Genomic DNA, 72,089 nt, shown 5'->3' with positions numbered 1-72,089 from the left:
TTCTAACCGTAGAGACGGAACGGACTATTTTCTTTAGCAGAAGCAATACAATCGTTTTTAAATAAATAAACTCCTTTTTAAATCAATATTTTGTGTCAAATTATTGATTTATTTGGTAGGTAGCCATGTAATAAGCGCTTCGCGTCGGGGTTCTGATCAGCTTGTCGGGGTTGTATTCGCTATAGCCTCGCGCTACATTATCCCTTACTTACCAGGCTTGTGATTGCTGCATAAGAATCAGAACATATTACTACTAATCTTGGTTCTCTTACGAGAGTACTCTCGTGTTGCGTAAGTTTAGCTTATGTTACGGGAAAATCCTTGCCGGACCCTGCCCCGTCGACACGTGAGTCCAGCGTCAGGGCTTCAGTTGACGCTGAGCGTGGAGAACCTCGGCCTTGAGTGGACCGCGCCCCAGGAGCCCGCGCCTAATAGGCTGTATGGCTGCTTTCTGCCAGGACGCCGCTCTTCGCCTGTTCTGAGGCCCGCTCCCTTCCTCCCTGAACTGCATGATGAGCTCTCCAGGTCGTGGGGAGCTCCGTATTCGGCTAGGCTGAGATCCTCCGTTTCCTCGGCGCTCTCCGCGGTTGACGGCGCCAAAGAAAGAGGATATCTCTCCGTTCCTCCGGTCGAGGAAGCGGAAGCGACTCATTTGTGTCCGCCCTCTGCGGGATGGTGGTCCAAGTCTAGCCTACCTACTAAACCTCGGCGTTGATCGGCCACGCTTATGCTGCCGCCGGTCAAGCCGCTATGCCTCCGTTCCCTGGACGAGGCTGGCCCGAATTCGGAGCGTGTGACGGACCTGAGGAGTGCGACGGATCTGGCTCTCAGAGCTACCAAAGCCGCCGCCCAGGCCATTGGACGCAATATGGCCTCCCTCACCATTACGGAGCGTCACCTGTGATTAATGATGTCCGACATGTCTGACTCTGACCGCGCCACTTTCCTGGACGCTCCTGTGTCACCGTCGGGTCTCTTCGGTCCCTCGGTGAAGGGCTTCGCGGAACGCTACTCTGAGGTACAGAAGGCGTCTCAGGCCATGAGACATTTTCTGCCGCGGCGTTCCAGTTCCGCAGTGGGTCGCGCTAAAAAGCAGCCACCCACTCAGAAACCAGCGCACACACCGCCTCCGCCGCCTGCCGCACAGCATCGCCAGGCTCTGGAGGAACGTCAGCGCTCGCGCTCCACTAGCCGACACAGACCGCCTCCTGCCCAGGGTCCCAGGCCCAAGATCGTGCCGAACTTTGAGCCTCCTAAGTCTTCCTAGCCCCCCTAGGAAGGTGCCGATGGCTAAGTCCCGCTGCGGCCAGACCGCCATCGAAATCGGCACGACCCGCTCTCTCAGTTCCCTCAACAGAGGCGATTCGAAGAGTGTATTCAGCAGTCAACGAGCCAGTTCCTCAACTCGCTCGCCTGCACACAAAGCGCCTAACGCGAGAACGCGCGGCAGTAATCCAGTGCCTAGCAGCAACATTCTTAGTAGGGAGGAATCTCCCCCTCAGAGTGTTTCAGAGGATGATGGGTCTTATGGCCTTAGCCTCGGCGGTGCTGCGGCTGGGTCTGCTATACATGCGCCCCTTTCAGCTATGGCTGAGGTGGCGTGTTCCGGCGCGAGCATGGACACCAGGCTTGCTGCGTCTCACGGTGAATCAGACATGCGTGGCAGCATTGAAACCGTGGACGAGGGCCGACTGGTACCAGTCCGGCGTGAACCTGGGCTTACCCCCAGCAGTCAAGTAGTCTCGACAGACGCCTCCAACACGGGTTGGGGCGCCCTTTACGAAGGGAGGCCATCGATGGGCCTGTGGTCAGACGCAGAGAAGCGTCTACACATAAACTGTCTAGAGATGAAAGCGGTCGAGAATGCCCTGCAGTTATTCCTCCCTGTGCTGAGGAATCACCATGTTCTAGTCAGAACAGACAATATGTCAGTGGTGTCTTATATAAACCGCCAGGGCGGCCTCAGGTCCCGGAGCCTTTTTGCAAGAGCAAAACACCTCCTTATATGGGCCCAGCACAATCTGTGCTCGCTGAGAGCAGCGCATGTATGTCCCGGGCGTCCTGAACGTGGGCCCAGACATGCTGTCCAGGGCCAAGCTTCCCCCAGGGGAATGGTCCCTGCATCCCCTGGTGGTAAAAAACATCTGGGACATCTTCGGCAGAGGGGAGGTAGACCTATTCGCGTCACAGGCCAACGCTCATTGCCCAAAGTTCTTTTCAAAAGAAAGGGACGCGCTGGCCCTAGACTGGCCCAGACGCCCTCTCTATGCATTTACCCCAGGTACCCCATTTACCACAGGTAATCAAGCAAATCAGGGAGTGCAAATGCTCGATAGTTTTGGTAACCCCGCTCTGGGCGAATCAAGTTTGGTTCCCAGAGTTGATGGAACTGGGGAGCACAGCTCCATGGCCGATTCCGCTGAGGAAGGACCTGTTGTCCCAGGCCCAGGGCGCAACTTGGCACCCATACCCCGAGCTGTGGGACCTACATGTGTGGGCGATCAATTATTACCACTTCACCTCCCAGAGGGAGTGATGAACACGATCACACAGGCTAGAGCTCCGTCTACTAGACGGCTCTACGCGTCTAAATGGTCAGTGTTCGCTGAATGGTGTTCAGCTCATGAATTGGACCTGCTAGACTGCGAGGTAACGGTGGTGCTTTCTTTCTTGCAAGAGCTGTTGGACAGCAGGAGAACCCCATCCACGCTCAAGGTGTATGTTGCGGCCATAGCAGCATTTACGAAACCTGTAAATGGCCAGTCGCTGGGAAAGAATGACCTCATAATCCGTTTCTCAGGGGTGCTAGGAGGCTGAATCCTCCTCGACCCCCCTCGGTTCCAGTTTGGGACCTTTCTACGGTCCTAGAGGCCATGAAAGGTGGCCCATTTGAACCTTTACATGCGGTGGAGCTAAAATACCTTTCCTTCAATACCGCTTTTCTGCTGGCAATGGCCTCAGTAAAACGGATGGGCGACCTACACGCACTCTCAGTGGGTGCTACGTGTCTGGAATTTGGGCCTAATGACTCTAAGGTCATCCTCAAACCAAGAAATGGTTAGGTGCTTGCGACTCCGTTTAGAGCGCAAGTTATTTCCCTGTCAGCCCTCCCTGCACCCGACAGTGAGGATGGGGTTCATTTCCTTTGCCCAGTTAGGGCCTTGAGGATTTATGTGGAACGTTCTGCTGCCTTCAGGCAGACAGAGCAGGTTTTCGTTTCCTTCAGTGGCCGCGTTAAAGGGCTAGCCACCTCGAAACAGACCCTGTCCAGATGGATAGTAGACGCTATTGTGTCAGCTTACGCCTCCAAGGGCCTGGATTGCCCCTTGGGCGTTAGAGCCCACTCAACTAGAGGCATGGCCTCGTCGTGGGCCTGGACAAGCGGGGTTTCACTTCAAGATATTTGTATGGCAGCAGGCTGGGCCTCCCTGTCTACATTTATAAGGTTCTACAACCTAGAAGTGCCTGCCCTACAGGCTAGGCTGATCTCAGTCTGATTATGCTATATTAACTACGTCTACCCAACCCAGTTCGCTTAGACTGTTGATATATTGCAATGTCCTGTGGGCCTATGCAGTTTCAAGCCTGATATATTGTCTTAACTGTATATATGTATAAGCACCTATCTTTTACATTGGGTTCCCGTAGCGTAAGCTAAACTTACGCAACACGAGAGTACTCTCGTAAGAGAACGACACTCGGTTACTAACGTAACCTCGGTTCTCTCTAGAGAGGGAACGAGTGTTGCATAACCTGCCGTGCTTGTGCTGCGTTATGGTTTCGCTTCCAGTCGACTGAAATCATAGTGCATCCTGAGCGATGGGTATTTATAGGCTTAGGCCACACCCATAGTGGCGGGCTATGACGTAGCGCAGGGAAAGCTTCCCATTGGCGCTGAAGTCATGGCAGACGCACTGATAGGTTGCAGCAGTTGCCGCAGAGCAGCCTATAGGCGCGCGAGCTAGGTCTGCTGCTGTAGCAAATGCGTTTTAAATGATTAAAAATTAAGGATAATTTTCTGCTTCAGTATTCTCGAGAAAAAGGAGTTTTCCCTGTAGCGTAAGCTAAACTTATGCAACACTCATTCCCTCTCTAGAGAGAACCAAGGTTACGTTAGTAATCGAGTGTCGTTTTACATCCTATACCCACTGGAGTGCTACCATCATGGCAACTAATTCTGCTGCAAACACAGATACATGATCAGTTATCCTTTTCTTAATTCTTGTTTGAAACTTAGGAATATATACAGTAGCTGCTGTTCCTCCAGAGATAGGATCCTTAGAACCATCAGTATATATATGCAACCATGACGAATAAGTCTGATCTAAATACTGCTGTGCAATAATGTTCTTTGGGGTATCTCTCTCATTCTTAATTTTCATTTGAATTTGTAAGTCAATTATTGGCATTGGAAATATCCATGGTGGTATACGGATAATATAACAGTTGGGCTAACATCACAGTCTGCAATACCAGCTTCTTGTGCTTCCCTGTGAACAATCCATCCCAAGCTTTTGTTCCCATGTTCCCAGCATTCTTCTATCACTCCCTTTACTGGATGACTCTCTTTATGGCCTTTTATATTAACCCAATAATTCAGTCTTATTTTATGCATACAAAGGTTTAAAGGAGCTTCACCAACTTCTACCTGTAAAGCTGCAATGGGAGATGTTCTGAATGCACCAAAGCATATTCTTAAAGCTTGATTTTGTATTGCTTCAATCTTTCTGAGTATATGGTTTCGGTTGCAAATCCATACATTATACTTCCATAATCCAAACTTGATGTGATTAATATACTATATATTCTTTTTAGCGATAATCTAAGCTCCCCATTCAATCCCTGATAAACATCTTAAAATATTTACTCCTATTTTACATTTCTTGATCAGTTTTTTTAGCATGTATTGCAAATGTCAGCCTAGGTTCAATCCATACACCGAGATATTTGACTACTGAAACTTGCTCCAGATCCTGCTTATATAACTTTAACTTGACCACTGTAACTTTTTTCCTTTTAGTAAAACATATAACTTGAGTTTTAGCCACAGATAATCTAAAGCTCCAGTTATCTGCCCATACCTCCACTTCATCTACTGCTTTTTGAATACTTTGATATTTTACTTGCTTTTTGAATACTTTGAATACACATGAAATATTGCTCTTCCTACGTCACCTTTTAAATTGCAAAAATATCATTTATTCTTTCAAGAAAGAATTCTATAATCCAATTCCCATACATTTAATTTTTATTAAAAGTCCCTCTTTCCAAAGCATATCATATGCTTTCTCAATATGCAATAACACCCCTATACCTCTGTATTTGCTTGAGCTTTAGAGGAACATCTGTGGCGCTGCCAAACTATTGTCTCTCACGCATTTGATTCTGAGGATCAAAACTACACACAAATTCTTTCCAAATATGAATTCTATGAAAGGACTTAATTTTTATTTGACTTTTAGCATATTGTTGATCAAAGTCCATGTCGTTAAAAGATAGTTTTAGTTCATATTTTAACCACTAGATGACAGCTGTAAAACAGGTATTTTATTCACAGACACTGTTCAGTGTTCTGATCTCAGTGGTGTGGATATTTATGTCAAAAGCCATATTTTGAAAGAAAGTAAATTGGAAAAATATCCAGTCAAAACATTTTTATTTTAAAATATTGATTTATCACTGCAGGGTTAAATAACCATGAATACAATGTTGAAACCCTTTGAACTGAAATAAATGTATTAAGTCACTCAATAAGAACAAGGTTATAACATGAATTATAAACAATATGTAAGTTGCTGGCTATAGATACGATACGCTAAGCTGCAAGAAATTACACCATTTTATTTATACGAATATCAGACTATTTTAAGTGATGGATCTGAATGTGAACTTTGCTCATTTACACAACTTTGGACAATGCTTTTTCTCATGAGTCCGTAGACTAGATGATCGGGTGAAACTCTTCCCACATGAAGAGCACTTGTACGGTTTCTCTCCGGTGTGAATTCTCTGGTGTCGTTTTAAGTCGCGGGATGTAATAAAGGTCTTCCCACAGTCAAAGCACAAATAAGGTCTCACACCATTGTGTATTTTTAGGTGCTCCTTTAAACTGTCCAGTCGTAACCAGCTCTTTCCACAAACAGAACACACATGAGGCTTCTCATCTGCATGAATTTTCACGTGTCTTTTCAGGTGCTCTGCCAAAATAAATGTCTTGTCACACTGATCACAGCTGAATGATCTTTTTCCTGAGTGAATCAGCAGATGTTTTCTGAGACTAGTTGCCCATGGGAAGCTCTTTCCACACTGACGGCATGTGAAGGGTTTCTCTCCGGTGTGGATTCTCATGTGTTTCTTCAAGCTTGATTTAGCTGTGAAGCTCTTTCCACACTGAGAGCAGGTGCAAGAACATTTCTCTCCTCCTCTTTGAGTGTTTTGTTGAGGTTTCTGAAACTGATGGTGTTTCTCCTCCACTTCACTTTGTTCCATCAGACCTAAAACAAACATTAGACAATTCAAGATTTAAATAAAAGTAATCCATAGTCTAAAAACAGAAAGATTTAATCAAAACCTAACTAAAGAAAGACAAATTAGATCCAAAGAAATACTGAGCCTCTATTTAGCCCAAATCTAGTTTAATATTGACTCTACTAGTGTCTAGTTTTAGATGTTATTGTTATATGTCAGTTTTCATCTTAAAGGGGTCATATAATGCCATTTTTGTACAAGCTAATATGATTCTTTAGGGTCTAAATTAAAAGTTTGTAATATACTTTAATTAAAAATTCTCATTAGTATTGTAAGAAAACACTCAATTTACCTGGTCAAAAACAGCTCTGTTTTCAGCACACTGTTTAAGTGCATGTGTCTTTAAATGATAATGAGCTTTGCTCACCACGCCCCTCTGTTCTGTGTGTACACCGTTTGAAATAACAACACAATAACCATAACGCGTCGTTCATTATAAACGTGGGATTATGAATTATATTGAGAACGTCATACATAGAAAACATGCCGTAATGTACCTGAGTGTAAAAATAGCCGCATGCATCGTAAAGCGTGCAAGCGATTTGCAAAGATTAATATAAATATTAATATAAAGGTTAATAAAACGTTACACTCACTTCAGTTCTTCTGGAGGTGCAGCAGGAACACGAATAGTTGGTACCGATCCTTTTTTTCAGGAGCAGCTTCTTAGCAAATCCAGCTTTACTGACCCTCGTTTGTAAAGCAGTCTGGTGTGTGAAATGATTCGCGCAAACATGAAAGCATTGACGTTGATCGTGGGGAATATTCCCTTCGAAAACAAACTCAGTGTCACGTTAACTAAAGAAAACTAAGGGAGAGGACTCAAGTGCAGAAAGAATGATTTATTAAATAAAAGAAACATAAAATGAAACAAAAACCCACAAGGGGGAAAACATGATATCAAACAAAACAACAACTTCAAAAACAACACATACCGGGGTTTCACAGGAGAGCGGGAGACGTAAACAAGACAACGATCCGACAAAGACTGCAAACACAAAGGAACTTATAAAAGGGACAAATCAGGCAGGTGATGAGGGAACAACAGGTGGGACAAATGAAACCAATAATGAGATAACAAGGAGGGTGGGGTCAAAACAGAGACAGGAACACAAACACCACATGTGCTACACGAGACAGGACAGGCATGTGACACTCAGCCACTGTGTCTTCAGCGGTTCGGATTTAGGAACATCAATATGATGCTGTGTTCGTTATTACACCCAAGAACAGAACACCGCAATCGCTTAGAAGCCATTCTGCTCATAGACAGTGCTCCAGTGAGTATCAACAATGACGCGCGGACTATGATGACAGACAGCTCGCTCACGAGCGAGGGCGGGACTGTGTTGAAACGCTGCTGTCAATCACAAATCGTGGGAGGGGCGTCCGACCGTGTGACGACACTAGGTCGAACGGCTTGATTTTAGAGATTGGAAAACATATAAGGAGATTAAAAAAAAAAACACTGGATGGATTTTTATAATTTTATGATGGTTGTGTACAGGCACTGCCAACACACATTTCAGTACAATCAACTTGCATGTGCATGTACCATTATATGACCCTTTTAATGTTCCTCATCAGTCATTAAAGGGATACTCCATTTTTTTTGAAAATAGGCTCATTTTACAACTCCCCCAGAGTTAAACAGTTTTACCGTTTTCGAATCCATTCAGCCGAACTCCGGGTCTGGCGGTACCACTTTTAGCATAGCTTAGCGCCTGAAAATAGGTCTGATAGGTTAGACAAACTTAGTCCTGGTCACGTTTGAAGTTACCGAGCTGGGGACTATTTTCAGGCGCTGCGTCATATCATTACGCCTGCTGCACTCATGGTACGGCAGCAAAGTTTCTTGATTATTACGCAGGAATGAGAGTATAGTTCCCAGCCTAGAAAATCGCAACTTTTCATTTTCCGTCGGTCTTAGTACACGATGTAACTACAGAAGAGTCAAGTTTTAAATAGGAAAAATATCGAAACTCTTTGGTCATTTTTTTGAGAGAGATGCTAATGGTCTTGTCCGATTCAATGATCTATGCTAAGCTATGCTAAAAGTGGTACCGCCAGACCCGGAGATCGGATGAATCGATTCGAAAACGGTAAAACTCAATTGTTTAACTCTGGGGGAGTTGTAAAATGAGCCTATTTCCAAAAAAAGTGGAGTATCCCTTTAAAGAGAATGAAGGAAAACACCAACCTGTTTGTTCCTCTGTATCTTCATCTCTCGTTCTGCGGGGTTCTTCCTCAAACTCCATCTCAATAGTTTCTCCTGGAGTAATTCCTCCTGCTTTCACCTGTGGGAAGAGTCAGACATGAATATTCTACAGTATTGAAAGATAAATCTTATCATTCTGACTTTTCTCTGTGTCTCCCTGTTTTCTTTCGTTCTGGTCTGTAAGGCTGCAGGTGTTAAATATATATATATAACATTCCATGAGCTCATGTCATTCAATGATGAAAAAGGAAAATTCTGAGAATGAGGCACAGGAAAAAAAAATAGAGATAAAATAATCTAACAGGGAAATGTGGTCATTTAAGTTTGAGTGGAAGTACTGGTCATTTAACAGATGCGGTTACGGCCGCAGTCATAACACAATTGAGGACATCACAACACAGCTCGTTCAATAGGGGATTTATTACAAAAAGAATATAAACATATATGAATAAGGAAAATGAATCGGGGGAACACAAACAACAAGAGAGCACACAGAACCGCCGCCGAACAGATTTGGCCACTTCAGACTTCTTATCCCAAACCTACACGATCCACAGGTGCAGTTCCTAACATAGACAGTATATAAACTGGACACAGCGACCCCACTGGATTCAACGGAGAAAAGTGAAGTCAATTAGAAGCTCTCACTTCCTGGGGGTCGAGCGTACTGCGCAGACCCAAACTGAGCTTGACGACGTGGATGTGACGTGAGAAACCTGTCTGTCTTCTAGTAGCTGTGTCAAGCGAAATCTGAATCATTCCCTTCCGAAACTTGCAGAGACGGAGAGTGTGAGTAGGAGCTGTCCATGAGCTAGGAGCAGGAGCAACTTTTGCTAAGTATTCTGATGAATTATTTTGTCATTTTGCCTCCACGTCCCACCGATTGCCCGCGAGCTTCTCCTCCTGTCCATATGATAATTTCCAGAGAGTCGCGTGGTTATGATGCAATCGTTAGCCTACTTTTACATAAACTGCTTCTACGGGGCATAACGTAAAATACCAGGTAATGGAGTCTTTTATACATTTTCGTGTTTCTTTAGAAATAAATAATGGAAAAATTGAGTCTTTAAACGCCTCAGATGTAAAGTTATTTGCTGTCAAAGTGACGCCAAAATGAATGGGAGTCAATGGAATGCTAACAGCAGGTGATGGTCTGCTAATCAATGGCGGCGCCCAGGGAAGCTTCAATTTATTCCGAATGATTGCCCAACATACAAAACATTTGCGATTGGTTAGTAAACTGTATCATTACGTATATTCGGGCTGTTCTCGCAGCATTTACACCGTTCTGACCAGCAGGTGTCGCCAGCGTGCGGCGCTCCGAAAGAGTGAATCATTTCGTGAAATTATTCGGAGTACAAAAAGCTCAGCTTCTCCCATCATCACCACTTTTCTCCAGACTAAAGCACACAATAGTTATAAATAAGTGTGAATTGCTACAACATAAAAACTAACTCACTTCAGACTCCAGCTGAAGATTTCACCAAGATCTCAAGTGGCTGAGTGAACACTATTCGTCTTCATCTATTGAGGGATTAATTGCGGGTTGTGATTAAACACTCTGCCATCTACTGTGCTGGAGTGAGAAGAGAATTCATTTTGTAATTTATTTTTAATTTTGTTTATGCAAATTGTATAATATACAAGGTACACATTTCTAGTAATTTCTAGTAATTGTGCAGGTAATTCTCATATTGTATTTTCAGAAAATTTTGGAATATTTTCCCTCTCCCCAAAGATAAATAATTTAATAAGAAGGCTTAAATTGACCTATTAAGATTTAGTTAACATCTATCTTGTAAATACATTTTTTTTTTGCTATTTTATTAAAAAAGTTTTCACTGATAAATCCATAAACAACTGCAATTTTAAAAATATTTCAAGTTTCATTTTTGAGATTTGTTGTATTTTTAAACCAATCTTTCTTTTTAAAAGGCATAATGATTTCAAAGTTAGGGATTTGTTAGTTTAAATATGTATTGAACCAAACATTATAATAACATCTTAGTTAATAGGCTAATTCAATACACTTATTCTTGACAAAACATCCCATGTTTCGGTGGTGGCACATTTACGGTAGTGACAGTGATGTTTTGGTAGCGGCCACATTACACTACAGAATTTTAACTCACATAACTAAAACACTACTGAAACATACTAAAATACTAATGATTTGCATAACTGTACTCAAATTTTGTTTATATTTTCCACAAATAAAGGATTATGTGTTTCCTTTTGTCACTACCAAAACAACGTGACATGTTTCCAAAGAAGACAAATTCTTTCCAAATATGAATTCTGTTTAAGGACTTTATTTTCATTTGACTTTTACCATATTGTTGATCAAAGTCCATGTCGTTAAAATTTATTTTAATTTTAGTTCATATTTTAACCACTAGATGACAGCTGTAAAACAGGTATTTTATTCACAGACACTGTTCAGTGTTCTGATCTCAGTGGTGTGGATATTTATGTCAAAAGACATATTTTGAAAGAAAGTAAATTGGAAAAACATCCAGTCAAAATATTTTTATATTGATTTATCACTGCAGGGTTAAATAACCATGAATACAATGTTGAAACCCTTTGAACTGAAATACATTTATTAAGTCACTCAATAAGAACAAGGTTATAACATGAATTATAAACAATATGTAAGTTGCTGGCTATAGATACGATACGCTAAGCTGCAAGAAATTACACCATTTTATTTATACGAATATCAGACTATTTTAAGTGATGGATCTGAATGTGAACTTTGCTCATTTACACAACTTTGGACAACACTTTTTCTCATGAGTCCGTAGACTAGATGATCGGGTGAAACTCTTCCCACATGAAGAGCACTTGTACGGTTTCTCTCCGGTGTGAACTCTCTGGTGTCGTTTTAATTTGTGGGCTGTAATAAAGGTCTTCCCACAGTCAAAGCACAAATAAGGTCTCACACCATTGTGTATTTTTAGGTGCTCCTTTAAACTGTCCAGTCGTAACCAGCTCTTTCCACACACAGAACACACATGAGGCTTCACATCTGTATGCATTTTCATGTGTCTTTTCAGGTGCTCTGCCAAAACAAATGTCTTGTCACACTGATCACAGTGGAATGATCTTTTTCCTGAGTGAATCAGCAGATGTTTTCTGAGACTACTTGCCCATGGGAAGCTCTTTCCACACTGACGGCATGTGAAGGGTTTCTCTCCGGTGTGGATTCTCATGTGTTTCTTCAAGCCTGATTTAGCTGTGAAGCTCATTCCACACTGAGAGCAGGTGCAAGAACATTCCTCTCCTCCTCTTTGAGTGTTTTGTTGAGGTTTCTGAAACTTCTGGCGTTTCTCCTCCACTTCACTTTGTTCCATCCGACCTAAAACGAACATATTACATTAGACAATTCAAGATTGAAATAAAAGTAATCCATAGTCTAATAGCAGAAAGATTTAATAAAAATTTAATTAAAGAAAGAAAAATGGGATCCAAAGAAATATTGAGCCTCAATTTAGAAAAAATGTAGTTTAATATTTACTCTACCAACGCTATCTCACGACCATTTCGTACGAGTGAGTAAAAGGTGGCTAATTTGTATGAATACGTACGACCTCACTCTTACAAATTCGTACGATTCGTCTAAACCCACGTGATGGGTAGGTTTAGGGGCGCCAGGTTAACATCATTCGTAGGAATTGGGCAACTTGTAAAATATGTACGATTTAGCAAAAATTCGTACAAATTAGTGTGAGATCAGGTTGGACTCTACTAGTACCTAGTTTTAGATGTATTGTTAAAGGTCAGTTTTCATCTTAATGTTCCTCATCAGTCATTAAAGAGAATGAAGGAAAACACCAACCTGTTTGTTCCTCTGTATCTTCATCTCTCGTTCTGTGGGGTTCTTCCTCAAACTCCATCTCAATAGTTTCTCCTGGAGTAATTCCTCCTGCTTGTTAGGAAAAGTTTCTTCACCTGTGGGAAGATATATATATATATATATAAGATAAGCTGCAAGAAATAAGCTGTAATGGGTCCTTTTTCTTTGTCTAAGAGAAAGTGCCCGAAAGGCTGCTCTGGGATGTGCGGTGCCTTTTAGTTGGAAAGTGGCCATAAATAAACTTATTTTTATGTAGCTATTGTATATTCTCTTTTGCTGGCAGCTACACTCCCCTAAACCAAGAATAAAAGCTATTGTACACAAGTAAAGTTGAGGAGATTTTGTGAACGGATTGGCTTCATGTTCATGATTCTCTTTCCATGAGCTCATGCCATTCAACGATGAAAAAGGACAATTCTGAAAATGAGGCACAGAAGAAAAAAAAAAAAAATAGAGATAAAAATAATCTAACAGGTATTATAACAGGTTTGTGTGAATGTGGTCATTGAAGTTTGGTGAAGTATAACTGGTCATTTAACAGATGTTTAACCTTTTTAGCATACTAGGCTAGCCGTAAGCCTTGTTTATACTTTCTCCTGATACAGCACCGTTTAAACTGTAGTGACTCTCCGCTCTCTGATGAGAACACACATCCTAGCTACATACAAAACATTTGCGATTGGTTTGTAAACGGTATTATTACACATGTTCGGGCTGTTCTCGCTGCATTTACACCGTTCTGACCGGCAGGTGTCGCCAGTTTAAAACGAGTTTATTCGGAGTACAAAAAGCTCCGTTTCTCCCATCATCACCACTTTTCTCCAGACTACTGCACAGCACAGTTACAAATAAGTGTGAATTGTTACAACATAAAAACTAACTCACTTTAGACTCCAGCTGAAGATTTCACCAAGATCTCAAGTAGCCGTGTGAACACTATCAGAGAATAGACGGGCTCTGACACTATTTGTCTTCATCTATTGAGGGATTAATGGCGGGTTGTGATTAAACACTCTGCCATCTACTGTGCTGGAGTGAGAAGATAATTAATTTTGTATTCAAATTGTATAATATCCAAGGTACATATTTCTAGTAATTGTGCAGTTGATTCTCATTTTGTATTTTCAGAAAGTTTTGGAATATTTTTCCTCTCCCCAAATACCGAAACCCAATGATAAATAATTTAATAAGAAGGCTTAAATTGACCTATTAAGATTTAGTTAACATCTATCTTGTAAACACATTTTTGCTATTTTATTTTTAAAAAAGTTTTCACTGGTAAATCAATAACAATTGCAATTTTAACAATATTTCAAGTGTAAATTATGAGATTTGCTGTATTTTGAAACCAAGGGATAAAGTTTGTCATACTGATTTCAAAGTTAAGGATTCATAAGTTTAAATATACATTGAACCAAACATTATAATAACATCTTAGTTGATAATTCAATATACTTACTTTTGGACAAAACATCCCATGTTTCGGTCGTGGCACATTTACGGTAGTGACAGTGATGTTTTGGTAGCGGCCACATTACACTACAGAATTTTAACTCACATAACTAAAACACTACTGAAACATACTAAAATAATAATGATTTGCATAACTGTACTCAGATTTTGTTTATATTTTCCCCAAATAAAGGATTATGTGTTTCCTTTTGTCACTACCAAAACAACGTGACATGTTTCCAAAGAAGACAAATTCTTTCCAAATATGAATTCTTTTTAAGGACTTTATTTTCATTTGACTTTTACCATATTGTTGATCAAAGTCCATGGCGTTAAAATTTATTTACATTTTAGTTCATATTTTAACCACTAGATGACAGCTGTAAAACAGGTATTTTATTCACAGACAGTTCAGTGTTCTGATCTCAGTGGTGTGGATATTTATGTCAAAAGCCATATTTTTAAAGAAAGTAAATTGGAAAAACATCCAGTCAAAACATTTTCATTTTAAAATATTGATTTATCACTGCAGGGTTAAATAACCATGAATACAATGTTGAAACCCTTTGAACTGAAATAAATTTATAAATTTTAAAGTCACTCAATAAGAACAAGGTTATAACATAAATTATAAACAATATGTAAGTTGCTGGCAAATATATAAGATAAGCTGCAAGAAATTACACCATTTAATTTTTCGGAATATCAGACTATTTTAAGTGATGGATCTGAATGTGAACTTTGCTCATTTACACAACTTTGGACAACACTTTTTCTCATGAGTCCGTAGACTAGATGATTGGGTGAAACTCTTCCCACACGAAGCGCACTTGTACGGTTTCTCTCCGGTGTGAACTCTCTCATGATCTTTCAAGGTTCTTGAATGAGAGAAACTCTTCCCACATGAAGAGCACTTGTACGGTTTCTCTCCGGTGTGAACTCTCTGGTGTCGTTTTAATTTGTGGGCTGTAATAAAGGTCTTCCCACAGTCAAAGCACAAATAAGGTCTCACACCATTGTGTATTTTTAGGTGCTCCTTTAAACTGTCCAGTCGTAACCAACTCTTTCCACACACAGAACACACATGAGGCTTCTCATCTGCATGCATTTTCATGTGTCTTTTCAGGTGTGCTGCCAAAACAAATGTCTTGTCACACTGATCACAGCTGAATGATCTTTTTCCTGAGTGAATCAGCAGATGATCTCTGAGACTAGTTGACCATGTGAAGCTCTTTCCACACTGACGGCATGTGAAGGGTTTCTCTCCGGTGTGGATTCTCATGTGTTTCTTCAAGCTTGATTTAGCTGTGAAGCTCATTCCACACTGAGAGCAGGTGCAAGAACATTCCTCTCCTCTTTGAGTGTTTTGTTGAGGTTTCTGAAACTTCTGGTGTTTCTCCTCCACTTCACTTTGTTCCATCCGACCTAAAACGAACATATTACATTAGACAATTCAAGATTGAAATAAAAGTAATCCATAGTCTAATATGTCAGTTTTCATCTTAATGTTCCTCATCAGTCATTAAAGAGAATGAAGGAAAACACCAACCTGTTTGTTCCTCTGTATCTTCATCTCTCGTTCTGTGGGGTTCTTCCTCAAACTCCATCTTTACAATAGTTTATCCTGGAGTAATTCTTCCTGCTTGTTAGGAAAAGTTTCTTCACCTGTGGGAAGAGTCAGACATGAATATTCAACAGTATTGAAAGAAAAATCTTATCAGCCTGACTCTTCTGTCTCTGTGTCTCCCTGTTTTCTTTCGATCAGGGTCTCATTTATAAAACTCTGCGTTGGAACCTTACTAAAAATGTACGTGCGCCCGAAAGCCAAAAATGGCGTACGCAAAAAAATATTCAGACTTATAAAACCGTTCGTACGCCAGAACCTGCGCAGAATTCACTTTATAAATCCCAGTCAGCGGAAGATTGTGCGCACATGCGTCTCCACCCCGAAATAACCATATATGGAGCTTACAACGCCTAGTTTTACTATGCAGATCCTCATCTGCATATCATTTGCATATGATTATTCATCCACGTGATAACGTTTATCGGTACAAGACGCATTAGGCTACATTAATAAAAATCAAGTAGTTGCCTATCCTTGCCTTGTTTTTGAATACATAAATCAAATAGTGTAAAATACATTTCAGAGAAAGTTTTTCTTAATCTTTTCCACTGGCCGAATTGTATTTTTAATTGATTTATATTTTTAATGGAAACAGATAGGCCTTGGGCATTATTTGCACGAAACTATTTTCTCAGACAATCTGGTATTATCATGATTTAAGCAATTATCTCTGTGGTTAAAACATTAAAACACAGCACGCCACTGGAAAAGTGTTAAAAAAACATTGCATCCACAACAAATATTTCTATTGATTGAATATAAAAATGTTGTAACTTCTCAGTAATAATTTCATGTTTAAGTGTTTAACTCCATTCATTTGAATGGCATATTTAATCTAAATGTTTATATCAGAAGCAAAACATAGTTTAAATCATTATTGTATTTATTTAAACTGTTATTTGTGTCAGTTTCACTAAACGGCTCAACGCGCTCGCTGGCGCGGACATTTAAGAAGGGATGGATATTTGTTTCATGTAACAGCTTGGTGAGTGAAATTATATTTGTATTATCTTTCTGTATATGTTTAATTTTCTTTAGATTTTCTGTCTAAAAGTGACCAAAAAGACATTTAACTCCAGCTCACCATCGGTGTCGCCAAACTGCTCCATCTCCAAAACGTTCGTACGCATGGGTCAGAGTTTGCGTGCAGGTGCGCAAATTTTCCCGTCAAGTTTGTTTTTATAAATCACAACTTATGCGTCGGAAGTGGCGTACGCCTCTTTCAGGGCCTGTTTTGTGCGTACGCAACGGTTATAAATGAGGCCCCTGGTCTGTAAGGCTGCAGGTGTTAGATATATATATATATATATATATGTAACCTCTCCACTCGAGTCCTACTCGCCCCGCTCTGTGCGGGCCTCAAACCCGGGTCTCCGGCATGAGTGTCAGGCGCTCTAACAAAACAAGGCTAAAGACTGCAGCCTCTAGCGTCCGTCGCTAGAGCGCCTATTGAGATCAGAGGAGTGAGGTTTATTCGCACAGCAACTACTAGTTGGCAGGCACGGCGTTATGGGTGGCCTAGGCCCACCCACTTTTCAACAGGCCCACCCAAAACTTTTCTTCTTCAAAAAAAAAAAAACTTTCAATATATTCTAATTTTGTCAAGAATTATAAAAAAACGTCAATAAGCTCATAAGTTGTGCTAAAATAGTCTTTTAGATTTTAGACTTGATTCCTAATCCTTGATTTTCTTCTTTCACATTTATTTATAAATCAAAATGTTCTAATTTTACAAGCGTGAACATATCTCCGATACCACTCTTTATAAAAAACAATCAGATTGCTTTGATATCGCTATTTATATCCAACTTTCTGAACTTCCGCTACTAGCCTTAGCCCGCTAGCATTGCACGCATGGTCTCGCCTATCGATCGTCTTATTTACACCCGTATCACTGAAAGCTATAATTCGCCATTATAGCACATCTGCTATAATGGCGAATATAACGGATGTGTGTCTAACGTTACCTTTGAGTGCAGGTGAGGACACCTTCGAGCTGCATTCGGTGCAGTTAGAGCTTGAGTCCGTCGAGAAGCTGATCCGCGACCTACTAGAGAGGCAGGCCGAGCTGCGAGATTGGCGATCCGCGCTTGAAACATCACGCGCCGATGCTCACAAGTCAGTGGTTAGTAATTTTTTTACTCCGACCTCGTCTACTCCGTGTGTTTCTCTGCACAGGACACGAGCACCCAGGACGCGATCATCCCTGGTTTCATTCACTCCGGCACCGACACAACACCACGGACCCTGGGTGATTCCACAGCGGAAGACGCGAGCCAGGACCAGAGCAAGGACCTCTCCGCCCCTCCCGGCCTTCGAGATCTCCACCCGGAACCGCTTCTCCCCTCTACGCGAGACGGAACGCAACGCTGTGATCATCGGCAGTTCCATCGTCCGGCATGTCCACGCTACCTCAGGTAAAGGTAAGGTGCGCACTCACTGCTTTCCTGGTGCTCGTGTTCTCGATGTCGCTGCACAGGTTCCCAAGATCCTAAACGGTGACGAGCGCGTCGGAGCTGTCGTGTTGCACGCGGGAACGAACGACATCAGGCTGCGGCAGACGGAGGTTCTGAAGAAGGACTACAGGAGCCTGATCGATACGGTACACAGCACATCGCCTGAAACAACGATCATCGTGTCTGGACCGCTTCCCACGTACCGACTAGGACAAGAAAGGTTCAGTAGATTATTTGCTCTAAATGAATGGCTAATGACATGGTGTAATGAACAGAGACTGCTCTTTGTAAATAATTGGAATCTGTTCTGGGAGCGACCTAGGCTCTTCCGTGCTGATGGCCTTCACCCCAGCAGAATCGGAGCGGCTCTTCTGTCGGACAACATCTCCAAGACGTTACACACCATATGACTAGTAAGTCAAAGTCCAAATCACAGTCTTTGTTGTCCCAACTTAACTGATATAAGCAAAGGTCAAACATTAAATCAACTGTAGGATCTAGGAAAAATCTAATTGTGATTAAACCAGAAAATCTCAATATTAGTGAACAAAAACAATTTATAAAGCAAGGTCTTCTTAACATTAGATCGCTTACACCTAAGGCGGTTATTGTAAATGAAATTGTCACAGATAATAGTTTCGATGTACTTTGCCTTACTGAGACCTGGCTTAAACCAAATGATTATTTCGGTCTTAATGAGTCTACTCCATCTGGATACTGTTATAAGCATGAGCCCCGTCTGATTGGTCGTGGCGGCAGTGTTGCAACAATCAGTGGTGTAGTGGTAAAAAAAGAGGTGGGTAAACTATAAATTCTGGTGGACCACAACTTGGTCACCCAGTAAGGTGGGCCACTGCCTACCGGTGTATGTGTATCCTGATGACATTGCTATAGGTTATCATTTGATGGTACTACCAAGGGTATCACTGGTTGTTCCCTCATCATAGGTCACACAATCACTATTCAATTCATACATTAATCTAAGTTCTTGTTAAAGAGACTCAAGAAGGAATAATATGGTTGAAATCTATAAAGTTTACTAAATGACAAAACAGAGAGAACAAAAATATTTAAGAGAGATCGAGAGGGAGGCTTATATCCAGGGCTTTCCAATGCAATGCACTTGTGCATAATGATTAGGGATTTGGGATTATTTTCATAGTCGATTAATCTGTTGAATATTTCCTCGATTAATTGATTAGTTGTTTGGTCTATCAGAAAAATGTGCATCAGTGTTTCCCTGTAGAGGGAAAAGTCTTTAACCTGGTGCAGGCTTGATTCCCTCTGAATCTCCTGTACAGTTGGGTTTTGACATGCTCCCTACATTAAACCAGCTGCCTGTAATTAATTTTTTTTTTTTAATCACTTTTTTTTTGCCTCGTTTTAATGATTTCCTATTGCGGCAGAGATCAAGTTTCATTTTCGCGCAGCTTGTTTAGTAACTTCACGAGCGTGTGTTTTCTGCTCCGTGTGTGCGCCGTTCTCTTTGTTCCGTGTGTGTATGTGTGTGTGTGTCGGCGCGCTGCGCTCTCTGCTCAATGTTCTGCTTCGTGTTTGCGCTGCGCGTTCTGCTCAGTCGTTAACGGCCCAAATGCTCGAATCATGTACCGATCGGCGATCACGCACTGGAAAAGCAAAGTCCGCTCAAATAACATGAAATTTAGAGGTGGATAAACGCAATTTAGAGGTGGATAAACGCACTTTGGAGGTGGGCAAACGCTATTTCCGAATTTTGGGAGGTGCGTAAACAGCGTTTACGTGCGTTTAGCCTCCATTACATCCCTGGCAACAATCTATAGAGATATTCTCAATGTTACTCAGAAAACAGGTCACAGGTTTAATTCGTTTGAAGTACTCAGGGCTTGAATTTCGGCGCGGGATTGCGGGTATTGCGCATATTTTTTATCATTCACGCAGGTCTCCCATTTATAATGCGGGAAATTCCCGCAAACATTGATTCACTTTAGTATGTAGGTGGTATTAGTAAATTAATCCACACAGATTATAAAATCAAATCAGTCATTTTAAAACTGTCTGCGAGACGCAATTTCACAAACAGCGTGAGTGATTCAGCGGCGCTGCGTCTTCTATCTCTCGTCTCTCTAAATGGGTTGCACAAGGTAATCGTTAATCGCGCAGCAGGCGGCGATAATACACTCTCGCATTTCGGGAGTCGGGATAGACGGAATTGTCACTTGCATAATCGGGCCAGCATTGCATCACGAGTAACTAAAGTTTACCATTTGCACGTCTTTTTAAGTCTCACCAGTTTAAACATTCACGTGATTTTAAACTATTCGGTAACTCACTTGCGCGCTGTCTGCGAAGTGTTTTTTTTTTCTCTGCACACATACATAGAGTAAAGCCGCCTCACAAACAGCTTGCGGGTAACAAAAGTTATTTTTCGTGGATTATATCGCTTTAACAGTCAAAAACATAAGAAAATTATGTCAATTTCGGTCTTGGTGATATCCTCTAAACACAGTCGGTTATGTCTTAAATAAGCATAAATCGCACGTGACCGTTTAATGAAAAGAGGATCCGTGCACTAGCTCTTAAAGGGACAGCAGCCATATGTGTCTGTCATTAATTTGTTTGTCAAAACAACAAAACATAGCTTTCATTTTAAGGAATCAGGATTAATAGCCTATGTATTTAATTTAGTCAGGACTAAAATACTACCCAGTGTTATTTTACATGTGATTACTTTATTCAGTCTCTGTAGTATTTCTGAATACTAGCCTAGTTTTAGACCTAAGCAAAAACTTTTCTCTTTATTTCTCTTTATTGGTATCTTTATTCTATTGTATTTATTTGTGCTACTTCTTTCAATTTAATTCAAAGATTGAAATCAAGCTTCCTTGAGATGTGTAAATTCTTAAGAACAAAATTACCCCATTGTAAAAATGCAATGAGTAAGCATACATTTAGGCGAGATAGATGTAATAATAAAAAAAAAGTCTAAACTCCCCCCTCAAATTAAAAATTCCCCCCCATAAGAATCACCTAAGGGGGATTTCCCCCCCATTTTCCAAAATGAAATTCAGGCCCTGGTACTTGTGCTAAATATTATGCTCTTCGATGTAAGAAAGAAATCCCTATTATCTCTAGCCTTGGCTACTGTATATAGACTGCCTGGGCCCTACGCTGATTTCCTAAAAGAGTTTGCAGACTTTCTCTCAGATCTATTGGTCAATGTCGATAAAGCATTAATTGTTGGAGATTTTAACATACACGTAGATAACACAAATGATGCGTTAGGGGCTGCGTTTACAGATTTATTAAACTCCTTTGGGGTCAAGCAAAACGTCACCGGACCAACTCACCGCCTTAATCATACGCTAGATTTAATTATATCACATGGAACCAATCCAACCAATATTGATATTATACCGCAAAGTGATGATGTCACTGATCATTACATGGTGACTTGCATACTACGTACTGCTGAAATTTGTCATGTTGCGCCACGTTATCGACCAGGCAGAACAATCCTTCCAACCACTATAGATAGATTCTCAAATAGCTGATCTATCTCAGCTGATTAGTGAACCCAAACAAACAGATGAACTAGAGGAAATGACTAGCACTATGAGCACCATTTTCTCTAGTACATTAGATGTTGTTGCACCAATTAGATTAAAAAAGGTTAGAGAGAAAACTAAAGCACCATGGTATAACAGTGCTACGCATGTTATCAAGAGAGAAACTCGTAATTTAGAGCGTAAATGGAAACAAACTAATTTAGAGGTCTTTAGAATCGCGTGGAAAGACAGTATGTCACGTTATAAAAAGGCCCTAAAAGCGGCCAGGGCTGAGCATCTCCGCAAACTAATAGAAAACAACCAAAACAATCCTAGGTTTTTATTTAACACCATGGCTAGACTAACAAATAAACAGACGTCACCTGAACAAAATATCCCGTTACAGTTTAGTAGTAATGATTTTATGAATTTCTTCACTGAGAAAATAGAAAGCATCAGAAACACAATTGTAAATGTACAGTCCTTAATGGTGTCTTATGATTCAGCCTCAATTATCGCCCCTCAAGAACAACTACACCGCTTTACAACTATAGGACAGGAAGAGCTAAATAAACTTATCATTGCATCTAAACCAACAACATATTAGATCCAATACCCACTAAACTACTGAAAGAAGTGTTACCTGTAGTGGAAGAGCCTCTTCTCAATATTATTAACTCGTCTTTATCTTTAGGTCATGTTCCAAGAATATTCAAGTTGGCAGTTATAAAACCGCTCATTAAGAAACCACAATTAGATCATAATAACTTAGCAAATTACAGACCCATTTCAAATCTTCCATTTATGTCTAAAATACTAGAAAAAGTTGTGTCCGCTTGTGTATTTATGAAAAATTTCAGTCAGGATTCAGGCCGCACCATAGCACTGAAACTGCGCTCGTTAAAATGACAAATGATTTACTTCTAGCTTCTGACCAAGGCTGTATCTCAATACTAGTTTTACTCGATCTTAGCGCTGCGTTCGACACTATAGATCACAAAATACTCTTAGATCGACTACAAAACTACACTGGTGTTCATGGACAGGCATTAAGCTGGTTTAGATCGTACTTATCAGATCGATACCATTTTGTCTGTTTAAATGGGGAAAAATATAACGTTGAAGATAACGTCAGTAAACTATGGAGTGCCGCAAGGATCTGTGTTAGGCCCTCTGCTATTCTCAATATATATGCTGCCACTTGGTAATATTATAAGAAAACATGGAATTAATTTCCAGTGTTATGCTGTAACCTCAGTTCCCTGAGAGTAGGGAAAGAGTATAGAGAGTAAAAATTAGGGAAAGAAATGCCCTTTATAAAGCTAACAAAATTATTCTGATAAGAGTGTTTTCCAACAGTGATGTAATGAAACATTGACAAGGGAGTAAAGCCTCTGTTTAGGCTGGAAATGTAATTTTGACAAAATAACTTTTATTTTAAATAAATCTTAATTTAAATCAGCCTACTTCAGTGTGATATTTTATCATATTATCATGCTTAACACTGAATTTGCCCCCGGACCCCCCTAGAGGTACCGAGCTCAACACACAAAAAAACTGTGGGAAACACAGTAGGCTATATGATGGTCTACGAAAAACACACATTTAATTATCTTATTAAAATACATGATCGGCCAGGAAATCATTTTTAGCCAGGAAAAACCCGGATTATTACATAGATTTTGGGTGGAGAAAAGTCTTTGTTCATCAATTATGCACAGAGTTAATGCTCAGCTGCAAAAACATGTTCTGAAACACTAAAAGTTAAGTAAATGAAATTATAGTATTATATGAAATAAATAAATGAAAATATGTATATTATTACGTTGTTGTTGTGTGTTTTTTTTTGGGGGGGGGGGGGGGGTGCAAGAGCGTTGACACAATTCGAACACTGGTTGAAAACATGCGGGACAGCCCTACTACTGGCTGTAGTCTTTAGCCTCTGGCCAAAAAATCCTCCGATGACGCAAAATGACAACTTTTGCGTCATCGGAGGATTTTTTCCTGACAAAAAATACATAAATCTCTCGTCTCAGGGGGATATGAGGGATGAAAGCATGGTAATTCGAAAATACTACAGGTTTTCTACTGATACAAAGCTTAATGCTAAATCCTGAAGTATCCCTTTAAAATAGCCTTTGGGTGTATGTAACAGCTATTGACAAAAAAACAAGGGAAGGAAAATGGAGTAAAAGGCAAGAAAAAGCATCACTGAATTTGTTTCAGAAATATTGCATTTACAAATTGAAATGTTTTGATTGTTCATCAATGATCACTGACTAATCAATATTTTAAGAAATTGGCAAATCATGCATGCAGGATGACTGCTAGATTGATCAATTACAACAATCAGATGAAAACTGACACTAAAAAAGAGAGAAAATAATTATTTTTATGCTATACACCAAAATCAATAAAAGCTGTTATTTATGAATATACAAGAACATCTGAAAATGTACAAAAAAACCCCTCTAACAAATAGAAGGCATATTAAGTCACAATACAACGTATTTTTATTATTGAAAACAATTATAATTTTACCTGAATATGATTAATATTTTTTTCCTGGTTGTGTAAATGTTTTTTACTGTATTTTTTATTATATAAAAAGTGCAATTATTAATATTATAATGGGTAGGCTACATAGACTGAGTCATTTCTGTCTCTCACTCACTCTCTCAATGTAAATAGAGAGGGAGATCACGCGCTTTTGAGAGAGAGAGAGAGAGAGAGAGAGAGAGAGAGAGCACTCGCGCTCAGACTCAGAGTGCGGAGAGTTCGCGCGCTGTAACGCAGCCAAATATTAGACAACGCTGCATCAGAGTAAATATTATTGATAATTGTAAATTTACTTTAATTAAAAAAAACTACGGTTACCTTTACCAACATGAATCTGAAACGAAATAGGTTTTCTCAATCCTAGCAAATCTGCCCCATAGTGCAAATGACAACAGATATAACGGTATTAACGGTAATTAGCGGTGATGAACAGTGTACTATAGCGGAAAAAGCCACAAAAAGGCAGAAAGCCATTGTTTATGTGAACAGTAGATCTAGATGTGGTCCGTCCATTTTATAGCCTACTTACATAGGCCTATATAAAAAATAATTTACCTCAGTAAAACTCTCAGTCCAGCGATGACCTCTCATCCAAAGGAGAGTCCGGCTTTCCACGCGATGGGCACGTGACGTTCCCCTTGTTTATATACCCTCTGGTTCTTTCGCGGGCTTAATTTGCACTTGGTGTGAAATAGTAACGTTTATTTATTTATTTATTTATTATTTTTATAAGCAAAGTCCAGCGGATTTTTTCTTTCAGCATGGTGAAGATAATATAATAATTGTATTTGCCCTGGTCTCCCATATTATTTGTTCCTAGCCTACCCCATACAAGTTCATCGTGCTATTCCATGATATAATTATATAATAAATAATATATAGGCACATATATTTTATTACAGTACAAAATTTGTAGTGTATAATTCATTTCTGTTACAGTTTTAATAGCAACAGGTATTATAATTTTATTAGATACATTTTTATTTATCATTTTATTATTATTATTATTAGTTTAGGATACGGTGGCTTGACTTGGGTGGGCTTCTGTTGCCACTGGAGCCACTGGTGCTAAAAAAATAGGCTAATTAATAATAATTGGAGGCGTGCAACCCAAAAAACATTGTTAGCTGAGACAGTTCCCCAAAGAGTATAGAAGTACCAAGAGGCGAAACTCAATAGAACGTTCCATTGCAACAAACTCACCCATGCGCAGAGCTGCAGCTCCGCCATCTTGGACTGAAGGCAACACAGCTGTCATAGAATTGAATGATACCGGTTCAAATTCAAAAGCGGTTAAATGAACTAAAAAGTAGTTTCTAGTTTTTAATATCTCTAGAGCAGACATCCCATGTCTCCCGGAAGATTCGGGAGTCTCCCGCATATTGATAGCGGCTCCCTGATGCCCACAAATTAGCTAAAATCACCCGGAATCTAGAGCGAGCGAGCAAGAGCGCGCAACTCCAAACCGTGTAACGTTAGAGCACACGGCAGAAAGGGTGAGGAAGCGAAATATCAACATATCAACCTAAAATGTGGAACACAACTTGTTCAGATTTTTTTGCTTTCATTTTCTTGCAGTTCTAGAGTAAAATATATTTTGTAATATATATATTTTATATAAAATATAAATAATTATATTTTAAATTTGTACATTTTAATAAACTCAAACTTATATAACTTTTTTCTGTTTCACTTTCATAATTTATTTCACTTCAACAATAATCTGACAAATTAAAACAAGACCAACCATAGGTCTAAATTCCAAAGCATTCTTGAATTACAACCATTAAGTTTGGATAGTGATTTTCATGTTTATGCGAAAAAAAGTTAAAGGGTTAATTTAGTGATAACAATGAATTAATAAAGCGGTCATTTGCCAGGTTAGGTGTTCATATCTCTGAAAGTATGCGATTTAAAAAGCCCATTTCGAGTCTTGACAATTTCGACCAAATACATAACATTAGCAAACTGTTAACTTACTGCGGTTATGGGATAGCTTACATTAACGTTACAGCACCTGTTATCGTTGACGTTAGCTCACTTTAAAGTTAATAAAAACCTTTTCTACTTTACCTCTCTGGATCTTTGGGGAATCTATGAAATGGTAGTTGATTGGTTGTACACTGGTAGTTGTTGCAGTTGATGGCAGAACACTGTTTTCTTTGTTTCCAATTATTTCCAGACATAATGTTAATGCTGTACAGTAGTTGTGCTAACGGTAAAGCCGTTGGTTCAGTCCAAAATGGCGGCCGCGCTACCGAAGCGCCACCTAGTGGCTGTTGTCAAAACTGCAACGGAGTTTCGCCTCTTGTTACTTCTATACTCTTTGAGTTCCCTTAATGATTATATGATTTTATAAATGAAATAATTACCAAAAAGAGAATGTAGAAAAAAAAAAAATCAAATTAACTGAATTTGGCTATTAAATTAGTCTCTCTCTCTCTCTCTCTCTCACTCTCTCTCTCTCTCTCTCTCTCTCTCTCTCTCTCTCTTTTATTTATTCAAGAATTGTTCTACAATGGTGAAAACACGCATCTCTTAGAAATCTGATTTATACAATGACTCTGTTTCCAAAGTGTCAAGCATCTGTTTCCACTGGGATGTGCCTTGCCTTCATGTGCGGTGCCTTCAGTCGGAAAGTGGCCATACATTTATTTTTATGTAGCTATTGTATATTAACTTTTAACCTTTTTAGCATACTAGCCTAGCCGTAAGCCTTGTTTATACTTTTGCCTGATACAGCACCAGCTGTAGTGACTCTCCGCTCTCTAGTGATGGGAACACGAATCCTAGCTACAATACAAAACATTTGCGATTGGTTTGTAAACGGCATTATTACACATGTTCGGGCTGTTGTCGCCAGCAGGTGTCGCCAGTTTAAAACATCACCACTTTTCTCCAGACTACTGCACACAACAATTTTAAATAGCCTAAGTATGAATTGTATCAACATAAAAACGAACTCACTATAGACTCCAGCTGAAGATTTCACCAAGATCTCAAGTAGCCGTGTGAACACTATTTGTCTTCATCTATTGAGGGATTAATTGCGGGTTGTGATTAAACACTCTGCCATGATCTACTGTGCTGGAGTGAGAAGATAATTAATTTTGTATGTATTCAAATTGTATAATATCCAAGGTAGCCTACATATTTCTAGTAATTGTGCAGTTGATTCTCATTTTGTATTTTCAGAAAGTTTTGGAATATTTTTCCTCTCCCCAAATACCGAAACCGCAGTAATTCGGTACGATAAATAATTTCATAAGAAGGCTTAAACGTACAGTATGGAATTTGTCCATACTGAAAAAGAGGTCGCTAACCTCTTACAATAACAAAGGCGTAGTTTGATGACGCAACATTTGCTAAGAATTATGGATCTTGTCGTCAACGCCAAGCCGACCGATCTAATAATGTTTATGGATGACTGAATACATCAATGCTTTTATCATGACTGTGATATGAAGCAGTTCGGGATTGCTAAGAGACAGCTAGCCTATCAGTCCCGCGGATATAACAGTTAAAAGGAATATGGACATTTCACTCTACCGAACTACACGCAAGTGCAGAATTACAACTCACAGGTCAGTTTATTAGACAAATTAAACTTGTGAGGTAACGCAGCGCTGTTTCACTTGGTCTAACATTACACTAGCACACTAAACTGCATTTGAATGTGTTGAAATTTATGTGTTAGTTTGTCTGTATGAGACTAGCAGTAAGCTAGATCAACATTAGAATAACATACAGATCATATTCTAACATTTTATCATTGTTGAACTATATAACATTGATTAGTTTTATGTAAATGTGCTCACCTGATTAATAAAGTACATGTAGGAGCAGTCGAAGTCTCGGACGTGGAGCTCTCGTTTATGGGAGCTCTCGGCATTTCGAAAACACCGCGCTGATATTGATTCTCGTTTTAGTTCTCCTTTTTTATCCAAAGTCTGCTTGCCGTGGTCCATAATGCAGAGGTGGACTGTAACAAAGTACATTTACTTGAGTACTGTACTTAAGTACACTTTTTGAGTATCTGTACTTTACTTGAGTATTATCTTTTCTGGAAACTTTTTACTTTAACTTCACTACATTTGAAAGACAAATATCATACTTTTTACTCCACTACATTTCTGTCAAGGTCCTTGAGTAGAAAGTAGTAACATCAGTCAGGGGATGATTGTGGTTTGGAAATGAAAGTCGGGTTGATGTCAGAACCCGACGTCAGATTTACGGCAAAATCCGACATCAGATTTACGTCAGAACCCGACGTCGGACAGACGTTGGATTTTGGTTGGAAATGTAAGTCGGGTTGACGTCAAAGCCAAAAAACGAAGCCAAGGGCACTATTTGAGGGAACAGCCATTTGGGTGTCCAAAACCGTTGTAGACGTTATTGAGTGCACTTATTCAATCTCACATTCAATCCCACTACTGGAACTGTGTTCTAGAAATACGGTAAATGTGATATTGATATGAGGGTAGGCATAGATTCAGAGGCATAAGGGACTGTAAGTCTTACATTCAACAATGCAACAATAATAAAACAATGCATTGACATTTACTTTTTACTTTTGATACTTAAGTACTTTTAAAAACGAGTACTTCTGTACTTTTACTTAAGTAAGAATCGGTCTTTACAACTTTTACTTGTAACGGAGTAATATTTTACCAGTAGTATCTGTACTGTCACTCAAGTAAGGAAGTTGTGTACTTTGTCCACCTCTGGCATAATCTTTGAATGAAACAACAACAGCGTGCAGATAGACATTACGAACTACACAGTTGTCTACGTCTGTCGATTTGGTTACTATCAGACGGCTCTGGTTCATAGCTCTGGTTGCTATGACAATACGAGCGGAAACCAGGGACAGCACGGATATGACGCCATTGACGGCGACAAAACGGAAACCTGGGCTGCGTTCAGCCCCGACAAAACGTTGCACAACGTTTTTTAAACAGAAACAGTGATGCGTTGAACACACTGTTCTGATGACGCAAGAGTTGCAACTATGGCAGCTGAGAAGGCCATTCTTTGTGTTCTTTGTGAAGAATTTTCGGAGCCTGATGAAGTCGGTATAAATATGTGTTTAATACTACAAAATATGCCCGATGTTACAGTTACTGCACTTGCCACCCAGAACAAAAGAGAACTGAAATGGAAGCACACATCTTACCTAATTCAGACTAAAACACATCTATTTAGCCTCACATACTGACTTTATTTGTAGGCTACTTCATACTGTTTTAATACCCTGTATTTTCTTTCTCATTTTTAGGAAAAGCACTTAATTACCATTGTTTAGCCTATTTCTATACCAAATGTCATACACTTGCAATGAAGCTAATAAACAACTACATCATTATGTTGATAACCTATATTTTTACAATAAAACTTACGACAAACATGTCTTCTAATATCCTCAGTTATTGCGTATACCGAGCTGCATCGAACACATTTGTAAATTACTTTCCTTGAACCCATTGTGCGAGTTCACTTTAATACCGCGTGCTTTATATACATGTTGTTGCTGATTGGACTGCAGTTCTGACACACCCACCAAACAAGAGAAAACGCATCTCAAACCCCGTTGCACACCGGTGCACGCCGTTTCCAGGAAACATGACGTTCAACCCGGAAACCGTAGCAAAACGTTGCGCACCGTTTTGAACTTGAACGTGCCCCTGGTTTGAAAGTTGTTGGAAACAGTCGGGATAATGTAAGTAGCCTACACAACTAAAAAAAATATATAACATAGATATAGTGATTTTTGCTATTTTTAAAGCAAAAAAAGTTACATATTGTGCCTTTAAATTGACCTATTAAGATTTAGTTAACATCTATCTTGTAAATACATTTTTGCTATTTTATTTAAAAAAAAGTTTTCACTGGTAAATCAATAACAATTGCAATTTTAACAATATTTCAAGTGTAAATTATGAGATTTGTTGTATTTTGAAACCAATCTTTCTTTTTAAAAGGTATAATGTTTATCATACTGATTTCAAAGTTAAGGATTCATTATATCATATTTTAACCACTAGATGACAGCTGTAAAACAGGTATTTTATTCACAGACACTGTTCAGTGTTCTGATCTCAGTGGTGTGGATATTTATGTCAAAAGCCATATTTTGAAAGAAAGTAAATTCATCCAGTCAAAACATTTTCATTTTAAAATATTGATTTATCACTGCAGGGTTAAATAACCATGAATACAATGTTGAAACCCTTTGAACTGAAATAAATGTATTAAGAAAAACAAGATAAGAACAAGGTTATAACAAATTATAAACAAGATGTAAGTGGCAAATATATAAGATAAGCTGCAAGAAATTACACCATTTAATTTTTCAGAATATCAGACTATTTTAAGTGATAGAACTGAATGTGAACTTTGCTCACTTAGACAACTTTGGACAACACTTTTTCTCATGAGTCCATAGACTAGATGATCGGCTGAAACTCTTCCCACATGAAGAGCACTGGTGCGGTTTCTCTCCAGTGTGAACTCTCTCATGACGTTTCAAGGATGATAAATGAGAGAAACTCTTTTCACAGTGTGAGCACTTGTACGGTTTCTCTCCGGTGTGAATTCTCTGGTGTCGTTTTAATTTGTGGGCTGTAATAAAGGTCTTCCCACAGTCAAAGCACAGATATGGTCTCACACCATTGTGTATTTTTAGGTGCTCCTTTAAATGGTCCAGGCGTAACCAGCTCTTTCCACACACAGAACACACATGAGGCTTCACATCTGTATGAATTTTCATGTGTCTTTTCAGTTCTGCTTTCAAAATAAATGTCTTGTCACACTGATCACAGCCGAATGATCTTTTTCCTGAGTGAATCAGCAGATGATTTTTGAGACTAGTTGCCCATGTGAAGCTCTTTCCACACTGACGGCATGTGAAGGGTTTCTCTCCAGTGTGGATTCTCATGTGTTTCTTCAAGCCTGATTTAGCTGTGAAGCTCATTCCACACTGAGAGCAGGTGCAAGAACATTTCTCTCCTCCTCTTTGAGTGTTTTGTTGAAACTTCTGGCGTTTCTCCTCCACTTCACTTTGTTCCATCTGACCTAAAACGAACATTTTACATTAGACAATTCAAGATTGAAATAAAAGTAATCCATAGTCTAATATGTCAGTTTTCATCTTAATGTTCCTCATCAGTCATTAAAGAGAATGAAGGAAAACACCAACCTGTTTGTTCCTCTGTATCTTCATCTCTCGTTCTGTGGGGTTCTTCCTCAAACTGCATCTCAATAGTTTATCCTGGAGTAATTCCTCCTGCTTGTTAGGAAAAGTTTCTTCACCTGTGGGAAGAGTCAGACATGAATATTCAACAGTATTGAAAGAAAAATCTTATCAGCCTGACTCTTCTGTCTCTGTGTCTCCCTGTTTTCTTTCGATCTGGTCTGTAAGGCTGCAGGTGTTAGATATATATATATATGTAACCTCTCCACTCGAGTCCTACTCGCCCCGCTCTGTGCGGGCCTCAAACCCGGGTCTCCGGCATGAGTGTCAGGTGCTCTAACAAAACAAGGCTAAAGACTGCAGCCTCTAGCGTCTGTTGGCGTTATGGTATTTTTTTTTTTTTTTTTATATATTCAAATTTTGTCAAGAATTATAAAAAATCGCCAATAAGCTCATAATTTGTGCTAAAATAGTCTAAATGTTTAGTTTTAAAAACAATTTTAAAAAGCTGGTTATGTCTATTTTGATGTTTCTGCGCAAGTTCAGCAGTGAGGTTCGGGCTTGTTCTGATCAGAGCTCGTGAGCGGAGAGCGCATTTCTGAATATTCCTCTCCGCTCTCATGTCCTGTTGCCTGGTTCGAAAATATGTGGAATAAGGGCTGCTTCCGACTAATTTTTTTTTCTAGTCGGCTAGTAGTTGTTCATTTAAAGGAGAACTCCGGTCAATTTTAACATTGAAAATCAAGGATGTTAAGAGGCTAAAAGCAGGTTTAAAACTTGCCCCATTGAAGTCAACAGGGTGCAAATTTTAAAAAGAGAATAACACGGTGTAGGCAATACCGATTTTTGTCGTTGTTCTCTGTATTGACAGCACTCCAAATTTACAAAAAAATGAGCTCAATGTTAAAATTGAACGGAGTTCTCCTTTAAGCCATTAGTGGACAAATCGCCCCTTTATATAAATTTAATTATTAAATAGGCTATATAGCCTACAGGATAATGAGCGTTTACGTAATGCAGCCACACTCAAGCGCACGACCGCATAAAGCTTGCCACAAAGATCCGGTAAAAGTAATGATTATGAATGTGTCTAAAATAGCAAGGATTCATTGTTTATTAATAAACTGGTGTTTTCTGTGTCGCTGCAAAGATGAAGATGACGATGCGGACTCGCCATGAACGCCAGAATGAAATGCACATTACATAATCAGAGAATAGCCTATTTCACCTGGTAACATCGCACGTAAGATTGTATATCTAAAGCAGCTTCCGGTATGGTTCGGGGAACACGCCTAGCAATGGTATACCTTCAGTTAAGTTATACCTTAAGAGTCTTCGTAGCACGCTAAGAAACAACGTTATCGGGAAACGCAGCCCAGGTATGATGCGTAATGGAGATACCTGTCATGAACTGCTCTGAGACTCGAAAGGTGAGATCCAAATGCAGCTTTTATTATGGGCAATCCAAAGGTGTAATCCAAAGTACAGGCAATGGGTCAAAACACAGGTAGGCAGTTCAAACAAACAAACAAAACAGGCAAGGGTCAGAGGCAAGAGAGTAATCCACGGAACAGGCAATAAATCCAAAAACCAAGAGACAGGAAACCAGGGAAAATGCTCAGAGATGCAGTGTGACACAAACAAAACTTTGCAGGGAGTGAATGAGTGGACATGGAATAAATAGGCTGAAACTAACAAGGTAATGAGATACAGGTGAATGCAATCAGTGATGATGAGTCAGGGCAGTGAGTTCTGGGAAATGTAGTTTGTGAGAGTGACTATAGTCTAGTGTGGAGTGCCCTCTGGTGGTTCTCAAGGGCACTCCAGCTGGTGACCGTTACAATACCAAAGTGCTCTTCTTTGGTCAGAACCATGGAGAGCGACCACGGATCGGTCCGTCCTATGCACCGAAACTTTTTACAATGCAACAAAATATTTAAATAGCATCAAGCTATTAAAATCTATATATTATGTATACGCACAGATAATATAACAGCATATTAGTCCGAAATTTTTATTAGGTTAAACAGTGATTGGATAACATTTTTAATTTAACGTTTTTAATTTAAGGCCCACCCACTGGTCTGGCCCATCCAAAACTGGAATCCTGGCGCCGTGCCTGCTAGTTCAGCCTCTGTTATATGTATATATATATATCTGTTTTAATGTACACTCTATGTGTGTGTGTGTTTCTTGGACAGCAGTCTGGAAAGGGTCCTTTTTCTTTGTCTAAGAGAAAGTGCCCGAAAGGCTGTTCTGGGATGTGCGGTGCCTTCAGCCGGAAAGTGGCCATAAATTAACATTTTATGTAGCTATGGTATATTCCCATTGGTTGGCAGCTACACTCTCCTGAATCAAGAATAAAAGCTATTGATTCTCTTTCCATGAGCTCATGTCATGAAGAAAAAGGACAATTCTGAGAATGAGGCACAGGAAAAAAATAAATAGCGATAAAATAATCTAACAGGTATTACAACAGATTTATGGGAAGGGGATCATGTCTATGTTCCCACAGCCCTATGTTCCCACAAATGGCCTACCCCTGACTAGAGCCCTGCATTTCAGCCCGAGCCCGACGGGCCCCGACTTTGTTATGCCCCTAGGGCCGGGTTTCGGGTCAATTTTCACGTCATAGTTCACATGCGGGCCGGGCCTCGGGCCTTTTTTGAGTTATCCTTCTTTTTATATTTTTAGACATTAATAAAAAAAAAGTTGACGTCGACGATAGAAAAACAAACATAGAAAGACATTTAATAACCTCATAACTTTCATAATCTTATAATTACATTGACATATGATTGACATGACAGTCGCACGCACGCACACACACACACACACAGAAGGTTTCCCGTCAGCGGAACCAACGATTCACCTCATGTGCAAATAATGGAGAATATTAAGAGAAAAATCGCAAGTGATAGAAGAGAGGACTGGGTTAAAATCTTCCACTGTGGATGCTATTCTTTTTCTCCACGATGCTCTGTAAGAGACTGTTCTAACTTTTCGTTTGATTTGACTTTATTTTCGTTTAACTGTTGGAAACTACTGATGTTTTTCGTTTTTCGTTCGATTGGACTTTATTTTCGTTTAACTGTTGGAAACTACTGGAAAAAAGAATGGCCATGTTCTGTGGTGCATTTTTGAGGTAAGATAACCTGCAAGTTTGTTTTTGATTTATTTAATTTAATTTGTTTAGATTGACTATTGCTCATTTCGTTTGCGAGCGCTGTTGCGAGCAGCCTGAGCCTGCCTCAGTATTTCAAAAAAAATTACTCACTGTGGTTTAATAAATAAACATTAAACTAACTGTCTGTGTGATATGCTTGAAGTGTTTTATATCTATGGATTTTATTGTAGCTAAGTAAAGTATTAGCGTTGATTTGAGAGGCTAAATTGATCAAACATGTTTTACTCGCTGTTGGCTCGGCTTGCTTGGCCGTCTTTTTTTTTTTTAAATGCTTCAAACATTTGTCTAAATTAGCTTAATAAAGAAATGAAATGAAAAGAAAAGAAACATAACTAACAAAACAGACATATTTTAATGGCAGTCTGCCGCTGTAAAAAAAAAGGGCTGGGGTCGGACTCGGGCTGATAATTCTGATGAGCTGTCGGACACGGGTCGGGCTAGGGCCTGAGCGTCTCGGGCTCGGGCCTAGATTTGAGGCCCGTGCAGGGCTCTACCCCTGACCCCACCCCTAAACCTACCCGTAACTGGGGTTTAGACAAATCGTAAAAAAAAATAATAAAAAAAATCCAAAAATCTTAGAAATGTGGGAACATAGGGCTGACCCCGTGGGAATGTGGTCATTAAGTTTGGTGAAGTATAACTGGTAATTTAACAGATGCTAAACCTTTTTAGCACACTAGCCTAGCCGTAAGCCTTGTTTACACTACAGCACCGTTTAAACTGTAGTGACTCTCTGCTCTCTAGTGATGGGAACACTCATCTTAGCTACATACAAAACATTTGCGATTGGTTTGTAAACGCTATTATCACACACACACACACACACACACATACTTCACAAGTAAAGTTGAGGAGGTTTTGTGAACGGATTGGCTTCATGTTCATGATTCTCTTTCCATGAGCTCATGCCATTCTCAACGATGAAAAAGGACAATTAGAGAATGAGGCACGGGAAAAAAATAAATAGAGATAAAATAACAGGTATTATAACAGGTGTGAGGATGTGGTCATTGAAGTTTGGTGAAGTATAACTGGTCATTTAACAGATGGTTAACTTTTTAGCAAACTAGCCTAGCCGTAAGCCTTGTTTACACTTTCTCCTGATACAGCACCGTTTAAACTGTAGTGACTCTCCGCTCTCTAGTGATGGGAACACTCATCCTAGCTACATACAAAACATTTGCGATTGGTTTGTAAACGGTATTATTACCATAGACTGTAAAAAATTATTATTACACATGTTCGGGCTGTTCTCGCTGCATTTACACCGTTCTGACCGGCAGGTGTCGCCAGCGTTCGGCGCTTCGAGCGATCCGTTTCTCCAATCATCACCACTTTTCTCCAGACTACTGGAGTCTGGACACAACAATTATAAATAAGTGTGAATTGTATCAACATAAAAACGAACTCACTTCAGACTCCAGCTGAAGATTTCACCAAGATCTCAAGTAGCCGTGTGAACACTATCAGAGAATAGGGCTCTGACACTATTCGTCTTCATCTATTGAGGGATTAATGGCGGGTTGTGATTAAACACTCTGCCATCTGCTGTGCTGGAGTGAGAAGAGAATTAATTTTGTATTTAAATTGTATAATATCCAAGGTACATATTTCTAGTAATTGTGCAGTTGATTCTCATTTTGTATTTTCAGAAAGTTTTGGAATATTTTTCCTCTCCCCAAATACCGAAACCCATTGATAAATAATTTAATAAGAAGGCTTAGGCTATATTGACCTATTAAGATTTAATTAACATCTATCTTGTAAATACATTTTTTTGCTATTTTATTTTAAAAAAAAAGTTTTCACTGGTAAATCAATAACAATTGCAATTTTAACAATATTTCAAGTGTAAATTATGAGATTTGCTGTATTTTGAAACCAAGAGATAAAGTTTGTCATACTGATTTCAAAGTTAAGGAGTCATAAGTTTAAATATACATTGAACCAAACATTATAATAACATCTTAGTTCAGTGGTTCTCAATTCCAGTCCTCGTGACCCACTGCTCTGCACATTTTGTATGTCTCCCTTATTTAACACACCTGAACCAGATCATCAGCTCATTAGGAGAGACTCCATGAACTGAACTGAGTGTGTCAGATAAGAGAGACATACAAAATGTGCAGAGCAGTGGATCACGAGGACTGGAATTGAGAACCACTGTCTTAGTTGATAATTCAATATACTTACTTTTGGACAAAACATCCCATGTTTCGGTCGTGGCACATTTACGGTAGTGACAGTGATGTTTTGGTAGCGGCCACATTACACTACAGAATTTTAACTCACATAACTAAAACACTACTGAAACATACTAAAATACTAATGATTTGCATAACTGTACTCAAATTTTGTTTATATTTTCCACAAATAAAGGATTATGTGTTTCCTTTTGTCACTACCAAAACAACGTGACATGTTTCCAAAGAAGACAAATTCTTTCCAAATATGAATTCTGTTTAAGGACTTTTATTTTCATTTGACTTTTACCATATTGTTGATCAAAGTCCATGTCGTTAAAATTTATTTTAGTGTTAGTTCATAATTTAACCACTAGATGACAGCTGTAAAACAGGTATTTTATTCACAGACACTGTTCAGTGTTCTGATCTCAGTGGTGTGGATATTTATGTCAATTGTTTTTGAAAGAAAGTAAATTGGAAAAACATCCAGTCAAAAAAAAATATTTTAAAATATTGATTTATCACTGCAGGGTTAAATAACCATGAATACAATGTTGAAACCCTTTGAACTGAAATAAATTTAAGTCACTCAATAAGAACAAGGTTATAACAAATTATAAACAATATGTAAGTTGCTGGCTATACGATAATCTGCAAGAAATTACACCGTTTTATTTATCCGAATATCAGACTATTTTAAGTGATGGATCTGAATGTGAACTTTGCTCATTTACACAACTTTAGACAACACTTTTTCTCATGAGTCCATAGACTAGATGATCGGCTGAAACTCTTCCCACATGAAGAGCACTGGTGCGGTTTCTCTCCGGTGTGAACTCTCTCATGATCTTTCAAGGATGATAAATGAGAGAAACTCTTTTCACAGTGTGAGCACTTGTACGGTTTCTCTCCAGTATGAACTCTCTGATGAGATCTTAAGTCACTGAATCTAATGAAGGTCTTCCCACAGTCAAAGCACAGATAAGGTCTCACACCAGTATGAATAATCTCATGCTGTTTTAAAATTTCGAGCAGTAAAAAACTCTTTCCACACACAGAACACACATGAGGCTTTTCATCTGTATGAATGTTCATGTGTCTTTTCAGGTTTGCTTCCACAATAAATGTCTTGTCACACTGATCACAGCCGAATGATCTTTTTCCTGAGTGAATCAGCAGATGAGTTTTGAGACTAGTGGCCCATGTGAAGCTCTTTCCACACTGACGGCATGTGAAGGGTTTCTCTCCGGTGTGGATTCTCATGTGTTTCTTCAAGCTTGATTTAGCTGTGAAGCTCATTCCACACTGAGAGCAGGTGCAAGAACATTTCTCTCCTCCTCTTTGAGTGTTTTGTTGAGGTTTCTGAAACTGATGGTGTTTCTCCTCCACTTCACTTTGTTCCATCCGACCTAAAACAAACATTTTAATTTAGACAATTCAAGATTTAAATAAAAGTAATGCCCAGTTTAATAACAAAAAGCAACCATGGCTCAGGTATTTAATTTTTGGTTATCAGGTGCTAAAAGTACTTCTGCAATTATAATATGTCATCAAGTCTTGCCAACTATGTGACCGCAAATGCATTTTCCCCAACTCATCTTGAAATAACAAACTAAAAGATATGAAAAAACAAGAAATGCATCAATACAACTTCTGTGTGACTATAAATGCATTTTCATATCTGTTCCTACTTCCTAGTTAAAAGTTATTTTACAGCTCCTATAATTTTGTAAATGAGGGTTAATAGTCTTAATGTTAATAAAGTATCAAGAATGGACACCAACCTATTTGTTCCTCTGTATCTTCATCTTTTATTCTGCAGGGTTCTTCCTTAATCTCCATCTTTACAATAGTATGTCAGTAGTTTCTCCTGGAGTAATTCCTCCTGCTTGCTTCTTCTACTCCTGTGGGAAGATGGGAATATTCCCAGCATTTAAACTCTCATGAACGGCTGTGGGAGCTTCACTGACTGAAGGAGTGAATTGTGGTCGTTGTTGCTCATTTAGCAGATGATCATCACACTTACAATTGCTCTCAATTATCATGTTTTCAGTGATTTCATCAAACAGTCATTTAGAAACAATTCCCTGATTACTGAATTTACACAAATGACCCAATTCAAGAGTTTGCATTCACTTGAATCTTCATATTGTGTCGTTACCTGGAGGATCAACAACTGTTTTTATGTTTTATGATAGTTATTCATGAGGCGCTTGTTTGTCCTGAGCAGTTAAACTGTCCACTATTCTTCAGAAAAATACTAAATAAAAAACATTCATTAGAAAATAATGATCCCTCTTTTTTTTATTAAGTTTTTGACATTTTGCAGATTCTGCAAAGGAAATGTAAACTTATGACCACAACTGTAGCTGATTTTTGTGTTGATCTTACATGAGATATGGTTTATTACAGATTTAACCACAATATGGCAGCTGTAAAACAAATTTTATTGTAATGAAATGAAAAACACTTTATTATCCCCAAAAGGAAATTTGCCAGGAACCCAATGTTTACACTGACAATATGTTGATCCATAAACTATATATATATATATATATATATATATATATATATATATATATATATATATATATATACACATGCATAACTCCTTATTAAAAACACAAGTCCCTATACCTAGCCTTGCATTAATTAAATAACATTTGTTGTTTCACGTTTTAATTAAGGTGGGTATAAAATATTTTTAGAGCGTTTGTACCTACATCTGTACAGTCTTCCAGAGGGCAACAATTCATAATAGGTGTGATGGGTAACCTAAAATGTTATGTTCTTCCTTGTTCATATAATGACTTTTCCTTTTCCCTATGGTCTTCATTGTTATTTTACCAGGTGTGCAAGCTAAGACTTTGCTTGAACCGGAAGATTACCCAACCATACCGTAATGCCATTTCTAATTATGCTCTCCATAACTGCCTGATAAAATAAAACATTATTGTGTGGTCTTCGCTGAAAATACATGCGTCAAATTGTATCCACATGAGTCCTTAGTATGTGAATACCAATGTACTTGTAGGAACACAACAGGAGGTTCAGTCGCATGTTGAATTTAATAGAATTTAGAATTCCTTTTGAAACCCATGAACATACGCCAACAATTTTTATTAAGTTCAAACAAACACTATATTGCCAAAAGTATTGGGACACCCCACCAAATCATTGAATTTGGGTGTTCCAATCACCTCTATGACCTCCAATCAAGCACCTAGGCATGCAGACACTTCTACAAACATTTGTGAAAGTATGGGTCGCTCTCAGGAGCTCAATGAATTCAAGCGTGGTACCGTGAGGTTGCCACCTGTGCCATTCGTGAAATTTCCTCACTACTAAATATTCCACAGTCAACTGTTAGTGGTATTATAACAAAGTGGAAGCAATTGACCATTCGCAAAGACCCGCCCCCTTTAGTTACTGTTGCTATGTCCGACGAGCCACGCCACTCTAACGCCACAACATGTTCTCACGCAGCGAAAAATACATCGTGGAGCAGAGAGGACACTGACAACGCGCTGACAGACAGGACAGACCAGGTTACTTTTGACATGAAACAAAGTCTCACCTTTCAAATTTGGTCATTTTTTAAAGAAATTTAAACAATAAATACCGTTTTGTGGCTCTTTAATATGTCTGACAGATCGCTGTAGAGCCTCTTAAAGCTGCTCGTGAACCGATCATCTCTTCCTTCTAGTTAATTTATAGCATCAAATAAACATGATTGAACAGAAGAAGGAATGTTGTTCAAAGGGGTCATCGGATGCCCATTTTCCACAAGTTGGTATGATTCTTTAGGGTCTTCATGTAAACACACTTTGGTTAAAATTCCTCAATTGTTGTGTAAAACAACACGCTTTTTACCTCCTCAAAAACGGCTCTGTTCACAGTGACCCGTTTCGGTGCATGTCTTTTTAAATGATAATGAGCAACTGCTCACCCCACCCCTCTCTTCCATGGGGCGTGTCGACACAAGACAAGTAAAGTGCTGTCTTGGCGGACAGTATACAAATGGCTGAGGGCGGAAATATGCTAATACAGGACAGTCTGTCCGCGGTCGTGGGCGGAGCAATTTGACATCATATTGCTCAGAAAATCCAAATGGCTTGATTATTGAGTGTTTAGGCTTTTTGAGGTTTTAATAAAAAAAGGAGTGAAAGGATTGTTTTTATTGTATGGTGGTTGTGTCCGCACACTGCAAAGACACATTTATATGCAAACACCATATAAAAATGAATTTTGCATCCGATGACCCCCTTAACCACGGAAAGACGTCAGTACACACAGTTTTTCAAGTCCAAATCCTCCAATGTTAATCTACTAACTCTCCTGACTGCTTAGTCAGACAAAAATGGCGGATTCGGCGGATTATGATTGGTCAGATCGCCTGTCAATCAAACTCCCTGCGAAGGGTCAATTGGGAACAACAGCAACTCAGCCACGAAGTGGTAGGCCACGTAAAATCACAGTGCTCAGTGCATGCGGAGGCGCACAGTGCGCAGATATCACCAACTTTCTGCAGAGTCAATAGCTACAGACCTCCAAACTTCACATGGCCTTCAGATTAGCTCAAGAACAGTGTGTAGAGAGCTTCATGGTACGGGTTTCTATGGCCGAGCAGCTGCATCCGCCACTGGACTCTAGGGAAGTGGAGATGTGTTCTCTGGATTGATGAATCTGGGTTTTGTGGTTGCCAGGAGAATGGTTCTTGCCTGACTGCTTTGTGCCAAGTTTGGTGGAGGGGGGATTATGGTGTGGGGTTGTTTTTTAGGGGTTGGGCTTGGTCCCTTAGTTCCAGTGAAAGGAACTCTTAATGCTTCAGCATACCAAGACATTTTGGACAATTTCATGATCCCAACTTTGTGGGAACAGTTTGGGGATGTTCCTGTTCCAACATGTCTTCACACCAGTGCACAAAGCAAGGTCCATAAAGACATGGATGAGCGAGTTTGGTGTTGAGGAACTTGACTGGCCTGCACAGAGCCCTGACCTCAACCTGATACAACACATAGCGACCCCTACAGGGAAACTACAATGTCATATGCAAGTTATATGAAGTAATGTTTAACAGTGTAGAAGTCTAGGGGGTTACATGAATATCAAATTATTTACTTGTGAATGTGAACTTTGCTCACTTAGATAACTTTGGACAATGCTTTTTCTCATGAGTCCGTTGATGAGATAAAGTGGTGAAACTCTTCCCACATGAAGCGCACTTGTACGGTCTCTCTCCAGTATGAATTCTCTCATGATCTTTCAATGTTCCTGACATAGAGAAACTCTGTCCACAGTGTGAGCACTTGTACGGTTTCTCTCCGGTATGAATTCTCTCATGATCTCTCAAGGTTCCTGACCGAGTGAAACTCTGTCCACAGTGTGAGCACTTGTACGGTTTCTCTCCAGTATGAATTTTTTCATGATCTTTCAAGGTTCCTGACCGAGTGAAACTCTTTCCACAGTGTGAGCACTTGTGCGGCTTCTCTCCAGTATGAATTCTCTCATGAGCTTTCATGTCACCTGACTGAGCGAAACTCTGTCCACAGTGTGAGCACTTGTACGGTTTTTCTCCAGTATGAATCCTCTGGTGTGTTTTTAAGTCATTGGATCTAGTAAACTTCTTCCCACAGTCCAAGCACACATAAGGTCTCACACCAGAATGAATAATCTCATGCTGTTTCAAAAATTCGAGCAGTGAAAAACTCTTTCCACAAACAGAACACACATGAGGCTCCAAATCTGCATGAATTTTCATGTGTCTTTTCAGGTGCTCAGACAAAATAAATGTCTTGTCACACTGATCACAGCCGAATGATCTTTTTCCTGAGTGAATCAGCAGGTGAGTTTTGAGATTACATGCCCATGGGAAGCTCTTTCCACACTGATGGCATGTGAAGGGTTTCTCTCCGGTGTGGATTCTCATGTGCATCTTCAAGCCTGGTTTAGTTTTGAAGCTCTTTCCACACTGAGAGCAGGTGAAAGAACATTTTTTTCCTCTTTGAAGTTTCTTCCTCTTCTTCAGTTTCTGAAACTGATGGTGTTTCACCTCCACTTCTTCACTGTGTTCCATCAGACCTATAACGAACATATTACATTAGACAAATTCGAGATTGAAAAAGTAATCCCTAGTTTAACCCTCTGGGGTCTAAGGTGTTTTGGGGGTCCTTGAGATGTTTTGACATGCCCTGACATTTGTGCTTTATTCAGTTGCTTATATATTAATGGCAAAGGTGTCATTACACTATATTTAGAGAATTTTTGAGAGAATAATGTTTATGCACGGTTATAAAAAAAAAAAAAAAAATAAAGATCCGAAATAAGGCCACAAAGTTTTTGCTTCAAAATGATCTGAAAATCATCCTGCCTAATCATTCACATAAAACAATACATTGATTTAAATTTTGTAAGACACTTTTTGTTTGGAAACACAATATGCGTGGGGGCGTGAATGATCATGAATAATGCTGTGATTCACACCTGAGAAGACAATGACTTGTATAATGAGCCTTTCATTCAGGTGTGTCACTGAGAGGGTACCACAAGAAAGAATATATATTGTCTACAGAATTAGTTCAAAGTTGGAGTTGGAATCATCTTGAAAAAAAAAAATCTTTTTCCACAATTTTATGCATGCAAATTGTATAATATCCAAGGTAAACATTTCTAGTAACTGTGCAGTTAATTCTCATACTGTATTTTCAGAAAGTTTTGGAATATGTATCCTCTCCCCAAATTGGTCACTAATAAAACACAATAAAAATAATTTAATGAGAAGGCTTATATTAACTGATTTAGATTTTGTTTTGTTTAGATTCACCTTGTTAATATATTTTTTGCTATTTTATTAAAAAGGTTACAATTACAACAACAATTACAATTTTAATAATATTTCAAGTGTAATCTTTCTTTGTAAAAAGTATACATTTTGTCATATGTATTTCAAAGTTAAGGATTCATTAGTTTGATAATTCAATATATCTACTTTATTTTTGACAAACATCCCATACTATATATTTATCATATGAGCAGAAATTGGCGAACAAAAGCTTATTTGATGTGGCAGTAGTCTTTTTTACAGTAAAAACGTTATAATCTTTCCAAAACTAATCAACGAAATCTTGTATAAACATTCATATTTCATCTGTAACATATCATTTTTATGATATATTAGCTTATAAATGTTAATTTGCAGTTTAATACGTTGCTTATACAAATTTTATTTCAACATATTTCAGTCGATTTTTACTCATCTCAGTATAGCAATATAGTTTGGTAAAAGCTAAACTAATAGATGTGTTTATGTAAAAATAACATGTTTACTAATGCAAGTGCGAGAGTGAATGAATGGCACAGATGCGCGCTGTTGTTTACTACATCTGTGCAGTTCATTCATTCACACACAGACACGCGATTCATATTTAAAAAGTCTTTTTTTGCGGCTTACAGACACTATTCCATATCGCGATTAGAACAAAGCACTTAAGAATAAAGAACTTACTATTCACAGTCCTCAGCTGGATCCGTTGCTCCTCGAAGTGAAACTAAACCAGCACTTCTGTGGTAAATTTCCCAGGATTATTATTACGATAGTATTATTCCTCACAGCGTAGCAAGATGACGTAAAGTACATTAAAGGAGAAGTTCACTTTCAAAAAAACTTTTGCTGATAATTTACTCACCCCCATGTCATCCAAGATGTCCATGTCTTTCTTTCTTCAGTCGCAAAGAAATTAAGGTTTTTGATGAAAACATTCCAGGATTTCCCCCCATGTAATGGATTCTATTGGGACCCAAACGGTAGAAGGTCCAAATGACAGTTTAAGTGCAGCTTCAAAGGGCTTTAAACGATACCAGACGATGAATAAGGGTCTTATCTAGCGAAACGATCGGTCATTTCCAAAATAAATAAAAAAGTTTAAGTTTTATAAGCACAAATGTTCGCCTTGCTCTGTTCTGTGATGCGCGTTCGTGACGTCACGTAATACGCAATTACGTTGAAAAGGTCACGCTTGAAAAATTTCTGTCCTGAAGAAAATGTTCTTTTTGGCTTTTTAATATTAAAACACCCAGGATACGCACACGAAATGGGCATTTTAAACGATAAACTGACACAAATACATTTGAAAATGTGTATATGGTCCTCCTTCCGCACATTTGTAAACACGTCAAGCGTGACCTTTTCAACGTAATTGCGTATTACGTGACGTCTTCAACGCGCATCACAGAACAGAGCAAGGCGAGCGTTTGTGCTTATAAAACTTAAACTTTTTTATTTATTTTGGAAATGACCGATCGTTTCGCTAGATAAGACCCTTATTCATCGTCTGGTATCGTTTAAAGCCCTTTGAAGCTGCACTTAAACTGTCATTTGGACCTTCTACCGTTTGGGTCCCAATAGAATCCATTACATGGGGGGAAATCCTGGAATGTTTTCATCAAAAACCTTAATTTCTTTGCGACTGAAGAAAGAAAGACATGGACATCTTGGATGACATGGGGGTGAGTAAATTATCAGCAAAAGTTTTTTTGAAAGTGAACTTCTCCTTTAATCTGATTAAACTTGATGCGTTTTATCGAGTTGATGTGGGCATTGACAGGTTTGCATGGATTGCCTCAGATCATTTGCGTTTGAATAACACGCGCTCTCCGTAGGCGTGTTCACATTAGCAGATAATGAGCTGAAATGAGAACGACTGACATCTCTCTCTTTTCATACAGATTACATAAACAGAGAATGTTTGTTTTTTTTATATAAATTACTTCATTTAAAAGAAGAGAATTCAAGCTTTATAAAGACATGTGACTGAGTATTCGCTGAGTTACAGTTCATTTTCGGACGCGTTTCAGAATGGACTTCACTGACAGAGAGAAGGCAGAACTCGCATTATGTTTATTGTTCTTTATTTGGCAAAAAACAACATTTTATTTTTATTGTAAGTATACACAAAAAAGACACTTAACAGGATTGAATGATGTACAATCAACAGAGTATTCTGAGTCTCTTTTGCACTGATAAGAAAAAAAAGCGACAGCCGACACCAGAGGGTTAATTATTAATGAAGTATATAGAATGGACACCAACCTATTTGTTCCTCTGTATCTTCACATTTTATGCTGCAGGGTTCTTCCTTAAACTCCATCTTTTGAGTGTTTTGTTGAGGTTTCTGAAACTGATGGAGTTTCTCCACCACTTCACGTTGTTCCATCAGACCTAAAACGAGCATATTACATTAGACAATTCAAGATTGAAATAAAAGTAATCCGTAGTTTAATAGCAGTTATTAATGAAGTATCAAGAATGGACACCAACCTATTTGTTCCTCTATATCTTCATCTTTTATTCTGCAGGGTTCTTCCTTAAACTCCATCTTTACAATAGTATGTCAGTAGTTTCTCCTGGAGTAATTCCTCCTGCTTGCTTCTCCTGTGGGAAGATGGGAATATTCCCCAGTATTTTAACATGTCAACAGCTGTGTGTTCATTTAACAGATGCTTAACATTTTTGCATATTAGACTAGCCATAAGCTTTGTTTACACTTTCGCCTGATACAGCTGACAGAAAACATACAGTTAAACTATAGTGTAGTGTGTCAGTCCTGGGATTCCTTTTGTGTCCTTCGTATAGATCATGATCTTACTGCCTTAAAATGTTGAACAATATAAATTTTAAAGCTGTCTTAGAGGCCATTCACGTCAAATCTTTTGTGCGCTCAAACAGCCACGTCGCAGCACGCTCGTTTTTTCTACACCGTGGAGAGATGAAAAAATCAGAATCAGAATACCTGCAGTAACTGCAGTATTTTAATCAGAGGTCATCGCAGGTCATGTGACAAGAACTGAGCTTAGCCCTTTCCGTAACACTGAAAGCTCAGCCAAGATGGACGAACAGATGATCATAGGCCTGTGTATCCCAATTTCATGATTAATACAACACTTACAATACATGATTTTTTGGGTTGTATCTGTAATGATTCTCTCTAATGTATATATTTTCTTCAATTATTACATTTATTTTAACAATCATAATAAAGATTTTTTTGTATGTCCTTCAATTTATTGTCCACACTGTTATTTTTGATTACTTTCCCTTTAAATGAAAGTTGGAAAAATGTCATTAAATTACATATCATAAAGCAGTTATCACTTCTTTGGAGGAAAAACAAATTGGGTTATTTTAATTGTCTATTTTTTCACATGTTAAATGTGGTCAACTTTAGTATGTCCACCATGATAAAGGAAAAAATGAAAAAAGTTAGTAGAACCAAAACTGTACAGTAGAACCAAAACTGTAACCATTTCTAATTATTATTGTTGTTCTGGTTGTGAGTGAGTGTGTGTGTGTGTGTGTGTGTGTGTGTGTGGGTGTGTTTGAAGAAATGTTAATGTTTTTTATTTGTATGTATCTGTTTTATAATATACTTAGAAATGCCCAACCAGGGACAGGCTTTGTATTGTAACTATGTTTGACTGTATGGTCCCTGTTAAATAAATAAAATAAAATAAAATAAAGAAAGGTCCTATTTTAAAAATTACAGTTTTAACCCTTTCCCGCATTGAGGTCACTACAGTGGACAGCTATTCAAAAAGCATTTTCTTGCATGGGTTTTGATTGCATAGTTGTACATCAACCTCTACAGTGGACCCTAGTGCATCATCCTATGCATTGCCACCAAATGGAAAAACATTGCATGTCAATTTTATTTTCCTTCAAATCAAGATGGCCGATGGCCAGTCAGAAATGGCAAGTTGCTCTGGAATATCCATCCATTCCTTCTATCCTATGTATGTTACTTGTAATGCATTACTTTACTCGTAGTCGTAACATCAAAAAGTAATCTGATTGAAACGGATTACTTTACTTGAAACAACAAAAGTCATTCCGATTACATAATGCATTACTTATAATAATAATTTTGTTCAGTTAGAGAACAGACACAACAATTAAAAACTGAACGCGTCTGCTCAATTCAGCGTGAGCTGAACGAGAGTCACAGCACTGATCTGCAGAAGGAGTCAGATTTCACCTCACTTCGCCTCACTCTTGACTGACAAGATTTGGTTTCAAAGTGAAATGAAAGAGTCCCTATTTAAGCGAGTTTGGCATTGTACTGCTTTGTTGTTGTGTATTTCATTAAGAATAATAATGAATGTTAAGATTATTGTGTGCACATCCCACCATCTGGCAGGTGCTGGACAAAAAGGACTACTGAATAGAAAAGATTGAAATGTCCGCAACACTGCTTACTCCCATATTTTAATAAAAAAAAGGCAACGTTTCAACCCTACTGGGTCTTCTTCAGGCAAATGGTAAAACACATTTGATACAGAGATATATAGGCCTTACAATCAACTGACCCACCCTGTGATAATGAAGCCACCAAGGAATTGCCGCTCCTGAATTGGCGCTAATTTGAAAGCGAAAGTAAAATGATCAATGTCTGTGCAGCAGTGAGCATTTTACTTTCGCTTTCAAATTAACTCAAGTGTATCATGTTACTTGTAATGCATTACTTTACTCCTTACATCAAAAAGTAATCTGATTGAGTTATGCATGTTACTTGTAATGCGTTTCCCCAAACACTGCTCATCTGAAAATCTATTTGAAAAATATGTGTAAAAAATTAAATCATGCCCTAAGAGCAATAAAAACACATAGAAAAAAATCCTGATTGAGGTTGTCATATTTTAAATTCATGCATGAAAGGGTTAAAGCAACTCATGCAACTCTTTATTTGATAAACCTTCTACAGCATGTTAGCTTATTTTTGCTAAGATATGGTGCAGTGGCTGATTTTAGGTTTGTAAAAAAAAAAAATGGCATCACAATAAGTGTATTTTGATTGCCAAAACATTTGGTAACTAAACATAATTTTATTAAGTTAAGTGAAAACATGTTGCAAAGTTCACATGGTACAATGACTGGTAGGCTACTGTTTTTATTATTGCTTGTCACGACTTCAATTCTTGATTCAATATCGATTAATTTGGATAAATATTAAGGTACAGTAGATACATGTTAATTTTTCTCAAGAAAAATATGTAACTTATAATAATGTGTAATAGAGTGCACATATTTAGGTAACTACTCCTCTCTATAGCTAATTTTACGTGCTATGGTCATCAAATGGCTTTCCTGAGGTAACGTTATGTGACATTGTTCTCGTTTTATTGACCTCTTTCCGAGGATGAAAAACACGGATTAATCAATATTATGTATGAGGCACATACATTTCGGTAAGTTGTACTGTATCCTTACCTACTGTTGATTCGTGTTTATTTTCTATTAACTAGTAGTAAAGGGTAAGAGATAATAATAATCGGATAATCGGTGCTGCTTGAACTGAGGCATTACAGCGAAACCAAACCGGTATTTATTGTTTTAATTTAGTAATAAAATTGACAGAATTGGAGAGCTGAGAATTGTTTCACGGCCCAGCCGGCGTTTTCCACGCACTTTTAGACGCGACATGTTGTGAACAGCCAGAAAAGCTCCGTTTCTCCCATCATCACCATCTCTCTCCAAACTACTGCACGACTGTGCATAGGGAAATTATAAATGAGTATGAATTGTTACAACATAAAAACTAACTCACGTTAGACTCCAGCTGAAAATTTCACCAAGATGTTTTACTTGTGGGTTGTTGTGGGTGAGGGAACACTATTCGCCTTCATAATACTGTTAGATTCTTCTTCTTCTTGTACGATTTAATGGCGGTTGACAAGCCAACTTATGGTGCATTACCGCCATCAACTGGACTGGAGTGTGAAGCATCTCATAACAAAAACATAATAAGGGGATTTAATTTAATTTAAATAACACATTTAATTTGCTGCTCCTCTGTTACCGCTATGGTCCAGGTGCACACGAGACCCATAGCACTTTTAAATTTAACTCAACTTACTCATAGTCATCGCCCCGCTACAATAAACTCACATCGCATACATACACATTCATTTACATTAAAATAGTAGACGGTACATGATGTCAGACATCAGTATTAAACTAAGCTCTCTTTCAGGACGCTTAAAATGTCAAATACACACAAGGTTATGTCAAAAACATGCAAAGTTCTCATAAACAGTCAGTTATGTCTGTGTAAACAGCAGGGAAAGAAATCACATGAGTATATTAGATCTGTGTAGTAAAGTGAAAGCCGAGTAATATCATACAGGACCTACTGCAATATCTGCTGTTAATATGAATTAAACAACAAAAGAAAAACAGAAAATCACTCACTGCTTTTGATTGGAATTTTTTTAAAATATCTTTAATAAGAATACAATTCTTACTTGAATCCTGCTGTTACATGCTCTGGCAAGGAGAAAAACATAGTAGACTGTGTTCAGCTCACTGAGGGAAGGGTCTATGGTAAATAGACCCTATAATAATGCAGTGTGACTAGCAAAAGCTAGAATCTGCAAATGGCTTGTTCTGAAACACTGCTTATGATTTATGGGGATTAAAAAAAGGAGTGGTGGATTTTTGTTATAGGGTGGTTGTGTACACACTGCTGACACACATTTATGTTCAAACACCATGTAAAAGTGAATTTTGCATAACAGGTCCCCTTTAAATGAAGTAATTCTGTTGAAATTCCACCTTTTGCCAAATCTGAATATCAAATAATTTTCTTTAAAGTGATGGATCTGAATGTGAACTTCACTCACTTACACAACTTTGGGCAATGCTTTTTCATATGAGTTCGTTGACCAGATAATTGGCTGAAACTCTTCCCACATAAAGAGCACTGGTGCGGTTTCTCTCCAGTGTGAATCCTCTCATGATCTTTCAAGGATGATAAATGAGCGAAACTCTGTCCACAGTGTGAGCACTTGTACGGTTTCTCTCCAGTATGAATTCTCTGGTGTGATTTTAAGTCACCGGATCTAGTGAAGTTTTTCCCACAGTCCAAGCACACATGAGGTCTCACACCAGTATGAATACTCTGGTGAATTTTTAAATATTGGAGTTGTGAAAAACTCTTTCCACAATCAGAACACAGGTGAGGCTCCACATCTGCATGAATTTTCATGTGTCTTTTCAGTTCTGCTTTCAAAATAAATTTCTTTTCACACTGATCACAGCAGAATGATTTTTTTCCTGAGTGAAACAGCAGATGAGTTTTGAGACTACTTTCCCATGAGAAGCTCTTTCCACACTGATGGCATGTGAAGGGTTTCTCTCCGGTGTGGATTCTCATGTGCATCTTCAAGCTTGATTTAGTTGTGAAGCTCTTTCCACACTGATGGCATGTGAAGGGTTTCTCTCCAGTGTGGATTCTCATGTGTTTCTTTAAGCTTGATTTAGTTTCGAAGCTCTTTCCACACTGAGAGCAGATGAAAGAACATTTCTCTTTTTTTCTTTGAGTGTTTTGTTGAGGTTTCTGAAACTGATGGAGTTTCTCCTCCACTTCACTTTGTTCTATCAGACCTAAAACGAACATATTACATTTCAAGATTAAAATAAAAGTAAGTTTTTAGGTGCATTTTCCCTAACTCATCTTAAAATTACACAAACTATAAGACATTATATGAGCTGTAAAATAACATCAACTAGGAACAGGTATGAAAATACAAGATGAGTTTGGGAAAATGTATCTACAATACAACATTGTGCCAGTAAATCCATTTTCCCAAACTCATCTTGTATTTTCATACCTGTTCCTAGTTAATGTTATTTTACAGCTTATATAATTGTGTAAATGAGGGTTTATAGTCTTAATGTTCTTCAGCGGTTATCAATAAAGAAACAAGAATGGACACTGACCTATTTGTTCCTCTGTATCTTCATCTTTTATTCTGCAGGATTCTTCCTCAAAATCCATCTTTACAATAATATGTCAGTAGTTCCTCCTGGAGTAATTCCTCCTGCTTGCTTCTTCTACTCCTGTGGGAAGACATGCATGTTTAACAGTATTTTAATAGGTCAATAGCTGTGTGATGCTTAGGCTTACCTTTTTAGCATATTAGCCTAGCCGTAAGCCTTGTTTACACTTTCGCCTGATACAGCACCGTTTAAACAGTAGTGACTCTCCGCTCTCTAGTGATGCGAACACAAATCCTAGCTACATATGCTTCATATTTAAGATATTAAATGATTTGTAGATTATATAGATAACGGTTTCATGAAAACATTTGCTATTGGTTTGTAAACGGTATTATTACACATGTTCGGGCTGTTCTTGATGCATTTACACCGTTCTGACCGGCAGGTGTCGCCAGCGTTCGGCGCTTCCAAAGAGTGAATCGTTCAAAAAAGAGTAAACTCACTTCGAGTTTATTCGGTGTACAAAAGCTTCGTTTCTCCCATCATCACAACTTCTCTCCAGGCCGCAGCGCACAACAGTTTATTATAAATGAGTATGAATTGTTACAACATAAAAACTAACTCACTTTATAGACTCCAGCTGAAGATTTCACCAAGATGTTTTACTTGTGGTCAAAGAGTCAATATAAGTTCTTTGTTGTGGCTGAGGGAACACCATTCGTCTTCCTCTATTGTGGGATTAATGGCGGGTTGTGAACTAACCACCCAGTCTGCCATCTACTGTGCTGGAGTGAGAAGAGAATTCAGTCTATATAAGGCTGAGTTCCTTACATTCTAACATTATTATAGCGCAAATCAGCAACAATTCTCTCCTCATTTCCCCCATTTACATTCAGTTGTTTTACTGAGCGTTTCTCACACCTTCATCACTCTGTGATCTTCATCACCCCTCGGAAAGGTTGCACACCCTCCACCATCCCTCATCATGAACATGTAGTCTGGATTGAACTGCAGCTTCACTGCATTGAGTTTAAAATCAATTACAGTTGTTATTGTATGTACATTTGTACTAAGATTTTGACTTTTTACAATAAAACTGAGCAAAACACATTTATTGTAGGCTATTTAAAAATATATATATATTGGAAAGATATGTTTAAAATATATGAGTCACACAGACTGTCAACATACTCTCAACAGGTAAATTTTCTTAAAATGTCTATAAATTATAACTTTAAAAATTGTAACTGGTTTCCTACCAATCATGTCTTTTTCTCTTTTTAGTTTAACAGAACATGTAAGTGTGAGCAGCTCTGTTCAGTTAATAGTCCAGTCATTTTATGAAAAAAGGTTGAACAAATTGCAACAGAAGCAAACTCAACTGATTTTATATCCTCAATATGTCCTGAGTAAGGAAAAAATAGCCCAGAAGAATCCCATTAGGGGAAAGTTTTGAAAAAGACCCAAATATTGCCTATTCATACGCCTATTCATTCTTTTTCTTACGTGAATAGAGTAAAAATTTTAACCTTTAGATATCACCATGAAAATTACTGAGTTGATTACTTACATCAAGACAAACAAAAAAATGTATTACAAGTTTTTTTAAATTGTTTGTTAACATGGACAAACGGTACATAATCTAATTACGTATGTGCTAATTTGCTCAAATACCACAACAGGTCTAAACATTGGGTCTAGCCAGGTGAAAATGTCTTGTTGAATCTTGTTGACACATAACAGTAAAATACTTGATGTTAAGGTCTGAATGGAACCCATTACGGCTACCCATGAACATTAATACATCGGACATATACATTTATACATCATCCCTCAGACTCGTCCCCCAGAAACAGTCCCATGGACCCAGCGCCAAACCCAATCTCTTAAAAATGAATAAAGGCTGGTTTCTAAAGTACTTCTTCCTGCCTCTATGTATTAATGCTCATCATGGGTAGCCGTAATGGGTTCCATTCATACCTTAACATCAAGTATTTTACTGTTATGTGTCAACAAGATTCAACAAGACATTTTCGCCTGGCTAGACCCAATGTTTAGACCTGTTGTGGTATTTATGCAAATTAGCACATATGTAATTAGATTATGTACCGTTTGTCCATGTTAACAAACAATTAAAAAAAACTTGTAATACATTTTTTGTTTGTCTTGATGTAAGTGTCATGATCCTGTTTCTCTTATCTTTATCTGTCTCCATCTGCTGGCCTTTTTCGGTCATTACTTCCCCGCTCTTTCTCTTTGATGCATTATCTCCCTTTCATCTATCTCAGCTGTTTCTCATTCTCTCATCACACACCTGTTTCCCATCTCCTGTCGTTTGTCTCTCTATTTCTAGTTCTCTCTTTCTCTTCTGCTCTGTCGGATTATTTCCTACCGTCACGTATGTACTGACCATTGAGTTTACTCAGCTAAAGAGTATTGTTTCTAGTCCTGTCTTAGTCCAGTCCTGTCTTGTCCGGTCTGTTCGTTACCTGCTTTATTACCTGATCTGTGCTGTGCCCAGCTGCCTGCCGTGGAGAGTCGCAGAGTGTCCGACGCCTCACCAGTTTCCCTGGTCTCGCTGTGCACCAGTTATCCGGACCTGCCTGTTGAACTACTCATAGTCACTATCTGTGATCTCCTTATTTACGAACTGCCTTTGTTAACCGGCCATTGTTGGCTTTGACTTATTTCTATTAAAGAGAACTGTTTACCTGCCATTTCGCCTTTTGGATTCTCTCTGCATACCGTGACAGAATAATCCGACCACATGGATCCAGCTAATGAGCATCCTATCCAGGCCGCTGTGGAGATTCAGGGGGCCATGCTGGGTAAGCACGAGGAGGAACTCTCCGCTGCTCGCCTTGCCGTTGATACGTTGGCGTCCCAGATTAACGATCTCTCCAGACAGTTCCATCTTCTCCGCACGGACTCGTCCTCCAGCACTGCAGACGCTCCAGAGCCGCGTGTGAATAATCCCCCCTGTTATGCGGGTGAGCAAACAGAATGTATGGCATTTCTGACTCAATGTGAAGTTGTCTTCTCGCTTCAGCCCCTCACCTTTGCCAGAGAACGCTCTCGTATCGCCTACATCATCTCTCTTCTCAAAGGACGAGCTCGAGAGTGGGGTACGGCCGTGTGGAACGCTAATTCAGACTGCCTTGATCACTATACCCTTTTTAAAGAAGAGATGTTAAGGGTTTTTGACCGTTCTGTCCATGGTCCTGAAGCATCCCGTTTGTTGTCCACTCTCCGTCAGGGAAGAAGGACGGTTGCGGATTTTTCTGTGGAATTCCGCACTCTCTCCACCTCCTGTGGATGGAATGAGCCTGCGCTTGTGGCGCGTTTCATCGAGGGACTCAACGCCGAGATCAAGGATGAAGTCCTGGCTCGTGAAGTCCCATCTCGTCTCGATCCTCTAATTGATCAGGCTCTGCGAGTGGAGAAACGCTTCGAACTTCGACGACGCGCTCGCAACATGCAACCTTCATCCTTTACTCCACCGCTGGCCACCTCCTCTGCCGCCCCTCTCACTGATCCGGAGCCCATGCAGCTGGGCGGGATTCGAATTTCAGCTGCCGAACGCCAGCGCCGCATCATGAATCGACTCTGCCTATATTGCGGTTCTGACACTCACTTCGTTAACACCTGTCAGGTAAAAGCCAAAGCTCACCAGTAGAGAGAGGGTTACTGGTGAGCGCTTCCTCTCTACACCCTCCGCCGCCTTCACGGACTACTTTTTCTGTTCACCTCCGCTGGCCCTGCTCTTCCGCCTCTTGTCATGCCCTGATTGACTCTGGTTCCGAAGGTAATTTTTTGGACGAGACCTGGGCTCTCTCACATGGAATTCCTCTTGTCGATCTCAAGGATCCCACCACTGTCTTTGCTCTGGATAGACGGATCCTTGCCAGGGTTTCCCGTGCCACAGTTCCATTAACTCTCACCGTTTCCGGTAACCACCGTGAGACTATTTCTTTTTTAATTTTTCATTCCCCTAATACCCCTGTAGTTTTGGGCCATCCGTGGCTTGTAGAGCATAACCCTCAGATTAACTGGCCTAAGGGTACTATCCTCTCATGGAATCTTTCTTGTCATGTTAAGTGTTTGATGTCTGCTGTTTCTCCTGTGTCTTCTGTTTCTGTTTTCCAGGAGGAACCAGGTGATTTGTCAGGGGTTCCCGAGGAGTACTTCGATTTGCGAGCGGTCTTCAGTCGTTCCCGGGCCGCTTCTCTTCCTCCGCACCGTCCCTACGATTGTGGCATTGAACTTCACCCGGGTACTACCCCCCCTCGGGGAAGACTTTACTCTCTCTCCGCTCCGGAGCGTAAGGCTTTAGAGAAGTATCTTTCCGAGTCACTCGATGCTGGTACTATAGTCTCCTCCTCCTCTCCTGCCGGTGCGGGGTTTTTTTTTGTGAAGAAAAAGGATGGCTCTTTGCGTCCCTGCATTGATTACAGAGGTTTAAATGACATAACTGTTAAGAACCGTTACCCCTTACCACTTATGTCATCCGCTTTTGAGATCCTGCAGGGAGCCCAGTTCTTCACAAAATTAGACCTCCGCAATGCTTATCACCTTGTTCGCATTAAGGAAGGAGACGAGTGGAAGACCGCCTTTAATACTCCCCTCGGTCACTTCGAATATCGGGTTTTACCTTTCGGGCTGGTCAACGCCCCCGCCGTCTTTCAAGCCTTGGTCAACGACGTTCTCAGGGACATGCTTAATGTCTTTGTTTTCGTTTATCTCGATGATATCTTAATTTTTTTCCCCTCTCTCCAAGTTCATGTGCAACACGTTCGTCAGGTCCTTCAACGCCTTCTGGAGAACAAATTGTTCGTCAAAGCCGAGAAATGTTCGTTTCATGTCCAGTCGGTCTCTTTTCTCGGCTCCGTTATTTCTGCCCAGGGTATTAGTATGGACCCCGCTAAGGTCTGCGCTGTCATGGAATGGCCCACGCCCGACTCTCGTGTCTCGCTTCAGCGTTTCTTAGGCTTCGCCAATTTTTATCGACGTTTTATTTTAAACTTTAGTCAAGTGGTCGCTCCTCTCACCGCACTTACTTCTATCAAGACCCGTTTTGTTTGGAGTGACGCTGCGCAGACTGCTTTTGATCGCCTTAAATCTCTGTTCTCTTCCGCACCCATTCTCATCTCTCCTGACGTTTCTAAACAGTTTATTGTGGAGGTCGACGCCTCAGAGGTGGGTGTGGGAGCCGTCCTCTCCCAGCGGTCCCCCACGGATGAGAGGGTCCATCCTTGCGCGTATTTTTCACACCGCCTATCTCCATCCGAGCGCAACTACGATGTGGGAAATCGCGAGCTTCTTGCTATTCGTCTTGCGTTGGGTGAGTGGCGTCACTGGCTGGAGGGGTCTTCGGTCCCGTTCATAGTCTGGACTGACCACCGTAACCTTGAATATATTCGCTCTGCTAAGAGACTTAATGCGCGTCAGGCCCGTTGGTCTCTCTTTTTTACTCGTTTCGATTTCACTATCTCCTATCGTCCTGGCTCCAAGAATCAGAAACCCGACGCTCTCTCTCGCCAGTTTGCTTCCCCCGAAGTCGAACCCACGGATGAGAGGATTATTCCTCAAGGATTAGTGGTGGGTGCGGCCGTCTGGGGAATTGAACGTGTCGTTAAACGCGCCCTGTCTCACTCTATCACGCCTCGCCATTGCCCCAAAGGGTTACTTTTTGTTCCTCCTTCTGCTCGTCGCGCTGTCCTCCAGTGGGGCCACTCCTCCAAGTTCTTCGGTCATCCGGGTGTTAGAGGTACTATTGCCTCTGTTTCGCAAAGGTTCTGGTGGCCTTCTCGGGAACGAGATATTCGTCGTTTTATTGCATCCTGTTCTGTCTGCGCTCAAACTAAGATCAGCAACAGACCTCCTGCAGGTCTTCTTAGACCTCTACCTGTCCCGTCGCGTCCTTGGGCACAGATAGCGCTCGATTTTATTACAGGACTTCCTTCTTCGGGAGGAAATACTGTAATCCTTACGGTTGTTGATCGCTTTTCTAAGGCGGCTCGTTTTGTTCCGCTTCCAAAACTTCCCTCCGCGAAAGAGACTGCTCAGATTGTTGTCGATCATGTATTCAAAATACACGGTCTTCCCGAAAGTATCGTATCAGATAGAGGTCCACAATTCTCCTCCCTTTTTTGGAAGGAATTTTGTCGCCTCATCGGAGCCTCTGCCAGTCTCTCCTCCGGTTTCCACCCGCAAACCAACGGTCAGGCAGAACGCGCTAACCAGACCATAGGACGCATTTTACGCAGTCTCGCGTTTCGCAATCCCGCTTCATGGTTCGAGCAACTCCCGTGGGCTGAATATGCCCATAATTCCGCCCCCTCGTCTGCCACCGGGCTGTCGCCGTTTCAATGCTGTCTGGGTTACCAACCTCCCCTTATTTCTTCCTCTATCACCGAGTCTAATGTTCCATCAGTCAAAACCTTCATACAACGTTGCAAACGAACTTGGAGAGCGGTGAGGTCTGCCCTTTTTAAGTCTCGTTCTATCACTCGCCGAGCCGCTAACAAGCACCGTGTTAAAAGTCCTCGTTATGTCCGCGGTCAAAGAGTGTGGCTTTCCACTCTCAATCTCCCGCTCCAATTCTCTTCTCGAAAACTGGCTCCCAAATTTATTGGACCGTACCGCGTTATCAAGGTCCTTAGTCCTGTCTCTGTTAAACTCAGATTACCATCTAATCTTCGTCGTGTCCATCCGGTATTTCACGTCTCCTGTCTCAAGCCCGTAGTTCACCCTCCACCCCGTCCTGTCTCTACCCCCATCCGCGTCGAGGGCTCCCCTGTCTACCGAGTCCGCAGGCTCCTCGATGTTCGTCCTCGTGGTCGTGGTCACCAGTTTCTCGTTGACTGGGAGGGGTACGGTCCGGAGGAGAGGAGTTGGATCCCTGCCCGGGACGTCCTGGACCGCTCGCTCATTGACGACTTTTACCGCTCCCGCCAGTCTTCCTCCTCTGGTGCGCCAGGGGGCGCACTTTGAGGGGGGGGTACTGTCATGATCCTGTTTCTCTTATCTTTATCTGTCTCCATCTGCTGGCCTTTTTCGGTCATTACTTCCCCGCTCTTTCTCTTTGATGCATTATCTCCCTTTCATCTATCTCAGCTGTTTCTCATTCTCTCATCACACACCTGTTTCCCATCTCCTGTCGTTTGTCTCTCTATTTCTAGTTCTCTCTTTCTCTTCTGCTCTGTCGGATTATTTCCTACCGTCACGTATGTACTGACCATTGAGTTTACTCAGCTAAAGAGTATTGTTTCTAGTCCTGTCTTAGTCCAGTCCTGTCTTGTCCGGTCTGTTCGTTACCTGCTTTATTACCTGATCTGTGCTGTGCCCAGCTGCCTGCCGTGGAGAGTCGCAGAGTGTCCGACGCCTCACCAGTTTCCCTGGTCTCGCTGTGCACCAGTTATCCGGACCTGCCTGTTGAACTACTCATAGTCACTATCTGTGATCTCCTTATTTACGAACTGCCTTTGTTAACCGGCCATTGTTGGCTTTGACTTATTTCTATTAAAGAGAACTGTTTACCTGCCATTTCGCCTTTTGGATTCTCTCTGCATACCGTGACAGTAAGTAATCAACTCAGTAATTTTCATGGTGATATCTAAAGGTTAAAATGTTTACCCTATTCACGTAAGAAAAAGAATGAAGTATGAATTTTTGGGTCTTTTTCGAAACTTTCCCCTAATGGGATTCTTCTGGGCTTTTTTTTTCCTTACTCAGGACATACTGAGGATACAAAATCAGTTGAGTTTGCTTCTGTTGCAATTTGTTCAAGGTTGACCCCCATTTTGGCTTAAAATGACTGGACTATAAGGATACTCATCTTCTCTTCTCCACATTGCAAGTAACAGAGATATGGAATTTATGGTCCATATTGTTAGATTTTTATAAAAAAATATTACTTTATCCCTAAACATACCCAGTCCCTAAAGAAACATTAAAGCTATCCCATGACTTTATACCACTTATTCTTTTCAACAGATGCTGTTACGTGTCATAACCTCATCATCTGCAGAGAGAAACTGCCACTCAGAATACACACATAATGAAGGACATAAAGACATCATAGGGGATTGTGAAGATATTTCACGTGAGACTGGGTTCATGTTCTATATCAATTGTTATCAGCTAACCTCTGTTGTTAGAGCACTGTCATTTTTGCTAGAATCTGCCATTGTCAATAAAAAATAAATGTAGCCTATCTAATTGACACAACAAGCTGTTTTTTATTATTTATTTTTTTATTATCTAAAACCCAAATGGTTACAAGATATAATAAGACCAGGCAGATAGAGGACTAAAAACAATATTAATAAATATAAAAAATAATATTAGTAATAGTTGTATTATTAATATGAAGAAGATACTAATATATTAATATTAATGAAAATAAATATTGTTGAAAAGGTTATTTATAACACCAGTAAGGTCCTACAGCACTTTCAAAGCATGGTTCTTTATGGAACCTTAGAAAAAGGGTTCTATTTAGCACGAAAAAGGGTTCTGTTCTGTTGTTACAAGCCAAAGAACCCTCATTTGGAACTGTGTAGAACCATTTTTCTTAAGAGTGAGGTGTAGGTGATGTCATAGATTTTTGGCTGTTGTCCAGTTGAGCGTTGGCATCAGTTCATGCTATATGAAGTCCAGCGTAGTTCCCCGAACTGATGCATGCTCCCTTCATGATCTGTGTATAGATGCAGGCTACAGTCAGTAGTCAGTGTTTAGCTATACACATAACTTCAGTGGAACATCTTGGACTGAAGCTGACAGAATTAGATTATAAGTCATCAATTGTTAAGTAAAAATATAATGCTTTTATATAATATATTGTAGGCTTATATATTCAATAATGCACTTCACATTAAAGGATTAGTCCACTTCAGAATTAAAATTTCCTGATAATTTACTCACTCCCATGTCATCCAAGAGATTTCTTTCTTTCTTTCTTCTGGTTAAGTATATAAATGTTTATTTTATTTTTTTAGAAAATGATCAATTGTTTGGCTAGATAAGACCCTTATTCCCTGGCTGGGATCGTGTAGAGCCCTTTGAAACTGCAATTTGGACCTTCAACCCGTTGGCTCGCACTGAAGTCACTATATGGAGAAAAATCCTGGAATGTTTTCCTCAAAAACTTTCATTTTCATTTCTTTTACTTTCATTTCATTAAGATTATGCACCGTTTGTCCATGTTAACAAACAATTTAAAAAAAAACTTGCAATACATTTTTTGTTTGTCTTGAAATGACTGGACTATTTCTACTGAAGAAAGAAAGATTTGAGTATCTTAGATGACGTGGGGGTGAGTAAAATATCAAGAAATTTTAATTCTGAAGTGAACTAATCCTTTAAGCTATAGTACTTTCTCAAATAATTTTTTTTCTAGATTAGATACCTTACTGTAAGTGTAACATTTGGTGTCAAGCAGTCTTCCCGTGGTTGAAAAATGAATTGTTGGATTACATGAGATGATACATTTTAGTACTGTAAAGTGTTTTAGCACCCTCTGGTGTTTATTTATGATTTTAACTTGATGTGAAGTGAATTAAGTGATGATGTTACGATCTCAGGAAGGAAGGACCCAAAAGCAGAAGAATGACTAACCACAATTTACTGAAGCATAATAATAAAGACAGTACAAGCCTCATGGCAGCAAATCAGGTTTTGGACAGTTGAGAGGAGAATGATCAGGTAGAGTCCAGGGAAATCAAATCCGGATCGTGAGATGAGAATCAATGTCAGGATGGTCAGGCGAGGGGCAAACAGAACTAACTCACAATTGGAAACAGGCAGGTGTTCACAGCAACAAAGCAATGCAGAGAGAGAGGAGATCGGTAAACCTGGGAAATCCAAACTCCAGCACCAGTAATAGTCCAACTGGTCAACAGCAACAGCACAGTTTGAGAGCAATGGATCCTGGGGAGGGACGGGGAATCGCACAACCTGGGCAGAGAAAAAACATGTCAGATAAATAAATAAAAACTACACAAGAAAAAAAAAGACAGGTGAACAGCAAAAAGCACAGAACACACTGGCAGAGAACAAAGAGGAAGGAAGCGTAGATATGGAATAGAAATCAAGCAATAATGGGAGACAGGTGAGCAAAAACAAGTGGACGCGCTGAAACACAAACTGGGGTGTGTTTCCCGAAACCATCGTTAGCAAACTATGGTCGCATGTTCCGTCGTTATCAGCAGTTCAACGAGTCTGTGTTTCCCGAAACCATCGTTCCAACGAACATTCGCAAACAGCATCGCAAACTTGTGTGTTTGGAACGACAGCTCTCGACCTGTGATTAGAAGCAGAGTTTCCAGTGTGCATGACATCCGACCTTAAAGGGGCACCTGTCAGCATTTGCAGGCAGGCTAAATACACATTAATTGCGCAGATATAAATAAATACATAATAAACACAATCTTGAATCTGGAAATAGAGCAAAATAACTGAGAAAAATGAGAATCAGTCCTCAGATGCCATGTCTGTAATTTATAGCAAAACATCTAGCATTAACTCCACGTGCGTGACATCCTTAACCTCAATGTGGTTGAACGACCACTTTGCGACAATATGGTTTCGGGAAACAGTCCCCAGATAGCATGTAATCATTGAGACAATGTTGAGTCAGTGTTGATGCGTTAACACTAATTACATTGAATTAACGTTACAAAGTGATGTTGTTTTTGCATCACTCTTGCACCCTCGGTTAATGGTGAAACAATGTTGAGATTTCAACCAAAAATCAACGGTAATAGTATTGATTCAACATTACAAAGTGATATTTTATCAACATCACTCAGTTAATGTTGAAACTGTTGAACAAAAAATCAATAGTAATGCTACTGAATCAACATTACACTATGATTGATTCTACATCACCGATGCTGAATCAATACTGAAATTAACAAAGATAATCAATGGTAATATTGAATCAACGTTACACTAAGATGTTGAATCTACATCACTGCTGTTGAATCAACTCTGAAATGAACAGAAATAATCTTTGGTAATATGGTTTGATCAATGTTACAATGTGATGTTGATTCTAAATACATTTTGTTGAAACACAGAAAATACAACTGAAAAGGAATGTCAATCAATGTTGCCATCTGATGTAGCAAGTTATTGAAACAACATTAATATTTCAACTACACTTCAATGGTGCGTCAACAAATTCCTGACCAAAAATTTGGCAAAAACCTTTAAAAAAATAAATGACACCTTTCCAGCAGTTGAGTCAATTTATTTTATTCAATCAATCAATCACAAAAATATATTAAAAGATCATTCTTTAAAAAAGAAAGGGGGAGAAACAGGACAAAAGCATTTCAACCTTTAAAAATAAAATTGTCTTCAGAAGTCTGATGTCATAACTACAGGTGGTCCAACGGTTCAGGTTTTTTATAAAAATCTGTCTTACATCAGACTACTGCCTCTTTTCCTTTGGGTTCTCTGAAATCAAAAAAAAAAGAAAGCATTATGTTACTCAAGAACAAGTCAATTCAGTTGCCACATTCAAGAAATTCAAGAATGTTAATATACTAAACACAATATGATTCACTTTTTAAAAAAAGTTGCTGAACACAAAATATTCTAACTACGATTAAAGTATCGTTAAATTCTGTTTATTTAATTTATTTTTCTAAAATCTATTAATGCTTCAATATCAAAAGAAAGCACTATGGCAGGTGTGTCCGATCTCCAGCCCTAATTAAACACACCTGAGGCAGCTAATCAAGGTCATTAGGATCAATTAAAACTCTTTGAGCTATAGCCATTAACTATATCTCAGTTCATTTTCTGTGAAACTACATAGCATTCAAGTAACAATTTTATCTTGTAGAATAAAAGAGCTTAGGTTTTTCCAATGAAAATTTCTTTAAAGGGATGGTTCAGCCCGAAATGAAAATTCTGTCATTATTTACTCACCCTCAAGTTGTTTCCAAACCTGTATGAGTTTCTTTCTTCTGTTGAAGCCATTGAAGATATTTTAAAGAATGCTGGTAACCAGAAAGTTGACGGTTGCCGTTGATTTCCATAGTAGAAAATAAATACCATGGAAGTCAATGGATACCATCAACTGTCTGGATGCCAACATTCTTCACGCTATCTTCTTTTGTGTTCAACAGAAGAAAGAAATATATTCTTCAGAAAAAGAAAGGGTGAATAAATGATGACAGAATTTTCATTTCGGGCTGAACTATCCCTTTGAAGCTGCAGATTCACCTTATGTAGACCTTAATCTCTTTAAATATCACAAAATAGCCATGTCAGTCACTTTCTTAATAAACACCAGATGTTTTCTGTTATGGTGTTTCAGTGGAAACAAGCTAATCTGAATGGAAATCAGTTACATTTCTCAAATTTAATACAGACTCAGAATTATGAATGATTACCTGATTAAGCAGTGACAAGTCCCTGGTCAGGTGTTTATGCTGTCGACAACAACTCGGTGTATAATCAATGTCAGCATTATCCTACTTCTTATTTCTTATTTTTATATTGTCCATCTTCATCGGCCTTCATTCCTACTAAAGGAGCAGTGCTCTGCATGCAAGCACTGACGGATGCTAGACATGGGCTATGTTTGCAGTGTAACTTTCTTGCTCATGTTCATGTCTCCTGCACTTCAAGAAATGTGTTAAATGATGTTAAAACTTTATTCAGGAAATTCGTAATAAACTTTACTAAAGCAATGTGCATTTTTCAAGAATGTAGATGCACCATTGTGTGAAACTGTACTAGAGAAGTCATGTAAGTATGTCAGGTGCTTCAACAAACAAGACTTCTGTATTAGGATGCACCTATGTTTTCTCTCTAATGAGGAAGCATTAGATTACTGAGAAGTGCACATGCAAAACCAAAATGGGCGTTTACCAATCAGTGGCCAATTTCGAACTACAATAGATAGGGTTGTTCGACTTGAAACGGCGCTGCACAGACCGATCGGTTTATGACATCAAAGTACCGCAAGAGCAATTCAAAAGGAGCCGTCTACTCTCTATTCGCTCTCGCGGTATTTTGATGTCATTCACCGATCGGTCTGTGCAGCGCCGGTTCAAGTCGAACAAGCCTAACGTTTTTCAACCATTTTTTAACAGACTTGCTAAAATCATGAAGGCCCACCCTTAAACAAAGCCCCCAGTGGATTAGAGCAAATCAGGTAAAGCGGTTGAAAATGCCCATTGTGGTTTGAAAACGCCCCACTGATTGAAAAACACCCACTAGTGTTCTGCAGAGATACATGCCTGAATGATCTTGTGCTCAAAATTTCAATGCTGATCCAACACACTTTAAACACTGAAATGTCAATCTCAACCAAAATGATGGTTTGGATCAAAACTCAACATTGTATCAATGTTACCATGCTGTCTGGGTCGTGACTAGCTAGTTGATTTCTTCAACGATGCATCATACTATGGTAGTTGAGGAGCGAGTTTCGCCGTTGTACGGGAAACACACCCCTGATGTGTGCGAACGCACGTGAAAAACAGAAACAACACAAGAAGAAAGCAGAAGGAAGTTCAAACCTGTGTTCTGACAGAAGAAGGAAACTGGTTCCTCTCCTTCTGCCACTTGATTATACCAGCAACCACAATCTGTAATTAAAGAGCATCAAACAAACACTCATTGTTTGAATTGCACAATAAAATTGACATAAAGCAAACATAGCATAAAGCTCAGAGTAGGGGAAATATAAGTTTTCTTTTTTGATCCACAAAATGATGATGCAGGTCACAGGCTCTACCGTCACCTCGTTTATCAGTTTCTTACAGTTTTTATGATTTTCATGCATCAAAGGACACATCTTCTGTTTTTTCTGCTTATTTTTTTAAGAGTTATTTTTGGCGTTTTTGATTTTACTGAGATTTTGACTGACTTTTGCTCCTCTGTCATCATATGCATCAGTCAAAATGTGAATCAAAACCATAATTCTTACTGTTAGGTGCATCTGTTTCATCGGTGTTGCGTTTCATAAGATCAATTCCTCCAGCCTTCTTCAGTTCTTTCACTTTTATATCCAGTTCCTTCTCCCTTTTATCCAGTTCCTTCTCCTTTTTGTCCAGTTGCTCCGCTCTTTTATCCATTTCCTTCGATCTTTTATCCAATTCCATCGCTGTTTTTTTAAGATTTTCATTCTCTCTCTCACTTGACTGCATTATGTAACATTAAGATTGTATATAAGTTTTTTTATTAGAAAAAGCATGGTTTTATCCACTGTAAATGAAGAGTGAATTCAGCGTATACATTTTATCTGTTCACAGGAACACTGTATTGAAGGTACAATATTATGTAAGAATTTTGTAATAAAATATCCAAAAATCACTTGCACAGTGTGATATATTTCCTGCAGTTGTGTACTAACAATATCCCAAAAGTTCCCAAAGATTTTTAATTTCAGAAAAATTCCAATGTACATACAACTAATCAATGTTATATAGCTCAACATGATGAAATGTTAGAATATGATCAGTATTATTCTAATGTTGATCTAGCTTACTGCTAGTCTCATACAGGCAAACTAACACTGTCGCGTTGTGGGTTTTGTTTTTCGTTTCTTGTTCTTTCCTGTCACGTGATCCCCTGTTCTAGTCATGTGATCCTGTCATGTGTTGCCTTGTCTGTTGTGTCATGTTGTCATTGGTTGATTGTTTAAATGTTCACAGGTGTCCCTTGTCTATAGTCTATAGTCTTGTATATTTAAGCCCTCATGTTTGCCCTGTGACTATACAAATCACAACATGTAAATAAGAAAATGTTGGTGTTATTTTGTCACTTATTGGGAGCAGTATGCTAGCTGGAGCCATTTACCTCCAGTCTTTGTGCTAAGCTAGGCTAGCGGTGGGTGTGTCAGACAGAGTTACGGCACGCACGGAGATGAGAAGGGTATGTATGGACTTATCTAACTCTGGGGGATACGGTGAATAAGCTAAAGTCCCAAAAAGTCGGCGTGTTCCTTTAAATGTTCACAGGTGTCCCTTGTCTAGTCGTTAGTCTTGTATATTTAAACCCTCATGTTTGCCCTGTGTCTTTGTCAAGTATTGAACGTTTCTTGTTGATGTTCTTGTTTTGAGTTTCATGCCTCATGCCTGGTCATGCCTCTGTTTCATGATCATGTTTTGTTTAAGTTGCATTTGGGTTCAACTTGCCTCCAGGGTTAAATCATTTCAAACACAGAATAACATTATAACTTTCAACACTCAAATTCACTTTAGTGTGATAGTGTAGACCAAGTGAAACAGCGCTGCGTTACCTCACAAGTTTCATTCGTCTAATAAACTGACCTGTGTGAGTAGTAATAAAGCACTTGCGTGTAGTTCGGTAAAATGAAATGTCCTCATTCCTTTATATCCGTGGGACTTGCATATAGCGCTGATATCTGTCTCTCATTAGCAATCGCACCCTGCTTCATACCACACTATGACACATGTTCAACAAGATTTAATTTTTAACATGAATCAGAATGAATTAATTTTTACTTTTAAGTTGCATTTGTTTGGTTCTTTTGCTCAAACAATTATTTTATTTTTATTATTAACTGTAAACTGCAAACATTAAACTGCTGAAATTTAATGTCTTTAGCTGGAAGTGTTGTTAACTCTGCTAAACTAGAAGTGACATGACTTGTCGAGTATTGTTTCCTGTAGATCTCTGGTTCATGACCATGAACCCAGCAGTTTCCCTCCTTTGTTTATGCCAGGGGAATAGACATAATTTCCGGCATGGATTTGAACTTGAAAAATGGTGTGTATTGACATCTTTTTGCAGTTCTATGTTCATTCATGTTTAATTCGTGCTATAGCTAAAATAGATGATTAGTTCACAGGCTACTTGAACTAAGGCGCTACACATTAAGTTAAATGGTATTTATTTTAAAATTCAAATAGTAAATAAATGGTATTTTTTTTAAAATTTTAAAGCTAAGACTTCATTTTATACCAAAAGGAACCGGCTCTGTCTAGTCTGTTGGCACATTGTCAGTGTCTTTACTCCGCAATATATTTTTCACTGTGTGAGAACATGTGGAGTGAGAGCAGAATGGCTTGGCGGACGTAGCAACAGTAACTAAGAGGGGCGGGTCTTTAAACTTGACTTGGTGGACTCGGACCCAACACTATTGTTTCCTGTAGATCTCTGGTTGTAAGTCTGTTCATGTTCCTTCCTGTCTTTCCTGTTCTGAGTTTTCATGCCACACTATGTTTTTGTTTCAAGTTTGATCTTGTCTGTAATAAACTGCACTACTATTTGCCTCTAGCGGATCCTTACACTGTTGTATAATTTATTTTAATTTTTTCTGAGCCAACATTATTTTTTTTAGAGTAGCCTAAATAGTCTTCACTCTGTAAATTAAATACACACAAATACTTATTAAAGCTACAAGAGTTATTCCGTCTGATTTTCTCTTTGTACTTTGCATGATTAACATTAATGTCACACTTTAAGAGTTAATTAGCAGCCCGTCAATGTGTGAATACTGAATTTGAGTTACTTTTTCGCACTTTCAATAATTCCTTTTAACATCAAACATGTCCCGCTCTTTATTACTCATTCATCCATGTTCCTTTTTTGCTCTAACGAGTCAATAATTACTGCTAAACCAAAAGCTTTACAGATATATTTGTATTCCGCGATATAAAGGGTATAGAAAAGGTTCAATCTATTCTCACTTTATATCATCGCCACGATATAGCCTGTATCATCATCATCATATTACCCAGTCCTAGAAAGCAGATTTGCAAAACATATTTGACGAGCTTGTTGACAAAACCAACAAACTATATTAACCATCAAGACTGGATAATGCTTTAGTCCTTCATGTTAACTGAAAGCAAATCTGAACGATGTTGTGTTTTAACCTTAATCAACAAGTAGAATCAAACATGGCATCCTCCTAACTTTATCTTATAGCCTATTCTTATTCCTGAAAATTCCCTCAACCGATCCAAGATGCAGAAAGTCATAGGCTACTTACACACTGCAGTTAAATTCGTTTTTAGTGACTAATGCCGTTCTGTTCAGTAATCTATAATAACTGCATTCTACAACCGAATTAATTCCCGAAAAATGCAGGTAAAATAGTTTGTTAGTGAATTTGGTTGCAGTGCATTACCGAACCTGTGACATTATTGCTATTTTAATGTTGAGCAAACAGGACGCTACTATACACATATATGTGTGTATGTGTGTGTGTGTGTGTGTGTGTGTGTGTGTGGTTTAGTCTATTCCTCTTGCCATCATGTTTTAACTGTTCTGAAACACTCCAATTATTGTGTGAATGTGTTTTGCCTTTATGCATTTTCATTATGTCAGTTTTTTTAAATAATTTTTCAGTGATGATTTCTGACTTTTTTTTCTTTTTTTTTACACAGATGCATCTGCTAAATGAACGTATATTTAAAGTACCAAATTGAAAGAAGCAGAATTAATAGGCTATATCAAAACAACAACTGCATTACAATGTGAAACGGCCTATAAGTTCATAAGCTGCATTATGTTAGCTGTGTCAAACTTTTAAATGAAATATATATATGACTTACATTTGCTGCCCCCATTTTCTCCTGAGGCTCGGCGATGTTTTGCGCAAAATCTGTAACAACCCCCGTTTGAAGAAAGCATAAATGTGACGTCGAGAAAAGTAAACTTTTTGGAGATTGTCATTTGGAGTTTTTCTATTCTGTAAAATAAAAATGAATTGAAAGTAAGGAATGCTGTTTCTGACTCACCAGGATTCCCCAAAAAATGTATGTGAGTGTTAATTGCAAACTCTCTCGGTGCATTCAGAGGCTCTACTGAAGCAGATCTGTGCGATGATGAATGAGCGACTCGAGCTGTCACGTGATGAACGAATGACTCGAACCCACTGATCTATAATGACTCTATATAGATCAGTGCTCGAACCCTTTTTTACAGTAGATGCTCGACCCCGAAGATCGAGTGAGGTGAGGTGAACTAACAGACTGCACAGCCTGAAGACCCAGACAAGCAATGAATTAATCGTTTCTGTTTCTCATAATTTGGTCTTGTCCTTGCATTGCATTTTTTTCTTATTCTGAATGTGTTAACATTTTATGTGTTTGGGGAATTTGGCTATTAACATGTAACAGTTTAATGATATTCTGCTGCAATGAACGAAATGACTTGGAAAAAAAGATTCGTTCGTTTTGACGAATGAGATTCAAAGAACCGAGTCAGTAAAATTATCCGAACTTCCCATTATCAACTCGAGGTTCAGGAGTTCACTGTTCTTATCACTGGTAGAGATGGATGGTCCACTGTTTGTGATGATCAGGGAAGGACTGGTCATCTGGATCACAGTAAAAATCCCCCTGCTCCCGATGGGCGTCCTTCCCCGAGTATGAGTTATGAGAAGGTCTTTCCTGAAGCTGAACCCTACATCCTCAACATGTTCATTGTTCACTGGCTGGAAACTGTAAATTCGACTTATCATAGACTTACAAGCTTTTCAATCAACACACCACACCACCCATATAGAAAATTACCTTGGCTTGCAGTGTTTTATTTTTACTTAATTTTTTTTTAATAGTTTTTTTATTTTATTTTTTAAAACTTTTTTTTTATTTTTTTATTTTTATAAACCATTTAATAATAAGTGTGGTTTTGCTTGTAACTACCATGATAATACCATAGTTAAATGCTCCGTTCATTTATTTTTTACAGATTTCATTATATAGGCCTAATTGTCAGTAAATCTATCTACTTTACTGCATCCAAACAAACCAATGCTTTACCGTCAATTGTCATTTTTCTTTCTTTCCTTACTTAGGCCTACTGACTTACTTGTATAGTAAAAAGTGTTCAGTTCACTTACTTCACTTCCACCCCTTTAGTCCCCTGTTTTAGACCAATGTGGGGTCCAATACCACCACATTTGGTCTTTCTATAGGCTGCTTCAAAATGTTAGTTCATTATTATGAACTTGCAAACGGCTCCAACTTACGTGTCCCAATGTAAACAGAGCTACTACTAAGCAGTTCTCTATTATTTTATCAGTCCACTTGTAGCGGATTCAATCACAATAGTGAAATTATTATCATTGGCAGCACATTCATTTTCATATCCTGCATGGAAACACTTAACATATTCTAAGGGGTTTTCACAAAGTTTCTGTTTATATAATGCAGGTCTATGGTCACTATCTCAAAGAACATGCACAGTGAAGTCCTAATTAAACAATTCCCCATCGTAAGTACACATTGATGGCCTAAGACACGAAACGAGCGGTTTGTGTGAGAAAACGAACAGTATTTATATAGTTTTTACCTCTTGTACACATCCGAGATCACGTCCGGCGCTTTCAGGCGCTTGCGTAGACTAAGCCAGAACACGCGCGCACGTCACACACCAAGAAGCGCGCGCGCCCTCAGATCACTTGGATGTGGCTGTGTAGAGGTAAAAATGATATAAATACTGTTTCAAGCGTGAAACGCAAGTAACTTTGTGGGCGGATCTCGGGCGCTGTTGCTATTATACCCGCGGGATAAATTACTCTTGCGCCCGACGCAAATCTAAAATAGGTTGGTCTGAAGTAGCTTCATTACTCATAGGTGTGGTTTGGGCGTAACGTGAAATAAACCAATCAGAGCGTCATCTCACATTCCCTTTAAGAGCAGGCGCGCTTGTTCCATGGCGGATTGCTATTATAACGGCGGATTTGCCAGACGCACCCCAGGAGCGGTTCACAGCCGAGGAGACCGATGTTCTCGTCAGGGCCGTAAAACACATAGAAGTGACATTGGGGATGGAGAAACACACCCAAATTAGCTTCGGTTAAACAGGCGTATAATAATTTGGGTAAATGTGTAAGCTAGATTTATGCCTATTTTTTCACATCTTCATGGACACAACAATGATTTCCCTTGTGTGTTAATATTGTTCCTTGTAATACTGTATGGTTTTCTAAAAATGAAAACTGCTGCTTCTGTGTAGATGAGAGAATCAAAGTGCATGCGCGTTGTGCACACGCTACATTGATTATGGCCAAGCATGCGCCCTTAAAATAGCATATGAATAACATGCACCACTGACTTTAGACTAGGTTTTTCCAGGTCAGTGGCGGAATTGTTTTCTGAAACTGCAAAATAGCACCAGGGAACGTTTGCGCCGGTACACACCTCCTCTTTTCGCTGAACCACCCCCGGGAGCGCAAGTTCATTTCCTAATTTACGTGCGTCTGTGGAGGGAAAAGTCCGCTGTGCGCGGGTGCAAAATAGGAATGATACATGCGTCAGTGTACAAAGTCAATTGCGCTGGGTGCAAGTTAGGGCCCAAAGTGTTACCGTTTATTTTATGTAAAGTTTATTTGTTTCTATAAGTTTATTAAAATTAGAAAGTATATCTAAAATTTAAAATTAGAATTAATTTAGATTCATTTGACACTATTTACCCCTTTTTTATTATTATTTTTTATGTACAATAAAACTAAAAGCTGAAGATTTTTGTGGTGTATCATTCATCAGTGTTTGTTTTTCCACTCCAATGTTCCAGTAATTCCTGCC

The 72,089-nt window shown here is 39.1% G+C and overlaps 2 protein-coding genes across 7 annotated transcripts; both read right to left on the bottom strand.

Annotated features, from left to right (window-relative positions):
* Nucleotides 1-37,167: 37,167 nt before the first annotated feature.
* LOC311097221 (uncharacterized protein) lies at nt 37,168-52,744 on the bottom strand. Of its 6 annotated transcripts, XM_084136768.1 has the most exons (6): nt 49,388-49,507; nt 46,105-46,218; nt 45,877-46,005; nt 41,933-42,869; nt 38,573-38,692; nt 37,168-38,197 (listed from the first exon to the last, which is right to left on the bottom strand). In XM_084136768.1, exons 2-5 carry the CDS (start codon nt 46,160-46,162, stop codon nt 38,620-38,622), a joined length of 1,197 nt encoding a protein of 398 aa, XP_083992894.1. In that variant the 5' UTR covers nt 46,163-46,218; nt 49,388-49,507; the 3' UTR covers nt 37,168-38,197; nt 38,573-38,619. The 6 variants fall into 6 exon arrangements, with proteins under 6 accessions (XP_083992894.1, XP_083992896.1, XP_083992897.1 ...); XM_084136770.1 differs by lacking the exons at nt 37,168-38,197; nt 38,573-38,692; nt 46,105-46,218; nt 49,388-49,507 and adding exons at nt 51,562-51,681; nt 52,188-52,744 and having other exon boundaries at nt 39,365-42,869; XM_084136771.1 differs by lacking the exons at nt 37,168-38,197; nt 38,573-38,692; nt 46,105-46,218; nt 49,388-49,507 and adding exons at nt 51,562-51,681; nt 52,065-52,173 and having other exon boundaries at nt 39,365-42,869.
* An 8,425-nt stretch (nt 52,745-61,169) lies between these two features.
* On the bottom strand, nt 61,170-69,560 carry LOC311098103 (uncharacterized protein). Its single transcript, XM_084138192.1, has 5 exons — nt 69,297-69,560; nt 69,111-69,160; nt 65,513-65,726; nt 65,103-65,171; nt 61,170-61,518 (listed from the first exon to the last, which is right to left on the bottom strand). Exons 2-5 carry the CDS (start codon nt 69,123-69,125, stop codon nt 61,457-61,459), a joined length of 360 nt encoding a protein of 119 aa, XP_083994318.1. The 5' UTR covers nt 69,126-69,160; nt 69,297-69,560; the 3' UTR covers nt 61,170-61,456.
* Between the last annotated feature and the right edge of the window lie 2,529 nt (nt 69,561-72,089).

The sequence above is a fragment of the Abramis brama genome, assembly GCF_963993115.1.
Source record: "Abramis brama genome assembly, chromosome: 15".
Lineage (NCBI taxonomy): Eukaryota > Metazoa > Chordata > Actinopteri > Cypriniformes > Leuciscidae > Abramis > Abramis brama.
This window is presented reverse-complemented; position numbering and strand designations above follow the sequence as displayed.

Coding starts and splice junctions, on each gene's coding strand:
- LOC311097221 (XM_084136768.1), bottom strand. CDS start 46,162: ATGGAGTTTAAGGAAGAACCCTGCAGAATAAAAGATGAAGATATAGAG. Junction 42,870..45,876: donor AGATACAGAGGAACAAATAG/GTTGGTGTCCAT, acceptor TGTTCGTTATAG/GTCTGATGGAACACAGTGAA. Junction 38,693..41,932: donor CATTGTCCAAAGTTATCTAA/GTGAGCAAAGTT, acceptor ATCTTCCCACAG/GAGTAGAAGAAGCAAGCAGG.
- LOC311098103 (XM_084138192.1), bottom strand. Junction 65,172..65,512: donor TGAAACAGATGCACCTAACA/GTAAGAATTATG, acceptor CTTTAATTACAG/ATTGTGGTTGCTGGTATAAT. Junction 61,519..65,102: donor CTTCTTCTGTCAGAACACAG/GTTTGAACTTCC, acceptor TTCTCTGCCCAG/GTTGTGCGATTCCCCGTCCC.